Consider the following 66,289-nt stretch of genomic DNA (forward strand, 5'->3'; position numbering starts at 1 on the left):
ATAAACATGAAGCGGTATCCAGGGCATAAGGATGATGGGACCCTTCATTTTTTTTTAAGATTTTATTTATTTATTTATTTTTGGAGAGGGAAAGGAGGGAGGGAGATAGAGAGAGAGAGAAACATCAATGTGCGGTTGCTAGGGGTCATGGCCTGCAACCCAGGCATGTGCCCTGACTGGGAATCGAACCTGCAACACTTTGGTTCGCAGCCCCCACTCAATCCACTGAGCTACGCCAGCCAGGGCTCATTTTTATTTTTCATTTTTTATTTTCGTCCTTGACTAGGCACAGGGAAATGCAACATGCTGAGCTCCGTCTCTGTGCCCTCTCCCTGTCCAGTTTCAGCCCCATCCCCCCGGTGTGGATGGTCTGGCCTCGGCTCCCCGTGGTTCCCCTCTCCCAAGCCCAGTTTCGCATCATCGATGACTAACACCCCTACCCAGACGTCCCATGGGCAGCGTAGACCCAAGGGGCTGTAGCTTCAAATATGACTGCTGCTTCAACATCCCGTGTTTGTGATGAGGCTCAAACCCCGGCATCGCTTTCCTCTCGCCGACACCTACAATTGCTGTCTCCACGTTGTGTCCTGTATCCATCCCTCAAAGCCACATCCTTTCCCCGCCCTCCCCAGCTGGGACCACCCAACCCCCCCCCACCCCCCCCCCCCCCGTCTGTAGCAGGCTCAGCCCAGTCTTCGGTTCCCAGGCCCCTCCCACCCTGCTACCGGAGAGCTCTGATTCACCCCGACCCAGCTCCACACCGGGGTTCCGCATCAGGCCACGCTGACGGCCAGTCCCTCCCTCAAGCCCCGGGTTTGATCAGAGAACCCCCAGTTCCCTCATCGCACCCTGCCTCCCACCCCCAAATAACAGGGCTTCGCCTCCGTCCCTTGTCCCCAAGCTCCTGCTGTGGTCACTGCCCAGCACACCGGGCTCCTCCTGGGCCTGGGACTCTTGCCGGTTTCTCAGCACAGTCCTGAAAAACCCTTCCCCGTCTCCTATCATACCCAGAGGTAACCAGTTGTCCAAGGACCTGGAGATCGCCACCCCTGTCAGTAACTAGTTGTTTAAGGGCCTGGAGATCGCCACCCCTGTTAGTAACTAGTTGTCCAAGGGCCTGGAGATCGCCACCCCCGTCAGACACCAGCTCTCAGAGCTACGTGGACTCCCACGGGGCAAAATCCAGAGCCAGGAACCAGAATTCTGTCTGTGCTCCCTGGGCCCTGACACAGGCTCCAGGCTCCCGGTCCAGCTTCGGACACACTACCGGCTGCGGCCTGCACTGGCTCTGAGTTGACATTTCTGGTTTCACCCCGACTGCGGGCCTGGACATTTGACATTTCTGACCCTCCCTTCTAGCCCCGCCTCCCCCAGTGGCGTGGACTGTCTGCTCCAGCCAGGGCATGGTCTGGGACAAAGCAGGCGGCGGCCACCCTTCCCAGCAGCCACCTCCACCCTTACCTGCCGTCTCTCCTGGCTTCTGCCTACCTAACAGCTGCCCTCCTTCTTCTTCCCTGGCTCACAGAACCCTGACCTTTTGATCGCTTGAAGGACAGGCCCTTTCTCAGCCCAAAGAATCGCAACTTGTCATGGTAGCATCATTTCTTTCGGCCAATGACTGATAATGAGCGGGCAGGTGACCTATGTGTGGCTCATTAAATATTAAGAAGTCCTCTGAGGAGGATTTTCTGTCCCAAGTTAGAAAAACCACCTCCAAAAAAAACCTAGGAAAATACTTGTGACAATGCTCTGCCTTGAATGCACGGGAGACTTCTGGAGCCACAGCAGCCACCGTGAGGTCCAAAGGCAACCGCAGAGGATATGGGGTCGCTGCTCTAACGACAGGGGAAGACAGAGGCAGACAGGGCTTGAGTGTCTGACAGCTTCATCGGGCTACTGCCCTGGCCCCTGCCAGTCCATCCCCCGTTTCCTGTTGAGTCAAATGAAGCCCCATCTGTTGGAGGCAGTGTCAGTCATCTTATGTCACCGGCAACCAAACATGGTCCCCTAATGGAAAAGACACACCATCTCCACAACCTTCTGGGAAGAGTGTACTGTGTTGGATGCCTGAAGTTAAGTGCAATAGACCAATATCCCTCGATTTCCTCCCCCTGTTCCACAACCTCTCCCTTGTCCGATCTGCTTCCTACCAAAGGTAGTAAGGTAGCATTTTGCACATGGCTTACCCATATGTTTTCTTTTACACACACAGTGTTTTTAAGACACACGTGCACAGAGTGTTATCCGTAAAAATAGTGAAGGAGGGAATTCCATGGGCAAGTCCCCCCACGAAACAATGACTAAACTGGCAAAAACTGTCAGAATCCACTTCGTCTGAAACCTGGCAACTTGTTAAATGTTTACATCAACCAACCGAACACATAAGCATGAAAAAGGCCACTAAACAGCAATACGAGGTATTTGTAGCGTTTTTATACTTTTTATACTTCTCCTGGCCCCGGGCCCCTCCCCCAGCCCAGCTCGACAGTGGTCTGGAAGATGGCGACCCAGTTCCTTGGAGCCGGTTCCTGGCACCAGAAGAAACAGAGCACACCTTCTTTTCAGAGAGGTGTGGCTATTCGCTTGGACCCTCCTGGTGCTCCCTGGGGCGCTCCCTGAGGGCCTGGTGCAGAGGGCTTGTATTTATATCACCTATGTCAGAACTCCCCTGGGTGAAGGGGCGAGTACCCAGGAAGCACTTGTTGAAAATGTTTAAAGGCTGATGAATGATTTGCTGCCACTTAGGGCAAGGGACACTGTTTGGGGCAGACAACAGACATATCAAAAGGCCCAGGAGGAAAGGCTGGGAGGGAGACGCTCGGGGAAACAAGGACTTTGAGAAGCTCCCTCCTATTCCTTGGAATCAGAAACATACGCATGCCCGGAGCAGGGTAGATGCAGATGCTCAGAAAACACCCGGGAAGGCCCTGATCTCTCACTGCCACCTGACTCACAGGCTCTGCACAAACAGGAAGTGAAGGCTAAGGCAGAGTTGCAAACTACACGACTAACTGTTGAAGGTATGTTCCAACACACAGCCAACAGGCTCCCTGATTTTGTCCTTTTTTTCCTTCATCCTCCCCATCCCCTCTTCCTTCTCCTCCTTCCTTTTGTTTGAGATACTTAAAGAAATATTTGTCAAATCACTGGCTGATCACTAAGATAACCAAACAAAGACTTCAGTGGCCATACACGACAAGGAATACAGATGTCACAAAATTAGATCAGAAAACTCACTACCAACCCAACGAGGGCAACCACACACAGAAAAAAAGCAGAAACAACAAACCATGGAAGGAGGGAAAATCTGATTTCCAGAGTAGCCACATTACAGTACTCAAAACATCCAGCTTCCAACAGAACATTACAAGACATGCAAAGATACAATAAAATATGGCTCATACACTGGAATAAAAAAGTTAATAGAAACTGTCTCTGAGGAACCCAAAACATTACACTTACTAGGCAAAGACTTTAAACCAACTACTTAAAATACGCTAAAAAAAAAACCTGAAGGAAACCACTTGCAAAGAACTAAAGAAAACCATGCAAATATTATCTCACCAAATAAATAACACCAATAAACAAAAATTGTAGAAAGAAACAAAACAAACTCTGCAGTTGAGCAGTACAGTAACTGAACTGAGGGGTTCAACAGCATTAAGCAGACAGAAGAAAGAATCGGTGAACTTAAAGACAGGTCAACTGAGATGTACCCAATCTTAGTGGAAGAAAGGAAAAAGCATTCAGAAAACTGAGCAGAACCTAGAAGAACCACTGAGCACCCCAACATGCGACAGGTGTCCCAGAAAGAGAAGTGAGAAAGGGGAGAAAGAAGAGTGAACATGTTATGTCTGAAACACGGGTCTACCTTTCTAGGAAGCTCAATGAACTTCAAGTACGAGCAACTCGAAGAGGCCCACATGGGAACGCGTTGCAGTCAAAATACTGAAAGACACAGAGAATCGCAAAAGCGGCAAGAGAGAAGGGACTGGTCATATCTGCTAAGATTAACTATAAGATTACCGGCTGGTTTCTCATCACAAACCAGGGAGGCGGGCAGGCAGCGGATTGCATGCTAAGCGCTAAGAGAAAATAACTCCACTGAGAATTCTCTATGCAGCCAAACTATCTTTCGAAAAATGGAGGAGAAATTCAGACATTTCCAGATAAACAAAAACTGGGAACCGTCTGTCGCTAGGAACCTGCCCTGCCTGAAGTGCCACAGGGCTGCCTTCATGCTGAAATAAGGAGCACTGGCAATAGCTCCATGGCCATGAAGAAGTAAACACGCAAGCAAAGGGAACTGTAGGTAAATATGAAAGTCAGTATTAATGTGTGTGTGTGTATTTCCTTTTTCTATAGGGTCTAACAGACGACCACACAGAACCATCATCGTAACTCTGTGTCGACAGGCACCCGTGCTATAAAGATGTGATCTGTGGCAGGGAAGCACGTGTGTGCGGCAGACACAACCGTAAGTCCGTGGTGGGCGAGCGGCCGCAGGCCTGCAGCGCGGACCGGCAACCGCCCCTAGAGAAGACATCCCCCTCTCCCCTCGCCACGTCCTCCCCATTTCACTTGCTGCCTGCGCGGTCTCCATGGGCGTCCGGGTCCGCAGCTCCTGTGTCTGGAACTGCCGCCCGATGTGTCACTCCTCTGCTTACAAACCTCAACTGGTTCTCGGTTTCCCGGCAAATATCATGCGAACTTCTTGGTCTGGCGCCAAAGACGTGGAACGGGCATTCCCCACCAGCCGGGAGCTTTCCTAAGCCCTTTCCAGGGCGAAATGCATCCAGCTGACTCCAGCAACGTCCTTCACCCATCCCCCCCCAGAGGCCGCCTCTCAGGCTCTGGACCCCTGCACACCTGGAGAGGCACTTCCCTGACTGCACTGCTTCCTATTTGGCGTTTGGCCGTGGTGGGCATTCCTACCTGTGGAGCTTGGGAAGATCCCCTGAGTGGGCACACAAGAAAATGCCTCGGAGACCGCCTTCGGCACACTGGGGTGTTTCCCACCTTCCTCGTCATCTTTCACAGCAAAATGAACCAGTGTCTGCCTCGTGAAATTCTTGTGATGCTTCAACGGTGTTCTTTGTCATCGGTGTAATTCTGTGCGCTGTGAGTTAACAGCAGTCTAGCCTGAGGTGAGAGTCCAACTTTTAGTCACAGCACGTGTCTAACAAACTACGCAGCACACAGTAGGTGGGGGGCTCAACAAATCTTCGTGAAATGAACTAACGTGCTGACTCTGTGGTGAGACAAAGCTGAAGAATGTAAACAATTTACGAGCGTGTTTATGTGTGAACTTAGCATCTTATCCACAATCCCTGCCAGACGTAAGCAATACAAGAGTTTTTTTTTAATGGATGTGATTATGTGACTCATCTTTAGGTGTAACACAAGCAATGGCTTATTTAATTACTAATATGTCTTTTTTTTGGTACCCCTCAATGTAAAAATTCTCTGAACACTGGCTATTTTCCACAATTCAGTAATCAAACTGCCAAACGAAAGTGAGAGAGGGAAAACGGACCACGTTAGGTATAGCAAAATTATACGCAGTGTTTTTTTATTGTAATACAAAAGGATTGTTTGAATAAAACATTTTATAGTAAAATAAAGCCATTGCTCACCTTGGTTTCACTCTCCTATAAATGTTAGACAGCCTAAAGAGAGAAATGAGTTCCCAGATTTGTTCTCCTGGAAATCGACTCTCGCTCCCCAGAAGGCATTGCTCAGCACGAAAACATCCAGCCGAACCTGGGAGCTCGCTCTGTCTGCAGCGCTGAGAGTCCGAGAGAAAAAAGGTGCCGCCGTCCTCACAGCTGCTTGTTAAAGGTAGGTTCACTGGGGCGTGTGTTCCTCTTCCAGAGATCTGTTTTCAGAACAGCACCCGACACATACTCCCCAGACGGAATAACGATTTTGTTTCTATTTTTTTAATGTACTAGACTTTTTAGATTAGAAATTGGTGCTGAGTGTTGATGAGATTAAAGAACTAAACAAGTCCCAAAATGTTATACCTATACTAGGTAAAAATACTATACTAGGTATATAATGTAATGTATACTAGTACAGTATAGTTACATTATAAAGGCATTCACTGAGTAAAAAAAAGTACAGGACTACGAATCAGCTCCAATGGCAATGATTAGAAAACGCATTGGCAGGTGAAGGAAAGAATGTGGAATAAATGGATTATGGAATTATGGATGAGTTCCTTTTTGACATTTTCTCTCAAGTTATTACTATTATGGTACATAAAACTCAAAGGAGACAAGGAAATCTAGGGGGTTTTGTTTTGTTTTTTAAAAACCAGAACGAGAAAACTTTAAGCAGTCAAGTTAGTGTATTCTGTCCTCACTTTTAAATACAAATAGTATGCATATATTTGTAGAAGACCTTTAGGAAAATTATTTTTATTCTGCTAACTAGTAAACGTTGCTTACCTTTTATGTGCACTGTTATTCTGTAAATTGTTTCTAAAACTTACATTGAAGACACGTGAAAGTAACTGACAGACTGTGTTCTGCATATTTAATTTGGAACAGAAAAACTCCTTAGCCCCAAGTTTGAAAATGACCAAGAATTCTTGGGTTTGAAGTAAAGCTCCAAATAAAACATTGGGTAATTAATCTTTTCTTTCTAACACGGGTACTTTTCTTTTTTACGGAAAGGATTTTAAATTTGCTCTTTTTAAATAACTCTCTCTAAGCAGCATTTGCTTTTTACAAATGAGAAACATGTGCACGGATTATTTTAACATGTTTGATTTTTCAGGCTGACAATCCTGACAAGACCCTACACATCTTTCCTCTCATTTTCCACGTGCTCCCTCACTCCCCTCCAGAAATCAGAAGAGTGAGTGTATTCTTGCCTTGGACCACAACGCTCATGCCCTCCAATATTTTGATGTCACTCATGTTTAGTGGTTTCAGATCTATCTTTACTCGCACAGCTAAACATAAAACAGTGCTCAAATACTCGCAGACACACTGTTTAAAATCTGAAAACCACCCAAGACCTCCCTAGACTATGAATTCTACACTTCTCATCGTTGATATGTATATACTTTTTCCATCCTCATATTTGGCTCTGCCTGTTGGCTGTCAAATTCTATTTCTTTTCCACATGAAACGTGATAGTTAAAGAGTCTGTTAATAATTCTGAAAGAATTCTCCTGCAATATTACGACAGAGAGAGGAAGTCCCATAATGCTACTAAAGAGTGCACATCTGTGAATATTAATATGTTGAGTTGGAATTCGCCTTATGTCTACTATATTACATTATATCATATTATATCATATCATATTATATTAGTTCCATGAGGAGCAAGAAGCTTGCAGTTCTGTTCGCAGCCTATCTCTACCTCACAGCATAGTGCGTGGTATACAGTTGACACTTAATACACGCTTGTCACATATTTGTGGAAGGTGCGGGACTGACGCACATGAAGAATCAGTTCGGCAGCCACAGAACGGCACGCAGAAATGTCATCAGCGAAGGGATGCTTTCGCGTGATCCCTTTCGAATGTCGTCTCCCTCAGCGTCCGAGGTCCCTTTCTGGAGCCGAGTGGAGCGTCGTGCATTCGGAGTGGGACGGCTGGCCTCGCTGGCACACAGGGGTCACGGCCAAGTACAACTCCTTCAGGTGCTCGGATCCAGTTACTACCCTGTCGTTGAACTGCATGCAGTGACGACTCCCTCACCTGTGGGAGCAGATGCTGCTCCACGAGCGAACGATAGCTCTGTGCCTCGGCGGAGGCAGGCTCAGTGCACCTCAGCCTGCTAACAGCCTTCCTGCTTGCAATTAAAATTAGGAGTACGCTCAGTTCCCCCACCATCACGACGTGGTCGTTAGAGGCTATAAATATGCATGCGTCTCCTCTGCCGTTCCTCTCCGTCTCTGCGCCCACTCCGGGCGGCTCGCATCTCGAACAGCCCCGTGACACTGTGCCTGCCGAGTCCCACAGGAGCGGTGTCCCCGGGCATCACAGATCCCCGCCTCTGCCCCCAGGGCGCCCCCCACGTTCCTCCCCTTCCCTTTCCTGGAAGTTGTGTTCCAGGGTTGAACATGACCCCGGAACTAGCCAGCCAGCTAACCGGAGAGAGAGAGCTGACGTCTCTTTGTTCGGAGCAAAATAGAAACAAAATGCATGAGGAAGTCTAATGGAATGCTGAGTGAGCCTTCCCTCGTCACACCACCTGTCCCAGGTACGGCTGCTGGGCCCTCTAAGGCCCCCATGACGGAAACAGAACGCAGGCCCCTCCTTTTCCTTGCACTCCTTCTCTGCCGGGCGGGAAGCCCACGCTCCTCCCCTCCGGCTGTCGGCACCTTCCCACCCCCGGGTGGGCACCACTCGGCCCCAGTCTCCCAGCACCAGCGTGCAAAGCAAGGGCTGGGCGGGCCTGTCCAGCGGCTCCAGCACAGCGACCTGCTTTGACGACCACAGCACTTCCCTGGTGGCCGTCCTGACACCCGTCCGGGTGGGGAGGGGTCCCTGGCTCCAGGCAAGTCTTTTCTTTTTTCAGAGAGAGAGAAAGAGAGGCAGAGAAAAACATGGATGTGAGAGAGAAACACTCATCCGTTGCCTCTTGTACGCCCCCGACCATGAACCGAACCTGCAACCCAGGCACGTGCCCTGACCTGGAACCAAACCCACGACCTTTCACTCTGCAGGACGACGTCCAACCACCTGAGCCACGCAGGTCAGGGCCACTCCCGGTCAGTCTTAAGTTGAAGAAAGAATTCTGTCACTAAAAACCTAGGAACCGTCGTCAGTCCACAGTGCTAATGTTGGTAAACCATTGGTTCCTAGATTATTTCATGTTTGGTCCTGTCTTGCAAACCAAATCAGAAGGCTCTTGGAGGGCAGAATCTATTTTTTTATTTTCTGTAGGTATCTATCTCCCTTGGTATGTCACATGATCAGTGTTAGGGAAAATATAGCTGAGTACGTTTTAGTGTTAAAATTAGAATACATAACACAGACACGTCGCCATCTAAAAACAAACCTCACGGGGTGCCAGGCACACCTTTGTCTCGTTTGGTCGGTGGTTACACGGGAATGGACGGACGGATGGATCCACTTCATATCTATATATTTCTTCTATATATCTATACTTTACACACCTATAAAACCACTGAGCTGTACACTTAAGGTCTGTGCACTTATGGGCTTTATTATATTATGTTAGTCCTCAACTTTTAAATAAATAAACACAAATTAAAAAGGAAGAAAAAATGCATTTACTCAACAGGCAGTAATGGAGTCTGTATCACACCCCGGGCCCTGGGCGGGGCACGGTGTTCCGCACCTGTTCACTCACCTGTCAGTTCAGTCATGTTCGTGGTGGAACCCAGGCCACGGAGGGTCCGTCTAAGAGGTGAACGAGGTCCCTAGGCTCACAGAGCTGACAGTCCCATAAACCATTAAACAAGCAACCTTAGTCAGGAATGACAGCCACGTGCTAAACCTATACGGTGACGAGCACCTACCTGTATAACTCACAGATACTTAAATACCGGTTTCCACGGGCTCCTGGAAACGCCCAGACGCAGGGACCGGCAGACCCTGACCTCCGCGGCAGCTGTCCTGCCCGGGGAGACTTCATCTGGGTCCAGCACAGACCCAGCACCTCCTCAGAAGACAGGATAGGCAGGCATGGACTCAGCTGCCCGGGGTGCCCTGACCCACTCTCCCGGCTCACCGGTCAGTTCGGATGCCCTCTGGCCTCCTCAGTCCTCACGGGCCACTGACCCCGGCACCACCTGGGGGGCGACGCTGAGAGGGAAGGAGCGCATGGGCTGCCCGAGCGTAACTGCCCCCGCCCCGTGCCCTCGCTGCACGCAGTGGTGTGTTCGGCGTGTGCAAAAGGCTCCCACTTACCCTCGCGCTGTCGTCAGATTGCGTCCTCCTCGTTCCCTGCGCAAGGGAACGAAGATGACAGAGGACAAATGGCCGCGAGTGCCAGGGCCAAGGCCCAGACCCAGGTCTGGGACCAGGACTGGAGCTGCTGAAGGGTTCCTCCTCCAGGGAGTGAAGGCAGCTCCTGGGGACCCCTGGCGACCCTTTTCCCGGCCCAGAACCCCTAGGAGAGAGGAAGGCCAGGCAGCTTCCAGCTCGTGAAAACCAAGGAGCCCGGCAGCTGCCCCTGCCTTTCCCGCAACAAATGGACGGAGCTGCGGGGCTGGGGGCCGGCCCAGGGTCCGTCCGGCGCCTGCAGCCCCGGCCTCGAGGGGATAAACACACCCGACCGAAGGGACTTGTCCTTCCTGCAGAAGAACTTCCCGCACTCCACACCCTGTGGACGCCACAGCCCCGACGCGGTTCCCTTCCCTAAGCGCAAAGATGCCCTTGAGACTCGAGTCTTGCGAGAGAAGTGGATGCTGATCCTCAATGTTTGCTGTCACTAAAGCATGACTTGTTTGTGTCTTGCTTTTTAAAAAATTGTTTTTCTGCCACCATTTCTGCTTTTTACTGCCACGAGTTCTGTCTCAAGCAGCATTTCGAGAGAGCAAAATGTACATTGCAAAACCCCTTATTTTACACAAGTCTGTCCAGCATACCAAAGAATCGGTTTCAGCTCCCTAACCAATATAAGCTGGTCCCTAGTATCCTAGACAACATATTGTTAAGTGACTGCAAAAGACCGGTGACACTTCCCTAGAAAAAGGAAGAAGGATTTACTCCCCCAAATTCCCCCAACACTTACTGGAGCCCCAAAATAGCAAGAAGATCAAGCATGACAGAGCTGGCGGGACACTCAGAGCTGGAACAGGAAACTGTTATCCGGCCTCAAAGATAAGGTTCAAACAAGTGCTTTCAAGGGCCCAGGAAGTTGTAGGAAGTCCCTGGACGTGACAATGACACAGGACTTGAGTTCCAGGCCTCGGCTCAACCTCAGCTCTGTCACTCACTTGTGAGGTGATCTTGGGCCCGTCTGCCCAACCCCCCACACTTCCGGCCTCGACCTGTGCAGGGGTCACACCGCAGGAACCCTGGCCCCGGGACTTGACAGGGTGGTTGCTGCAAACTGCAATGAACCCAGCAACCACACAGACCCTGTAATGGCTGGGAGTCATTACAGGCTCGCGTTGGGACGGCTGAGCAGGAGGTTGAGTCAGAAGCTGCCAACTCCTGCGCACGTCCAACAGTGGAACTCTTCTCGGGGCTTCTGTGTCTCGCCCTTTTCAACCCTTCTTCCGGCCTTTCCAACCTGCTGCTCAGCTCAGAGAGACAGCGAATCTGGGGCCCAGCTTTGTGGTGGCAGAGGACACGGAACCCTGGCGAGAGCAAATGCGGAAACTCACTGACCCTCCGAGAGGATCCATTGCAATTCTGCTCGTCCTATGGAAAGGGCAGTAAGGGTCACGGACTGAATGCCTGTCCCTGCCCCCCACCCCACCCCCACGTGTACAGGTAGAAGCCCTGTCCCTCCACGTGATGGAGTCTGGAGGTGGGGACTTGGGGAGGTAATTACGTTCAGATGAGGTCGTGAGGGTGGGACCCCCATAATGGCATTAGTGTCCTTATAAGAAGAGGAAGGCCCTGGCTGGCGTAGGTCAGTGGATTGAGCGCAGGCTGCGAACCAAAGCATCACAGGTTCGATTCCCAGTCAGGGCACATGCCTGGGTTGCAGGCCATGACCCCCAGCAACTGCACATTGATGTTTCTCTCTCTCTTTCTCCCTCCCTTCCATGTCTAAAAATAAATGAATAAAATCTTAAAAAAAAAAAAAGGAAGAGGAGGAGAGACCAGAACCCAGTCCCTCCCACCACGGGAGGAGACAGAGAGGCGGTGGTCATCCACAAGCCAGGAAGAGAGCCGTCACCAGCAACCGAATCTGCCGGCACCTTGACCTAGAACTTCCAGCCTCCAGAACCGCGAGAAGGCAACTTCTGTTGCCTAAGTCAACCAGGCTACGGTGCTGTGTGCTCCGGCAGCCCAAGCAGACTAATACGGAGATGACGCAGGGAACAGCGATACGGGTGATCTTTTCCAAGCTTCAGAGTAGCCACCGTTGACAGGCAAGATGCAAAGGGGAGGCGTGTGGCATTTGTCCACAGCCTGCGACATGCCCTGTGCTTGTCTTGCTCTCCAGCCACCAGCCAGTGAGCACTCATCCAGGGCCTCCTGCTCACCGTCCACGAAGCACTCACAGCTCTTCTTCCACAGAGCAGCCTCGCCTTCCCCCCTGGACAGTGGGAGACACTGAGGGGAGCTGGGGCCGGAGGTCGGGGGTGCAGGATCCTGCCGGTGTCGGGGTGCGGAGGTCTGAGCCCACATCTGCCAGGGGCAGGGGGACTGGGTACCTGCCCTGTCACTGCTTTCAAGACAGAGATGGTGAGTGGCAGAGCTGGGGGGGACCTCAGAGCCTCTGGCTTCAAGGACAAGGCTCCCTCCAGACCGCCCAGCCGCCTCCGCCTGCAGAAAAGAAGACAGCAGCGGCCTCCCGACTGGCCCCTCTTCCCCCCCCCGGCACCTTCCGCCTGCCACCCACTCCTCCCATGTCCCTTGAAGTCCTCCCCCTGTCTCCTCCCTCTTCCTACCCACAGCCGTCTTCCCGACGCAGGTCTGTGTTGTGCTGCTGGCACAGCCTCCCGGCCTTCCTGCCTGCTGTTTCTGTGGCCCACCCCCTACGGACAGTCAGAATCCGCCTCCCGAATGGCCCACCGACTCGGGTCACTCCCATGCTCAGGAGCCCGGAGCGGCTCCCCTCTGTCTGCCACGTCCACTTCCAAGTCCAAGGCTGCCAGCTGTCAGCCGCTGCCCTCCCCCCCTGGCCTGACACTGCCCATCTATCCAGGCTCATCCAGGGGCCACCCGGCCTCAGGGTCACTGAGGACACCCCGGGCTACATCCGCATGCTGTCCAGGCTGCCCCTCCCCGAGGAAGCCCCTGAAGGGGGGAGGGGGGAGGAAGCTGGGTGCCCACAGACCATCTTCTCTCAGGCTTTCTCCTCCTCCTCCTCCTCCTCCCCCTCTCCAGCCCTCCAACCAGGCAGGGCTCCAGTGGGGTGGGGGGACGTACAGGGGGAGGGGGGATAGTGGGGGAGCAGGGGAGCTGGGGAGAGGCCGGGCTCAGCTCCTTTGGCTCCTTGGGGGGACGCGGCTGCGAGAGTCAGGGCCGCGTGTGCTCCTCCTGCCCTTCGCTGCTGACTGTGTCTCCTGTCCTGGCACGCCTTCATGTCTCACACACTCTGGGTGTGGCGGGGGGGGGGGGGGGGGGGGACCCAGGACGGAGACCTCGGAGACCAAGGCACACATTTCTCTAGTCTGGGTTTTGACATTTGTTCCCGAGAAAAACATCTGCTAAGAAGGAAATAGGAGACAACTGGGAAGAAATCAAATATGACAGGGAAAATAACTGTTTTTTAAATTTTACACAAGCAGTTTAGCCGCACTGCAGCCTGGGTCTGTCACCCTAGTCTGATTCACTGTCCCTCGGCGCGGCACACTCAAGAGAACATTTATATCGGGAATTAGCAGCCTCCGAGACACGGAGCAGCCACATGCAGGAGTCTGAGAAAAGGAGGGAGAGGTTTCGGAGAAGCTGAAATAAACTACAAACGCCCGACTTCAGCTGAACACATACAATCTCCTTAAAAAAAAAAAAAAAGTAACAGCTATACAATAACGAAAGCAGAAATCAGCCGACTCTGGCCCACGGACCAAGTCCACCTCGCGGCATCCAGCCTGGGCACTCGGAGTTGTTTGTCCATTGTTAAATGGTTGAAACAAAACAAAACAAAACAAAAACATTTCATCCCGTGTGAAAGTGGTAAGCAAGCCAACGCGGTGTTCGTTAATGGCCTTTTGGGAGCCCGGCCACACTCACGCATCTGCACGCGCGGGGTCTGTCTGTGCCACAGCGGCCGGCGGGGCAGCGAGCCGTGACAGGGACCCCGTGACCCCACAGCGAAGATATTTACTAACCCGCCCTGCCCAGAAAACGCCAGCCCGCCCCCGGTCTCGGGTTCGGATCCCAGGGAGCCGCAGCCACGCCCCCGCCCACAAGCGGGGCTGACCGAACACAAAGGGCGGGTGGGACATAGACAGGCGGTTCGCAAGGACAAAACAACTCCATCTCCCGCGTCAGCGTTTTCCCCTCCGCATCCCGACGTCCCCACCGATCGGAGTGACGGCCCTGTGGGAGACATCTGGGCGGGACCCCAATCTCGGGGCCCCTCCTGCCCCAACGAAGTCCTGAGAGACTGGGGTGCCGCGTGCAGTTTTATCTGAAAAAGGGCTTCGTTGCCGAAGAAAGGGAGGAGCCTGAAGCTCCCCGGGACCTCTCCTGTCTGCGCGAGATGACTGCAAGCTCAACCACGCTCCAAAGACCACGAGTGGACAGGACACGCCGTGTGCGTCGGAGACCCACTCAGCCGGGCTGAGAGCCCGCCCGCCCGCCCTGCGTGCGGAGCCGGGTCCGAGCGACAGAACCTCCCAGCCGGCGCGGCCGGCGCAGACGTGGTCTCTGCCGTGAAGGGCTCCGCCTCCTCCCCCGGGCCCCCCGCCCCGCGGCACACGTGATGAAATACATAAAGTCACGGAGCAGTTGGACTCACATGCCCGTGCGACTGCCGCAGGCCCACTTCCCTGGTGTGGCGGCCCCGCCAAAGACCCGGAGGAAGCGACAGGCAGCGCGGCAGAGGGCCTGTAGTTTATCTGTGTACGCGATGCGTCATTAACAGCAGGGGCGTCGGGGGTAATTCAAGGGAGATGGAGAGGCGCCGACTGTGAGGCTCGGGATGCCCTTGTTGGCTGCTTTTAGTCAAGCAATGGTCTTCCCAACTCCGTGCGGAGCCTCTGAAACACTCAGTTTAGTCATGCAGCAAGGAACTAGCACACTGACACAGGGCAGGCGGGTTCCGCCGCAAGGGGCGGCTGTGATGCACTTATGAGAAGGCCAGGGCTTGCAGAGCGCTGGGGCACCCGGGCAAGGCCGGCCTCTCCCGGCCTCGGGCCGGTGAAGGCGGCTAGAACTACTGAGGAAACGGGGGTTGCCTGGGTGCTGTGTTTTAACGAACATGTGCTGTGAGGAGCATGGAAAGATCAAGTGACTTCACTACCCACCTAGGTTTTGTGCGGGGAGTAGGTGAGGCATTTAATGACCGAAGCCACACACGGGGAAGTACCGAGTACGTTGTCAAAGCGATGCCAGCATTCATAATTCCACTGTAAAAAAATTGTTTTCAATAGGAAGGGCAATTTATCTTATTTATTATTATTATTTTATTATTTTGTTCAGAGAGAGAGGAAAGGAGGGAGAAAAAAAGGAAAGAAACATCGAGGTGAGAGAGAAGCAGCGATCGGTTGCCTCTGGTCCCTGCCCTGACCGGGACCAGAACTGCAGTCTGGGCACGCGCCCTGAGCAGGGGTGGGACCGCTGACCTTTGGCCTTGTGGGACGAGGCACCACCAACCGAGCCACACTGGCCAGGGCCACAGTCAACTTTTTCCCATTTGAATGACGTTATGCAATTGTATGACTCCATGAGAAAATGAAGTTCCCAATATAAGTATTTCTCTTTTCCAATATATTTAACACCTTGATGACTGCAAAATCAACACTGTATTTGTTTTCATTCTTTGTCCAATAATAAATTATTAAAGCAGTATAAAGTCTACAGTCATCTGGTATATGTTTTGAAATGACTTAATTAGTTGTTTATTTTTCCCGTTCCCATTGCCCAAACTCCTTAACTGTTCTAAAAAGATGCTCTACATTTTGTGCTATATGTATGTCATTAGGCTGCACACCTTAAACGTGTACAGTGTGGAGTGTCGATTATATCTCCGTAAAACTGAAAAGGAAGGCAGGCAGGAAGGGAGGGGGAAGAGGGGGAGGGAGGAAGGAAGAAAGAAGCTCCAAATGCTCTAAAATAGTAAGCCAACTTCCAAAAGAATCTCGCTTTCACATACAGAGCTGGTTGGCCAGTAAGAGAAGAGGGACCTGCATGCTAGACAGGTTTCTGAATACTGCACAAATATTACGCTGAAAACTCTCTCCACAGATCTACGATGCAATGTGTCTAAGAACACACTGTAATCACACTCCTGTGCATTTTTGTAGCTGGATAAGTAGATTAAGACCAACTCTCAGGGCACGGAAGAGGGCTCTGGCAAGTTTGAAATATGCATGTGAGACAAGTAGTATTAGACTTTCCATCGGAACTCCTATATGTGTTATAATCATTTTTAAAGAATTTCTAAGAGGCTGAGGGTGGAAAACGTGGCAATTTCACGCAATCAAAATGCAGCAAACAGTGCCCCCTGCTGGCTGCTGCCACACACACGCACAGGTGTCAACCTGATGCTGCTTTTCCCCACCCGCCCTCCAGTGGGGGCACTAAACTGAGCCACCCAGCTAAAGGGGGACAGAAACAGCCAATAGAATTCATTCTTCAGATTAACAAGAGTTGGCTGTAAAACACACGCAAAGAAAAGATGTTTGAAAAAATACAGAATTTTCCAGATAGGTTAGGAATAATTTTAAATCACCCATCCATTCTCAAGAAGAAAGAAAGAGAGAAAGAGAGGAAGAAAGCCCTCACAGAGTTCACCAAAACTAGCTACAAACCCAAGACAAACATAACCTGGGCTCCCTGAAAGGTTATCATCTCAGAGTGTGCACTTCAGAGTTATCTGTGCTCTTCACTCACCATCCATGATGTTGAGTGTACATGCCCCTTCGGCGTATGCAACTTATAAGAACCAAAACAACCCATATACATTTTAAATCGTCATTACTATTTAATTTGTATTAATCACTACATAATAACTGTTGTATAAAACCTGAAATAATTATTGCATAATTAATAGAAATTGTTAGAATGCCCCCCGCATGGGAAGAGCATGAAATACGAAGTCAAAGAGCCACAGCCCTCTCTCTGGCTGCCGTCACTACGGTGCCCTGCACCCTTGCAGTGTCGGCCTGCTCCCTCTGGTGAAAGCAGCTTTCCCACCCGCAAACCTAAGGCCCTGGGGGGAGAACCCCCCGGGATCCTTGGAATGCTGATGGTGCTGGTTCTCCTAGAAAACAGCACCTGATGAGCCAGGTCTTCCATTTTCCTTGTTCATAGCGCCCTCTAGTGTCTCCCAGGAAAACCTACCATAACTAACTTGAATTTTATTTTTGCAGGTATGTAGGAGAAAGTTAAACTTAGTGGCACCCAAACTTTTTAGATCCGTGGGGTGGTTTATGTTATGTGTCTGCTCGGCTAAGCCATGATACCCAGATACTTGCTCAAACACCAGTCTAACTGTCACTGCGCCTGATCCAGTCCGTTGAAGGCTTTAAGAGAAAAAGTTCGAGATCCTCCAGAAAGAAGGAATTCTGCCTTCAGACTTCTTTGGACTCGAGACTGCAACACCAGCCCCTCCCTGGGCCTCCAGCCCACTGGCCTTCCCTATAAAACCCCAACGTGCTGGCCCCCACAACAGTGCGAGCCACTTTCTAAAATTAAATATATATCTTTTTTATACAGATATGCATACATGTGTGTATATACATAAAGCTCCACCACCTCCCCCTGCTCCCCTCTGCCTGGATCCCGCAGACCGTAGGAAGCTGCCAACCCCTCACCCCAAAGTTGGCCAGCTGACCCACACGGCTCCTGGCCCAGAGGGAATAAACCACAAGCAAGGCAGCACCGTTGACCAACTTCCCGGCAACTTTCGCTGTATAAAACCTCGGGATCCGAAAGAGCCGGCAAACGATGCTGCTGCAGCCGCTCCACAGGTGGGAAGGCTGAGGCCGGCGTGGATGAAGGGTTCGCCGGGCCGGCCCAGCTGGTGTCGGGGAGGCAGAACATTCACGCCTGGATCGTGTGACAGCCCGTCCTTGTGTTCTCTCTGCCTGCTCCGGTCACACCGCTGCCTGCCTGGAGTGAAGACGAGTCTCGCGGGAGCACCAGGGTCCTCCTCCACCCACAACACTGTCCTTCCCTCTAACTCGACCTCACCTGCTAGCGCTCTGCTGGGACAAGCGAAAACCTCCGCTCTGGCACACCCACCGCTGCGTGTTTTTGCATTTTTTTCAGGCTGCTCCCCACATAACCTGCAGGTTTTAAGGGGCGGGGTATAGAGAAGAGTTTCAGGGACACTTGACAAATGATCTTACTCTGTGGGAAAGATCCCCATGCTGTGATCCAGCTGGGGACACACGGTTTTCAGAGAAATTCAACAACGCACCAGCGTCATCATCATCGCCGAAATGGGCTTGACTCGGTTCGACGACTCTGGACCTCGGTGGTCCGCTAAGAAAGCAGGAAGAGAGCTCTGGCGCGTGGCATCACAAACGTGGACGGGATGGCGAAGCACAAAAGCCCGCAATATCAGAAAGAGATCTCGGTCCTTGAGCCCGGGCCTGACCCTTGGCAGGCAGTTGCCACACGCAGCATAAAGAACTCGAGCTGAACGCAGAAAGAGGATTGAGAACTCGGCTCCTCAGTGCTAGGACTCACTGGACCGCACCCCAGAGGAGGAACGGTAGGTGCACCGTCGTCCCGGATCATCCAGATTCGGTGACACATTAGCCAAACACGCTTAATGATGGACTGAGCTTCCCAAATCACTGAAGACTGAACAAAGGGAGTATGGCGCAGCAGAAAGTATTCAAAGTAACTAAAAAGTATTAAAAAGCTGCAGTGTGTGGTCAACAGGAGTCAAGGCTAAAAGAAGACTTATCGCCGTCCCTTAAATGTGTGGGAGGGTGTTGTGTATGAAGTGTCTCTGCTTCGTGATTGCAGAGGCAGAGAAAAAGCGTTATGACGACGAAGGCAGGAAACTAGAGGGCGCTACAGAAGAGCTGCAGAATCCAGGTTTCTGGAGTCTGGAAAAATTCTTGAGCTCTTTAGATCATTGCAACAGGGTCTTCTCTGGAAGGCGACAGGAGAGGATTCGATGTCAGGAGGGGTGGCGGGGAAATCAGAGCCACTGCGTTCAGACGCAATCAGGAATCACCAGGCCCAGGGTGCCCCGGTCGGCTCAGCGGGGGTGGGGCGGGGGAGAGAGGGGCTGATGGCTGAGGCCTGGAGGCAGAGGAGGATTCTGGGAGAGCCGTGAACACAGAGCAACGACTCAGAGGTCAGGACCGGGTTTGGGGGGCACAGAGAGAGACAGTGCCAAAGAATGGGATTAACCCCATTCATTAAAAGTTTGGGGTTTTTTTTTTTACAATACAGATGAGTTTTTACGTGATGGTGGATTCAATTCTCCATTGTACCACAAAGTTCCAACAGCTAACAAACCATTTCTATCTTTTTGCCCATGGTTTCAATCTGATATTCACAAAACACTACAAGTTTCTAAATGTTCCATCGGGGGCATCAGAAACTAATTTTCATGAGCCACACAGTTCTTCGCGTTTTCAGAAACTATCTAACCACCTGTTTCCTGAGAGGAGTGGCCATTTGGCAAGGACAGAAAGGGAAGATTCCAAGTTCAAGGTAGAACGAGGGGCAAAAATGAATACAGGCAAAAGAGCCAAGCTCCTTTCCTGCCAAACATTTCCCCCTACCTTTGTACAGTTTTCTCTGGGCGTGTTTTTTAGAGGACGACCTTTTTAACCCTCTGCATCCTGCCCCTCACATCCTCCTTTACTGTGGGTCTCCAGCAGCAAACAACCCCCAGGGAGATCCGCCAGGCCTTGGCTGCTCCGCCCACCTCCCCGCCCCCACCCCCGCCCCCTCTCCGCCCGAAACAGGCCGGCAGGCCTCCACCCCGCAGCTCAGGCCTGAACTTCAGCCTGCCTTCCGGCGTCTCCAGGAAGCAGGCCTGACCCAGGCTCCTCCTCGGAGTGATTTAAACCAGAGGGCACAACTTGGGAACTGAAGACAAGCTCATTACATGCAGCTAACAACAATGACAAAAAAAAAAAACATTTTCTAAAAATGCAGGCCCGCCTGTTCCAACAACCTTTTAAAACGCTCTGCAGAGCATTCCTCCTCAACAGCCTCCTCCGGCTGTGACTTCCCCAGATGTGCTGACAGGGGATCAAATGACACCAAAACCGTAACACACCCCCTGTTCTTGGAGGGGGACCCCGAGTGACGGCTTCTCGGTTGTGAGTGAGGTGTACACGGCTCATTTCTTCTCAACGAGCTGCTGGCCTTCGATGAAAGATACGTTCTCCACCCAGCTAGTTCCAGCCAACAGATTAACCCCCTGGCACCCGCGAATCCACTCCCAGAGCCTCCAGGTGGGGAGCGACCGAGGGCCAGGCCAGGCAGCACACGGGGAGGGGAGGGGGCAGGGGTGAAGCCAGTTTCAAGGTCAGAGTGCAAGGGCGGTCATAAGGGTCTCTCCCCTGGACGTCCTCCCCTCTCCCCGAGGAAGGCATGTGCCACTAGAGCTACAGTGCGTGGCCCCACGGCACTTAGTGAACAGTGTCATCGCCCGTGGCAGTGACCTCTCAGTGCATCTAGAACGTCCCTCAGCCAGTTGAGAATTTAGCAAGCCACCTCTGCTTGCATTTGGCCAATGAGAGGAAAACCTTTTCATTTTAGTCTGGACATTAAGTTACATTTGGCCCAACTTCCTCCCATGGGCAAGGAAAATGAGTTACCAGACACGCAAGGAAGACTACGCCAGGTGCCCTTACCTACTTTACTAAGGGCAGGAGTGAGGTTAGTTCTTGTCCCTCAGACGCTGGGAACAGCACTGCGACCCCCACCCCCAGGCCCTGTGCCTCGTAGAACCCACTGAAAACCCACTGGCAGCCCAGAAAGAGTCGCGCTCCACGCAGCTCCAGCAGCAACGGGCAGAGCACTCGCAGGGCTCGCCGGCCCAGCCACAGCACCACGACCGCCCGTGCGAGTGAGCACCGTGCGCCTGGCACACGGCAGGCGCATCATAACTGTGCACTGGCCTTCGTGTCTCTTGGGGAGCATAACTTCACTGGCCCAGGGAGGAAAATTACTCTGTTTCCCTAAGAAACACAAGAAGATGTGTCTCCACAGCTCATCACCATTAGGATTAGTCGGTGCGTTTGATGGCAGGGGCAGAAACCCCACGTGAAGCCGCCTGGAACAGCAAACTCGGAGCAGGGAAGGGACTCACAGCAGGGCAGGGGCTCGGAGCGGTTTCCACGGGAAAGTTCACGTGTGCACGGGTACCCGCCCTACTGACGGACAGCTTCATGCAAACACACCAGAAAATGAGAAACAATCATCTTCTTCCTTATGGAAACATCCAAGTCACATACAATTTTCCAGTGCGTTCTGGGGGTTGGAAAGACCCCGGACAGAGAGAAACACGAGCAGCAAAATGACAACGGATTAGAAGTTTGAACAGAAACATCGTGGAAATAGGCTTTTGCCATGCTTTTCCTTCTTTTTCTGCTGCTACTGTAACTGACAATCCCACAGCAGTCTGTATTAGTTTATTTTTAATTATAGTTGGCACACGATATTATATCAGTTTCAGGTGTACAACATAGCGATTCAACGTTTCCATGGCGATCCCCACAATGAGTCCTGGCCCCATCTGCTGTATGTGAGGCCACCGTGGTCTTAAAGAATATTGAATATAGAGATTAATATTTTTAAGATTGAATATAGAGATTAATATTTTTGAGATTTCAAAGATAAGAGCTTGTATGCTTAAAGTTAAATTCAAAGCAAAGCAGATTAACTAAATATCTCACCAGAAAAGTAAAAAAAAAAAAACTAGTAGTTTCACGATTCAGCATTGAAACTAACTTTGAATGGGTATAAAAAAATGATTCAGACATAAATCAAGGATCCTTCTACAGCCAAAGAAAAAGATGACAGCTTTTAAAAACCTGAAAACTACCACCTTGAACAGGAAAAGAGTAAAAGTTTATTTCTAAAATCGCTTTCTTAACGTTAGCTGGCAAACTGCCTGTGGAAGGACTTAGTCAACTTTATAAATGCTGCTAATAAAACAGCTGAAACAAGCAAATTGCTCTTCTAATCTCCCATTGGCACCAAAGCCGAAGCGCCTGCTTGCTCGTGCCTGCGACGACCTCGGCCTGCGGGGCGGAGCTCGGGCGTCTGCGGCAGCAGGCTGTGGCGGCAAACGTAGGATCATCCGCCTTGTTCAAAAGTGCGATCTTGGTGAAACCCAGAGAAAAAAAGTCCATCAAACACAAGGTAAATCACACCCCTTTACTTTGAAGTTCGAGAGGTTCCCAAATCAAAGGCGTGGATAATTTCAAAGCAAACAGAAGTATTCCACAGAAGTGCATATCTCCAGGTCTCGGAACGCTAGCTCCTTTGACAAGACATTTTTGGAGCCGGACCGGGCAAGAAGAGCACAGTCTTAAAACGTGCATCCGTCACCACGGGGATTAGACCACCGAAACACGCTTGTTTACTCGTCTCAAAACCTCATCACTAGCCCTGGCTGGCATAGCTCAGTGGACTGAGTGCGGGCTGTGAACCAAAGTGTCGCAGGTTCGATTCCCAGTCAGGACACATGCCTGGGTTGCAGGCCACGGCCCCCAGCAACTGCACATTGATGTTTCTCTCTCTTTCTCCATCCCTTCCCTCTCTAAAAATGGATGAATAAAATCTTTTTAAAAATAAAAAAAACCCTCATCACTAAGAATATCCAAATTTCTACCAGGTCTTTTAAAGGAAACAAAGCCAACATAACGACTTGCCCGTCGCCGTTGAAGGAAGAACCAGGTGGCCGGGCAGAGAGAGGAACACATGCGGAAAGTGGACGGGCCGGACAGAGCACGCCTTCAGACTCCAGACACGAACCCGAGCCTCCCCCCGGGGTGTCTTCTAGGGGCCATTGCCCCCTTCCACCGGCCCGAGCTCGGTCAGGAGCTCTGCACCCCTCCACCCCCCCCCCACCCCCGTCTCTCAGCTAAGGGCACAGCCTTGGAGGCAGCATGAGCCAAAACCCTCTGCCATTTTCCAAGCCCATCCGTCCCCACCGCCAGGTGGCAAGTCCTTGGAAATGTCACTCGTCACCCTCACTCTGTGCCTTGCCTAGCACACGATGAGGAGTCCCCCGGTGAAATCCAGGAAGGACGGGATAGGCTCACTTTTGTCTGCCTCCTGATCTGAACACAGGATCAGTAAGAAATGTTCATGCACGCATTGGGGAAAGTAGGCTGTAGGTGAGAAATAATTTATATCAACATATGGGGCGCAATGGAAGGTGGTAAGATTCTTTCATAGTTTCATGACCCAGAAAAAAAGAGGGGGAACGTTTTCTATGAGAGAATCTCTGCTTACATGTTCCTATTCGGGCCCGTCTGAATTTATTATATGATGACTTGAGTCCAAAATAATTTCCAAGCAGGCAACTGTTTATAGGGTGAAACTCAACAGAACCATAACATAAAACTGTCAAATCACTACTCTGATGCGTGATACCTTCTGAAGTGTGCAAGGACGCCCACCGCAAAATGCGTCTTGTTTTCGAACCACTCCTGGAGAGGGGGGCCGCCGGTTTCACAAGGTGCACGGCCGAACACGCGGGTCTGCACCTCGGGGGAAAGGTCGGGACCCGCGGCTGCGTGGAAGGGACGGGGCCGTGCTGCGGGGTTCCCCTCTCACCGCCCGGCATTCGCAACCCCTGGCCACACACAGTTACAACGTGCCGGGAACAAAGCCTGTGCCCGGGAGCACATCCAGTCCAGGGGCACAGCCAGAAAGGCCAAGGCCAAGGCCAGAAACTTCTCGGAAGTCACTGGCATCGAGAGGCCTGTCCACCGGGCGAAGCTGCCCACCCGGAGGACTTGGGGACCTGACGTTCCCGTGGGCCCCGCCGTCCCTTTGCTGTGGTAGCCACGGCTACTCGCTTTGTTGTACCCCCTTGTGGACCAGAGCCTGACGCCGTGACGGGGGGGGGGGGGGGGGCAGGGGCAGCATAATCCCACACCTTCTGGTGCTCCAGGCCCCGAAGCCCCACGAGTATTACAGACTGGGGGCAAGGGACGCCGTCTCGTGCACAGTTGGACTTGGGCAATCCCCTAGACGGGCCTGGCCTCCAGAGAGTGGAGTTTTGCAAAGGACAGAGGGCTTTTATTAGGTGAGTACAATTACATTCATATCGAAGGGGAAAGTTGATGGGCAGACTTCACAGAGCACCCGAAGGTTACAGTAGAGCCGGGGGGGCTGGTCAGAGGTGGGCGGGGGTGGGGGGGGGGAGGAGAGGAGACAGCCCCCAGCGGGAGGGGACGATGGCCGGTCAGGGCTGATGCCTCAGCTCGGCCGCCCCCACCTCCCTGGCATTGGGCAAGACACGTGACGCTCTGGTTGGAAGGTCAGTCAGCCTCTCGTCCCACAGAGGCAAGAGGAAGAACCTCAGTGAGTTCCTATGACAGTTAAATACAACCGTGTATACAAATGGGCTACTTGAGAATCCAACATAGAGCAAGCATTCCACTAACAACAGCTTTTTCCACGCTCTTCTTTTTTTTAAGATTGTATTTATTTATTTTTAGAGAGGGGAGGGAGGGAGAAAGAGAGAGAGAGAGAGAAACATCAATGTGCAGTTGCTGGGGGCCGTGGACTGCAACCCAGGCATGTGCCCTGACTGGGAATCGAACCTGCGATGCTTTGGTTCACAGCCTGCGCTCAATCCACTGAGCTACACCAGCCAGGGCTTTCCACATTCTCTTTCAGGAGCAGTGGGGCCTGCCATCGACAGGTGGGCACAGGGTCCCCTTCAGGACTCACGGTGGATGGGGCTGACCCACCCGAGGCCAGCGCTGGAAAAGCCATTTCACGGCCAGCACAGGGTGACAAAGGCACCCCCCGCCCCAGTCCAGAGCCTGAGGACCCTCCCACCCTGGAGGGCAGGGCCGAGAGTCCTGGGCGGCTCCTGGGCCCCAGCCTGGGATCCAGGTTCCAGGACACTCGGGCTGTGAGACCCGACACAAATCTGCACTCCAGCGTCCTGTTGGTAAAGGGCGGGGCCAGGGAGCGGGTGAGAAGCTGAGCCCTAAGGTCCTGTCCTGGTGGGGAGGGGACAGGACGCCAGGGACCGGCCAACAGGGCCCTGAGACGAGGGCGGAGCCAAGCCTGACAAGGACGGGATGGGTGCTCTGTCCCCCAGGGAAGACCAAGTGTCCGCCTTCCCTCCCGTCAGGGCCTGGACGGGGGCCGGAGCCCTGCCGCTGGGGCAGGCGCTGCCAGACCTCACCTGGACCCCTGCCTGCCTGCCAGCCTCCCTGAGAGGCCCCAGGCCCAACACCTGTGACATCAAAGCAAAAGACTCAGACGCAAGTGAAGCTGTGACCCCTGGCCTTCAGGGCGAGCGTCCAGCACCCTCAGTTCTCTCCAGAGTCGGGGCGGAGATATCCAGGAGGAGGAACAGAATTTCTGAGCAGACACACGGGCGGCCGTGCTCCGGCACGAGTAGTAACGGGTGTAATGCGCCCGGCTGTGCTCTAGCCTACCTGCTAGCACAGGTCCCCCTATTAAAACAGACAGGAGAGGGGAGCCATTACCTGCATTCCGGGGAGCGCAGTGTGGTTACTCGAGGGCACCCGGCCAGGGCAGGGCCCTGACCAAGCCTGGGGGCGCCATTCAGAAGCAACAAAACCAAGTCCTTACACTCTGCCTGCTCGGTTAGCAGCAGGAAAGGGGGGCCAGGGGGCCAGCGGCGCCCTGAGCAGAGAAACTGCTTTAGCTTTATCTCCCAGTGTCAGGGTTTTCTGGGGAATCTCTGGAACCACAGCTGCACTTAGCCAAATCTCACTCTACCAACAACGTGCTCCTCCATCAGCGAACTTCGAAGGCAAGTATGACATATTCCGTCCTTTGCGAGACACATGATAACCAAATAGTATACTGTTATGTATCAGTAGGCAAACCGAATGAGCAGACCCAAAAGGATGAAGAATAAATGGGAACAGGTGCAATTTTTTTTACTTCATGTAATTCCCCAACAGAGCAAGCCGCTTGCCTGAGGCCCCACTGGAGCTGAGCCCCAAACCCACCTGTCGGTCTTGGCAGGGCACCAGGTCTGTCCTCTGACAGCCCAGGGGGACACAGGGGCTGCCCCCCGGGGCTTGAGGCCCTTCTGCAGAGGACAGAGACGGTGCTGAGTGAGCTAAGGGTCAGCAACCCCCCCCCCCCCCACACACACACACACACTAGATAAAACCCTAGCAGCAGCGATGGGCAGTAAAAGCCAACGAGAGAGGCACAGCACAAGCAGGGGACCCGCATCTCGGACAGGGAACATCCTTCTAGCAAGGACACAACCAGGAGCTTCCCCATTTTATTAGCTGTGCGACCAGAACACGCCTCAGCACGGAGTAACGAGGGAACCGGGCAGAACCGACTCTTGACCGCCGATACCGCGTGTGGGTTTACTTCCACTGTGACGCGTGTCGTGCGCTCCCCACGCACTTCGAACCTCAGCCGACTGCACAACTATGTTCTAGAGCACTCGGCGACCCTGCCCCTTCTGCTCCAGGGACGGCTCGAGTGGGAAGAAATGAACCCGCAGCCCTACAGCTGGCACGTTGAGAGAGGGGACTTCAGTGCCTTCCTCGTGGCTGACTCGGGCAGAATTCTTCAAGCTTTCTCAATTCACGCCTCCTTTCGGTAAACGTAGAGGTCGCAGGCTCTGCATTAATGTTACCGGAAGTTTCTAAATTATATCGATGAAAAATATCCACACAATGGTGTTTTCAAGAAATATTTATGTTACCCTTGAAATAGACACGTCTTTTCTTCACACATTTTTAAAGGCACTGGGGAGCTTGCTCACCACAGGCTCAGTGAGTGTGAATGTCGTGCCCAAATCGAGGGCTCCGCTGCTGATTTTCGTGGTTGGAAGGGAAGTGAAAAGGCAGGCCAGCCAACGCATGTCGGTGAGAGCAGCAAGATAGTATCTGGGGAGGCATGTCTGCGCGCCTCAGCACAAACAAGGAGATTGCGCAGCGAGCTGGGATGTGTGTCTGACGCCCGAGTCAAAGCCCTTCCCAAGCTCCTCCTGGCTGGCGTCCTCTTCCCACGCACGTCGGTGAGCAAGGCCTCCTCCCCAAAGCTCACGGACTCGGCCTTGCTCCACGCCAGTGTCAAGAGCAGATGGTAGATCGCTTGGATCCGCCCCACAGGCCAGGTGTGCTGCAGCTCCCTCAACAGCACTTACAGGAAGCCCCGAGAGTGTCGTCAAGTCAAAATAATGAAGGGCTGGCTTTACTTTTTTAATGGACTATAAACATGTGGACTATAATGTATGTTTTTGTCAATGGAAGTATCGATTTCAGTGCAGTCACAGTTTCAAGTTTCTCTACCAAATATGCAATGCTCCACTAAAAACTGTTCATAAGCGCAAGGAACTTGGTCTATCTCCGGTGCTCCCAAACAGGGCTGCTGCATCTTTTTCCCCTCGGATCTGGTGAGCCTGTTTACCTCCGATGACCCATCAAAGGACGGACCCTGGGATCAGCACAAAGCTAGGAGCCTCCCCGGGGGGGTTGAGCATACCCTCTGGAATGCAGCGGACCACCTCATTAGTGAGGACTGGGGTCTCCTAGGTCACTGAGCAGATTAGGAAAGCAATGTTTTCTAATTCAGCCCCTGTTGAATGTTAGAGGGATTTTTTTTTTCTTTTGATTCAGTTCACCAGCTTCTAAGAATGCTGTGGCCTCCTCCCCCGCTCCGTTTTCCTTCTCCCGTGACGCCAGGTGCAGACTGCACCCACACCGGGCGAGCCCGACTCCGTGATCACAGCCGACGCCCGCGGTGAGGTCTGATCCGTGGCTGCACCAGAAGTCCAGTGGCTTTACCTGCGTCATCACTTCAGCCAGTTCAACCCTTGGCCTTTGCGTGGGACAGAGACATCGGCTGGAATTCCTTCTCTACTTTTTCTCCAGAGAAGCTTTGGCACATGCAAAACTGCTGGCTTTCGTGATGACATCTTTAATAAGGACTTTTTTTCTTCTCAAGTAAGAGATTACTATAAAACTTTCACAGCGTTGGTGGATTTCTAGTAATGTGTTCCAGTTGCTCCCAATCTCGTGTGTAGAAGACAAGTAAATTTTTCAGAGGAAAATAAAAAAAAGAGAAACATCACCATTTTTAAAATAAGGTTGTCAGGAGTTCTTGATGAAGGACATCATTACTCAGCCTTTAAAAACATACACAATATGCATGCTACTCTTCACAAAACACATCCATGAATCCACACGTGACTCGCGCCTCATAAAATTACGTATCTTCTGCACTGAGGCGGGGATCCGGAGACGGCTGTCCAGGCCTGGGAAGTGACGGGCAGGCTGGAGCTGGCCTTGGAGGCCCAGGCTGCTCCGGGCATTAACCACGGAAGCCGGCGTTGCATCATGTCACGTATCCTAATTTATACGAAAACAGCAGCATTCGTTGCTGAACATTTTCTTTGTAGGGCATGCACCTGTAACTTGTCTGATGGCGGCGTCTCCCTCTGTGCTCCTAAAACAACGGAAACACTGTGGCATCGCCTTGACTTTGTAAAGGTCCCACGTTGTTGTTCCAGCCTCGGGGGACCCACCGCGGCCACCTGCCCTGTCACAGAGACCCGACTAAAAGGTCCTGCGTCTCCCCTCCACCGCTGGGGTCACGTGGGGCAGCACTAACAGTAAAGTCCACTACTTCCTGTAATTATGGTCTCATTTCACGCCCTTTCCTCTCGAGTATAGAAACAAGAACCCTTTTCCTCTTCGCTGACCCCGAAAATATTCCTCGGTCATAGTTTCCTCTCGTGCTCGTCAAAAAGCTTAACAGGCTTAGTTTCTCTCACGGCCTTTCTTAATCATCCGATTTATCTTATTTTCCATTGAAATGTAATTAACGACCATGTCTTATGTAGCTCAAGTCCTGTTTTCTAAGGCGGTGTGGTAACTCAAATAAATGTAATATGTGCTATTAACCATAATCATCATTAGGCTAATTTATTTTGTAGCATTGTGCCGGGCTGTGCCTCTTTTGGACATAATTCCATCTCCCCCCTTAGCACCCTCAGGGTGGTGACCGGTGTTCGACGTCTGTGCCTTGAGAAGGCAGGACCTTCACAGAAATGCCCATGAGAACAAAGAACATGCCCCAAACCACACAGCTACCTTCTTCTGTAAGCAAACGGACAGACACACGAAAGCAAATATACCTGAGTCAGTCGGGATACAGTTAAATGATCTGCTTTACTATGAGGTGTGAAAGGCAGATGCAGGCCATTTACATGGAAGCCAATAGCCTCCCGGATGAGCTCGGGGAATCAGCCCACTGTCTGGACATACAGGGGCTCCCCCTTCTGCAGGTCCCCGAGAATATGGGGTGCAGGCCGGTGCAAACAGGGGAGCCCTCAGTGGATCGACAGCCAAAGGCAGCAGTCTCCACTGCAGCAGACCGGCTTTCCAGGGGCCTTCCAGTGACAGGGCAGCCAGAGGACCCCAGGCTAAGGGTGCCCACTCACCACAGGACACGGGGATGGCAGTTACCCGTGCCTCCATCCTGGCACCTGCCTTTGCTCCCCCCGGAGCACTCACAGCTCCCTCCTCTTCTGTCCCTCATGCATGCTCCTTGCTCCCAGGCTCAATGGCAGGTCCGTCAGGGTCCAGCTGCCCCAGTTTCTCAGGCCATGCCCGCTGGCTGTGCAGCACGCACTTGGGGGCTTCTGAAACATCAGGGTCAGGGTTCACCACAGTGGACCGCCGACGCTGTGAGTGAGCGATGCTCTCAAAAGCTTCTGTGCTCACTACGCTGAACTCTAGACACACATCCTTATGATATGAAGAAAAAATCATTGCAGTGCCCCTTCTGACTGATGCGCTCGGGGAGAACTCTCTGGCTGGAGTTACTCACACGAGGAGCCCCAGCACCCCACTGGGAGGAGGCACCGCTACGCGAGGCCACCGGTGCCTGGGGAAGGTCCTCCTCTCTGCCGCATGGGAAGCACCAGGCTTGGTTGGTAAGATACCCAGATACCTGAATTAAAATCTCCAGGACTGGTGGTGGGGTATCTGTGTTTTTTAATAAGCCCCCGAACTGATCTGTGGGCCCACCGACATCTGAGACCCTCTAAGAGGTAGGGAGGGAGGGTGAAAGGAAGGTGATTCTTAAGTCCATGGCAAGACGCACCACAACCACATGCATGAGTCTCTCGGGCTGGAAAGATGGGGCTGGAGAAGGTGTGTGCTGAGCAGGGGACTACGGACTTCTGTGTCTGTACGCCCTGAGGTCACCTGCTGTGAGCATGAGTGACGTCCCCGCTAGTAGGTCAGTCTCTCGTTCTTGTGCAGGCGAGGCTCGACGGCAGCCCAACTCCAGCTCTAACGCCTCCTCATGAACAGTCATACACGTGCCATATAACTCACACTACCCAGTGTGCCCACTCTCAGCCCCCGCATCCATGTTGTTCGCTTTTAAGCTGGTAAGAACAGATGCTACACTGGATAGTATAGCCAAAGGGCCGAGAAGCAACCCTTTGTGTCGCTTCTAAAAATGTGTTAATTTTTAAAAGAAGACAAGCATCTCTAGCACTATGACCAAAGTAGTTAAGATACACTGTATCCTGCCAAACTAAATGTTAAGTTAGGAAAATTCAAGAGGAATTATACACGGCAGAATACAGCAGCTGTGGAGTTGTGACACTGAGACCAAGGCATCGGTGTGACTACGGGCAATGACAGAAAGAGCTGGAACGCCTTCCCAGAAGGATGGCCGTGTTCGAGGAGGAGCTGGATCATCCTTTCACTTCCTCAGTCGGAGTCTGGAAGTGTCCGGTTCCTTGGCCAGAAGCAGAGATTTAAAAAGAAAAGACAAGGTGGACTGTCCAGCTGGACAACACCCGTAGCAGGGAAACACTCCACTGCGGGACCACGCGGTACAGCCCCGGCCGCCCTCCCAGCCTTGGCGAGCCTGGCAGAGACTGACGTCTTAGGGGTCAGCCCCACAGCAGGGAGACATGTCGCTAGCATCCCAGGGACATCTTAAGACCCGGCATCTGCTCCTTATGGTGTCCACACTGTCCTGTGGACTTTCTCCTTTGCTGGGACTGCCCTCCCGGGAGGGCGACCCTCATCTTCACACCCAAAACTCCGATGAACCCCTTCACCTCTTATCTCAGGCATTTATCAAATTCTGCAAAGAGACACCTCTGGTTCTAGCCCTTGACAGCGGTCAAATTTACTGTTCTCTATAGGAGAGAGATTGACTGACGTCAAAACATCAAGAATTTGTTTTAAATGTCTTCTGATGTTAGCGTGACTTAAGTTTGATTTTTTTAAGTTTTGTTATTGCTGTTCAATTACAGTTGTCCCCGTTTTCCCCCATTACTCTCTCCTGCCCTACCTACCCCCCACCTTCCACTTTCAATCACCCCCCACCCTGTTGTCTTTGTCCACGGGTCCTTTATACGTGTTCCTGGACTACACCCTCCCGTCCCCTTCTCCCATTATCCCCCTCCCCCTCCCCTCTGGTCACTGTCAGTTTGTCCTTTATTTCCATGTTTCTGGTTCTATTTTTCTTGCTTGTTTGTTTTGTTCATTAGGTTCCACTTATAGGTGAGATCACATGGTATTTGTCCCTCACCACCTGGCTTGTTTCACTCAGCATAATGCTCTCCAGCTCCATCCATGCTGTCACAAAGGGTAGGAGCTCCTTCTTTCTTTCTGCTGCACAGAATTCCATTGTGTGAATGTACCACAGTTTTTTGATCCACTCATTCATTGATGAGCACTTAGGTTGCTTCCAGCACTTGGCTGTTGTAAGTTGTGCTGCCATGAACATTGGGATGCATAGGTTCTTTTGAATTGGTGTTTCAGGGCTCTTAATGTATAACCCCAGCAGTGATTTAAGTTTGTTAAAAAGCTCTTGGCATACCACCTTCTCAGAGATAAATTTATATTCTACGTACATATGAAATGCATTCATTATACACATATTATATATTAAGAGACTATACACACAGCTTGTACTCAATTCATACATCTATTCAACCTCCTCACTGAGATAAAATGGAAACCAGATCATCCGGGACCCCAAATTAAGAAGTGTCTACGGTCACATTATGTCCTCAGCTATTGACAGCATGGAAGGGTTCGCAACTTGTCTTACTAACGAATAAAGGAGTAGAACAACGACATAAAGTTCCGTCCCCAAACTTCCGGCGACTGCGGCAAAGACCACCCATCCACTGAAAATCCTGTTTTAAAGGATGCTCACACGTCCCTGTGTGAGATGTTTTACACAGAATGAAATGTTTAAAATAATTTGTACCAAGTAGTCTGTACAGAACAAACCTCTCTAACTTTTCACCCCAAACAGGTGGCCCACCTCAGGACAAAAAGCACCTGATGTTCCACTCCAGCACAAGACGCGCAGACAGACACTGTCCTTTTGGTTCGATGCCCCTTCAGAAAGGACCTGGTGAGAAGCGGCAAGTTTCCCTCCCAAGCCAGAGGGAAACAAGCATGTGCCCGAGGTCAGGATGGAGCCAGAGGAGGTGAAATTTCAAGTCTTTGCAAAGCCCGTCAGTGGTCACAGCAAGGCCTGGGTCCCAGAAGTTCATCCTGGATGCTTTACTACAATGAAACTGACACACCTTCACCGGAAATCTCTTTGAGCCAGAGTGAGGTAATTCATAAAAACGGTTTTATGGCTGGCTGGAAATTAATAAAACTTGAAATGCATCGTCATTGTTCACTGTTGAGACTTAACCCTGAGATGTTCTCGGGAGAGGTAAGCGTCTGTAAAAAGGAGGCTGGTGTCTGAAACGTTTCTGGACATTCCACAGACTCCAGCCCAATGCCCTATCCTCACTGGGTGCTCAGTGCCTTGTCACCGCAGAAGAAAATCCCACGAGGCCCCACCTGACCCGGAGCTGGCCAGCGCCTCCGACCTCAGCTCCTGGCACACCTACCTTCCTTTCTGTGGCTCTTCAAGCCCCAGGCCCCCGGCTTTCTTTTCTGTCCCTCCAAGGAGTCAAGGCGCTCTCCATCTGCTCCTCCTTCATTCGTGGTGGCCAGCTGTGCGTCATCAGTCAGGGACCACGTGACACGAGGCATTCTGGGGCAGTCACTCAAAGCCCTGGGTCTCCCGGCTCCCTGCCTGGGTCCAAATCTTAGCTCTATCGCTTCCTAACTATGTGTCCTTGGAGAAATGCGTGTCTTTCTGTTCCTCAACTGTCTCATTTGGGAAAATAATGATACCAACAGAGTATAGATGTCTTAATGATGAATTAATAAAAATAAGGTCCTTAGAAAATAGTAAATGATCAGTAAATCATAGCTATGATCTCATCCTCCCCGCCACTCTGTTCCGTCATCTGCTTAAATTTTACAGCACTTGCAACCACCCGAAATTCTTATTTCTTTGTTTAGTTTTTGAAATGTCTCTTGTCCCACTAGGATGAACCTCCGAAAAAACAAGGACTTGCTCTCCATGTCAGTTTCCAGAACAAATCCCCCAGAAAATGGCAGGTGCTCTGGTTGTTGAATCAATCAATATCTCTAATTCAGAAAGCTCTGTAACACTCGTTAAGCAATGTCAGCCATCGGTCTAGAAATAGCACGCAATTTTAATAGCTCTGTAACACTCGTTAAGCAATGTCAGCCATCGGTCTAGAAATAGCACGCAATTTTAAGTTGACCTCACTCAATCAACTTTTGGGGGAGTGCATATAACATATTTTGGAGTACACATTTTTTAAAAAAAAAATTCTGTCTTAAAATTTACTATTTGGAGAAACCACTCTAAGAGAGCAACTCCTTTTGAGAAAACCAATAAAGATATTGGAATAGGATATTGGAATAAACTCTCCATGCTCACGTGTTCTAAGCCATTTTATCATGCACAATGTAAGATTTGACTTATAGTCTAAGAAGCCTATTTGGTCCTGACTATTTAAATACCACAGGATAAGCTAGGAAAGTGTAAAGAGCCACTGGAGGGGTCAAAGACACTGACCCCTATTCCCTGAGATCCGAAGTGGGGGGACCTATGGGGGCCAGCTGCAGATCTGACCAAGGCTGATGGGCTCTAAAGCCCGGGAGCCCCAGGAGGGAGCGGCACTGGGGCTCCCACAGAGGCCTGTGGGATGAGCCGGGCTCCAGCACTCTCTCCCTGGCGATGGGAATGCGCCCGTACACCCCTGGTCATAGAGAGCACACGCTCCAATAGGGCACTCACCGTCTCTCCCCACTGCTGTGTCTACACCTCCCCAGGCCCCATCCATCACCCTCACTGGCCCCAGATTCTCTTTGTACAAAAGATCAAATCGAGTCACCCCTCTCCCTGATTAAAAGCGCCAGTGGCACTCTGACCAGTGCTGCTCAGTTGGTTGGGCATTGTCCCACAAAACAAAAGGTCATCAGTTGGATTCCAGGCCAGGGTCCACGCCTGGGTTGTGGGTTTGGACCCCATTCATGGTGTGTTCTAGAGGCCCCCAATCACATTGATGTCTCTCTCCCTCTCTTTCTCCCCCCTGTCATCTCTGTCTCTACAAATACATACATAAATAAAATCTTTAAAAGTCCCCAATGGCTTCCTAACTCTTCACACCAGCCCTAGCCTCCCTTCCCATTGCCATATCACACGCAGCTCTCCCCCACACCCAAACCAGCCACCTCCCAAACATGTCACGACTCCCCAGCCCCATGACTTGGCTCATGCTCTTGCCTGGCAGGAAAGCTCTCTTGCTCTGGATGAACCCCTCACACCCCACACCCCACACCTGCACAAGGCCAAGCTCAAGGCCTCATTTCTGGGGAAGCTCTCCACCAGCTCACAGGGCAGAAGTAAGTCTTTCTTGCCCACTGTCCTCAACGCACTTCCCACAGTCTTAGTTCTTATCGGTATCCCCAAAAAAGACTGCGTGCCTCATCATCTCCAGAACCCCAGGGGTGACTCACGGAGACTGGCACTAACGAGTCGGCCCTGGATAAACACGTGTGAGGTTTAATGTAATGTGATTTACTCAAAACATGCAGCACAACTTTAGAACGTTAGGAGTTTCCTGGGCATACATATCCCCTTTGTTGGTCCTGGAAATCAAAAGTCTGAGCTTTTTTTCTACATGCCTAGGGCAGGTTATTGCCGAGTAGAGGATTTGTGTATTCCAAATGAAAACGACATCCAGTAATCGCCGCCTCCTGTCCAAACCCCCACCTGAAATTTTACAGTGGGTTAGAACCGCCTACTTTTGGAATTCCAGGCACAGAAATGCTTGCCACTTCAACACAAATATTTGCAGTCACAAAACAAACTACCAGCTCGTTGTAGGTCCTGTGGTGAGCGGTGGGCTTGCCGCCGCTGTACCGCAGCTCAGCCAGCGAAGGGCGCCAGCGCAAACCGCTCTCCGGTTCTCGCTCCGCTCCGAGGTGGTGCCGGCGCGCACCTCTCGGGGAACAGAACTCAGAGAGTGGAGAGACCCTCTCCTTCCCTCCTGCAAGGATCTGACGGGGTGATTTCATGCCCACTCTCTGACAGACCGACTGGAAAACAATCAGATTTTGTAAATAATACTTTAACAATAATCTGCCTTAATAATACCATGATGACTGGAGACTGATGATTTCAGTTCAAGCTCAACAAGTAGGAATATATCGGCTTCAGTAAAGCTCATCGGTGTGTCTGGCTCGCTGGCTGCTCCACACTCGGGAAACAATTAGCCAAAATCACTAAATAACATCAAAGTCCTTGATTGTAATGTAGGTGGTACAGTCTGGGGGATCAGTTGAAAGACATGCTGCAAGAAACGTATTACAAATAATAAAGTATCAAAGACAGTGACTCCTGCTTGTGAAAATAAACTGGTCAGATTCGAGGGTCTTCCTATAGAATGTCAATCCTTCTTTTCAGAGAAGAGTTACAGCCAGGCTCCCTCTGTGTGTCCCCTTGGGTTTTGTTGTGGGGTTTTTGGTTTTTTCTTTTTGCTTTTTGTTTTTTTTCCCTATGAACTTGTCAACACCTGCACTGTGGCTCAAAAGAAAAGGCTGTGAGCCAGTCATCAGTGACTCCGAGACTTTGGAATGTCAAAGCGGGGTGAAAAACCTTGCAACAAAAAAAAAGTTAGGAAACCTTTGCAGCACACACTGTGGATTTCCTTAGAGAATTTTCAGAGCAGATAAACTCTCTCAAACAATTCAGCCTTACCAACATTACTGAAGCTAAACTCTAGTAGGACTCCTGCACCCTCGAGACAGCTCAAAAGGAAGTCACCACTGGGACCCCAGCAGGCAGGGTTCTGGGGGTTACCTAGTGCCTCCCTTTTAGGAGGCAGCCCTTGGCTTCCGGTACCGGTAGGAGTGAAGGGCTGGGCTGGGGGACGCAGCAGCCACGCCCACAAGCTGCTGGTCTCCTTGACACGCGTAGGCTCTCCGCCCAGATCTGGGCAGCAGTCAGTCAACTACAGCATCTTGGAAACTTGACAGCCGAACTATTTTTCTTTGGTTCACATGCAGATCACCGACGCCTATGAGCTTACCAATTCTGCTACAGGGAAAGGGAATATGAGCAACTGAAGTATTTACAAATCAAATATTGCTATGATGCCTGGGACTTCAAAATGGTGGAAGGGATGCCCTGGTCCATTCAGATGGAGAAGGACCGGCCACGTGCTGATAAACTTTGCAATTGGAGTAAGGGTACAGGGGATTTCGATATATTGTTGGATTATAGTGTTTTTGTATGTGTTTGAAATGTGCCAAAGCAGAACATGAGAAATAAACGTGACATCAGGTTTAAAAGAAAACTATTACAATGCAATTTGTAGCACGCACCCCAAGGACTACCGGTAGGCTCACTTCCTCATGAGTGGGGGTCTTTCTCAGAGACGCCAACCTTGGCCCCTTGACCAAGGTGGCTCAATTACAGGGGCACCCTTGAGGTTTTGCTAAAGTCAAGAAAGGAGAAACTTAAGGCACCTTTTGAGATTCAGCACAGGTTATAAAATACACAAGATGCAAGCCTCCCCAGTTTTGTTCTGTTTTGTTTTTTGTCTGTTCAATTCACGGGAAGCTTTGTAAAGGTTTCCACTAGGCAGAAACAGACAAAACACAAGGAAATGTGTAAAACGCTATAAATTTGCCCTCTGCATACGGGAAGACACACAAGCCAGTGAAACCCAGTCCTTCCGAGGAAGGCCACAGAGCAGCGGCGACGGAAAAGGCGGCCTCACAGTCTCTTAGCTTTTGAACTTTTGACCTCCTCCCAAAATGTCATGAAAGCATTTCTAAACCTTGGGACTAAAAAGAATGCTTTCTTTCTTGAAATCGTTTCACAAAGCGCTCTTTCTGTATATGGGTTTAGCCACCGTGCCCAAAGTACGAAACTAAGAAGTGTGTTGTAAAAGAGATGCACGCGGGATCAAGGAAAACATGTAAAGCAGTAACGCACAGCTAGCTAGTCAAGCACCAGGTGCGCAGCGGACCAGCCCCTGTCGGGCCGTCTTCCCAGGTGCCCTGTTTACACTTCCGTTGAGAATCGGACTTTCCTGTCCTCCTCGTGTCCCCTCCTTCCTTCAACACACAAATGACCTGCAGAAAGGTGTCCTGGAGGCAGGATACTGCGAACGAAATCGACAGCTCCACCTCGCCCAGAAACGCCGGCGCTTAAAAGGCAACCTGCCCGGGTGCAGCCAGACGCATCCCTGGAAGGGACGTCCCCGCGCCCGCAGCGCACCCGAGCTGCCCGCCGTCGCCTCCCGCGGTAGAACCCGCAGCCACCTGATGCTACCTGAATCCTTTCTCTCTCTCTCGGCATCTCTCCGGCTCGCACACACTCCCCCGGCCCGATCTCTGCGGAAAAGGTGCCACTCACCAACCCCGGAGCGGCCGCACACTCGCCGCGCCTCGCGCGCCACCGCCGCCGCCTACCTGGCCAGCCCCCGGCACCGCCCCGCCGCCTGGGAGGCTCCGCGGGCCGCCCGGAGGCGTGTGGGGAAAGGTACCGTCCCCGGTTACAGCCGCCGGGCTGTCCCCCAATCCCGCGCTCGCAGAGGGCCGCCGGCCCCTCCCCCGGCCGGGAGCGAAGCGGGAGGGAGGCGCGCGGCGCCCAGGGGAGCGGCCGGGGCTTCCCGTGGCCCCGGGCCCGCGGCGCGCTCGGGGCGGGGTGGGGCGGGTCGCCGCGGCCGCCGGACTCACCGAGGCAGCGGATGTGGAAGCCCGAGGGCGGCCGCAGCGCCCGGCGCGTCCAGCCCTCGCGCAGCACCTCCAGATGCTCCTCTTTGCCCTGGATCAGCAGGACCTGCTCGTCGATCCAGCCCAGGAAGAAGGTCTCGGCCACCGCAGCCGTGACCTTCTTGTTCCAGAAGTGCTGCATGTTCTCGGCTTTGAAGTCGGCGAAGATCTCGTAGCCGATGTGGTGCCGGGAGAGCTGCCGGGGCTGCGCCGGAGGCGCGAGCGGGGCGGGCCCGGATCTCTCCCCCGCGGGACCCTCGGCCGGGCCCAGGACGATGGCCAGAGAGTGGGGCGCGATTTGCAGAAACTTCTCCATCTTCGGAGGCATCGGCGCCCGCCGCGGGACCCCGCTCACCGCAGCCGCCGCCACCCGCCGCTCCTGGGGGCAGCCGTGGGCACGTCCCTGCGCGACAAGCCACGAGCGTTAGTGCCCCCCGTTCGGGACGGACCGCGCCCCCCACCCTGCGCCCCGGCCGCCCGGGATGCCCCGCGCAGCCCCTGGGCGCAGCCCGCTCCGCCCGAGGGAGGGCCGGCGCGCTTACCTGCAGCTCCCGGCCACCCTCCGGGCACCGCTCATTTTCCTGCAGCGGCACCCTCGCCTCCCCCGGCGCCCAGCGGCCCTGGCAGGGGGCGGAGACGCGGGAGGAGGCGGGCAGTTCGCGCCGAGTCCCGGGAACCCTCTTAGCTGGACTCGCCCGAGAAAGCCCCACAGTCCAAAGTGGGAGGTGGTTGAGGTGGCACGTCTGTCTGGCCGGCTCGGGAAGAGGGGTGCGTTTAGGCGGTGGGGCTCCAGGGAGACCGAGAGGCCCCAGGGGACGCGCGGCGACACTTGGAAGACCAGGATTCCGGAGCTGTGCGTGTCGCTCCTCCCCACGCTCCACCCCCGCTGGAACAAGTGGATTCGCTGACTGGTTGATGTGCTCTTGGAAGTGGCTTTTTAAAAAACTTAGGCAGGAAAAATGGTCATCGGTTCCTAATCCTAAACGTCATGGTCCCCTCCTCTCGCGTCTCCATCAGGTGCTGCGGGCCAGCGGCAGAAGAAACCCAATAATCCCCAGTGTTATCTACACAACGCCCAGCTGGCAAGGGGATGCGGCAATTTGCCAGGAAAGGTACGATTGTGCTTTAAAAAAGAAAACTTTATTAAGCTTGTTTCTGTACAGACGGTCTGTGTTGCGCATTTCTCATCGAGAAGGGCTCTGTAGGCAAGCCTGGGAGAGATTGTGGGGTGCAGCACCTGAGCACCTCAGTAAAGACAGCATCGCAGTGGAACAGGTCACAAAACCTGTGTGGTTTCCCAGAGGCTATAAAAGTGATCTGTACCGTATGCTGCAGTCTATTAAGTGTGCAGCATCATGTCCAAAAACAAAACTAAACAATGTACATACCTTACTTTAAAAATACTTTCTCCTTGCTAAAAAACGCTGACCACCATCGAGCCTCAGTGAGCCGGCTAACCGCGGTGCTGGTGGAGGCCCCTCTGCCTCAGCGCTGCTGGCTGCTGGCTGCTGGCTGATCCGGGCTGCAGTCACCCAAGGCTGGGGTGGCGACTTCTCAAAGTAAGGCAACAGTGAAGTTTGCCACCTCCGCTGATTGTCCCCTTCCCCAGCGATTTCTCTGCGGCATGCCATGCTATGGGACAGTGTTTCACTCAGTAGAACTGCTTTCAGAACGGAAGTCAGGCCTCTTAGACCCTGCTGCTGCTTTATCCACTGAGTTCACGTCATATTCTAAATCCTTCTCGCTCCTCTCAGCCGTCTTCACGGCGCCTGCAGCAGGAGCAGATTCCGTCTCAGGACACCACTTTCTTTGTGTGTCCACCAGATGTGACTCTTCCAGCTGCAGTGTGAGCTTGAGGCGGCTGCAATTCAGTCACATCTGGGGGCTGCAGTTCCCGTTCCGGTCCCCTTGCTGTGTCCACACCTGTGGCTGCTTCCTCCACGGAAGGCCAGAACCCCTCCCCCCACATCACCCACGAGGCTGCAGTCCACTTCTTCCAGAGTCCTGTTAATGTAGATATTTTGAGCTCTGCTCATGAATCACCAGTGTTCTTCATGGCATCTGGAGGGGTGAATCCTTCCCAGAAGGTTTTTTTATGTCCTTTGCCTACTAGATCCATCAGAGCAATCACTATCTGTGGCAGCGATAGCCCTGCAAAATGGATTTCTTCAATAATGAAACTTGGAAATCAAGATTGCTCCTTGATCCGTGGGCTGAGGAGTGGATGTGGTGTTAGCAGTAATTGTTATGGTGTTAACGAGCAGTAATGTTTTGAAAGGAGTAGGTCTCAACAGTGGGTTTAAAATATTCAGTAAGCCACATTATATTTGTTTTTCCCTCACACAGCACAGGCCGAGATTTCACACAGTTCCTAAGGGCCCTGGGATGTTCAGAATGCCGCGCAAGCACTGGCTTCAGCCAACAGTCAGTCCCCAGGCGCCTCGGCCCCTACCAGGAGTCAGCCTGTCCTTGGAAGGCCGAGGCTGGGCACTGGCTCCTCCTCTCTGGCTATGAGAGTCCCCAGTGACATCCTCTTCCCGTGTAAGTCTGCCCCGTCTACACTGAAAATCCACTGTTCACGGCAACCACCTTCAGGGATTATCTCAGCCAGACCTTCTGGGTAACTCCCTGCGGCGTCTCCCCCAGCACTTGCTGCTCCACCCGGCATGGTGATGTTACGGAGACGACTTCTGTCCTTACACCTCATGAACCAGCCTCCGCCGCCAGCTTCAGACTTGCCTTCCGCAGCTTCCTCGCCTCTCTCTGTCTTCACAGAGTCGCAGAGAGTTAGGGCCTGACTCTGGACTAGACTTTGGCTTCAGGGAATGCTGTGTGGCTGGTTGGACCTCCATCCAAACCACTATAACGCTCTCCGTGTCAGCAACAAGGCTGTTTTGCTTTCTCATCACTCCTGTGTTCGCTGGAGTAGCACTTTCAATTTCAAAGTCACTTCCTTTGTATTCACAACTTGGCCCACTGTGTGGCTCATTCTGGGGGCGCAGGAGGCCTGGCTTTTGGCCTGGGTCGGCCTTGGACACGCCTTCCTCACTGAGCTCAAAGTGAGAGCCACCCAACTCTTCACTTGAACATCTGGAGGCTACGGCAGGGTTACCAACCGGCCTGATTTCAATGCGATGCCGCAGGGAACAGGCAGAGGAACGGGCAGAGATGGGGGAATGGCCTGTTGATGGAGCAGTGAGAAAACACACAGTGAAGTTCACTGTCTTATACGGGGCGGGATCCAGGCACAGCCCAACGGGGTGCTTCTGGCTCACGGGCTCTCGTGAAGTTGCGGTCTCACCAGGGCTGGGGTCTCATCTGAAGGCTCAACTGCACTCGGATCCACTGCCAAACTCACAGGCGTGGCTGCTGGCAGGACTCAGTTCCTCGAGGGCTGATGGACTGAGAGTCCTCTTTCCTCACTCTCCGGAGGCCCGCACTGTTCCTAGCAACTCGAACCTCTGTACAGGGTGGTTCTCGGCGTGCCGGCTGGCTTCCCTTAGACCACCCAAGTCAGGAAGCACGGCCTAAGCCTGGAAGTGGTGTCCCAGCACCTCTGCTGCATTCTGGTTGCTAGGAGTGAGTCACGAGAGTCAAACCCCACGCAAAGGGAGAGGAGTACACAAAGGTAGGAAGACAAGGGCGTTGGGGTCATTTGAGGTCATCTGAGAGGCAATCTGCAACACGTATAATGAGTCATGGAAATGCTCTACTGTCAAGACATGTGCAATAAAGCATAAAATTAAAAGAGCACCTTTTAAATGAATGCACTCACGTACAGATAGCACGTTCTTCACACGTGCACACAAATATAAGGAAAAGTATGGAGCTGATGAGCGGGAAAATCCAACTTAGAATCTGTACAATGAGAACTCAATGGACTTAAGATGAGGAGCTACTTTATTGAGTCTCTTTATTTAAGATTTTATTTATTTTTGACAGAGAGGAGAAAGGATGGAGAAGGAGACGGAGAGAAATATCGCTGTGTGGTTGCCTCTCACACCCACTATGGGGACCTGGCCTGGCAACCTAAGCATGTGCCCTGACTGGGAATCGAACTGGCGACCCTTTGGCTCGAAGGCCGGCACTGAATCCACTGAGGCACACTAGCCAGGGCTACTTTATGAGTCTTACCCCTGTCATCGGCTGCATTATCAACCTCATTAACATCATCATTTCCATTTCATGACCATTCACTAAATGCCAGGCAGTGTGCTAAGAACTTTTCGTACGAAGTGCTATTTCTGTCATTTTTTTCAGAAGGTAAATATAACGGCAGTAATATTTTTGAGATAGGTAAGCCAACATATTTTCATTGTCCATAACCCTCAGTCCCCAGCTGCCCCACAGCACCCTCCATCCACAGGCTCAATTGTTCCCACTCCACGTCAGTTCACCAAAATTTGCCCGTGAACATGGCTTTCTCTTCTTCCACAATTTCTACCTCTCCCCCTCCCCCATGCCCAGTCTGTCCCCTTGTCACCCACCTGCTGCAGCTGCGGGGAGCTAGCACAGAAATGGACTTCTTCCAACGCTGTTGTGAAGACCAGATGAAAACCAGCCAGGGAATAATAAATAGAGAAAGGGGAAGCAATAGCCAAGCAAACAATCATAGCTTAACTGTGGCACGAGACGAATGCTTTGGAAGTGTCAACAGGCACAGAGACTGAAAGAAGCAGGGAGGACCTCAGGGGACCGGGTACTAGGGGTGTCCCCTCGCAGGAGACAGGCATTCACCCCAGCCCAGAGAAGGAGAAGGAGCCCAGCTAGCCAAGACTGCCGCGACCACACTGTCGGTGTCACTAGAAATACTGTGCTGTGTGTCCTGTCCCCTTCGGAAAGGAGCTCGTGTGTGTCACCACAAAGGAAGGGGCGCACGGCGCTGGGCAAGGAACTGGTGTTTCCTTCCCTAGGTTCAGCGTCCAGGGCCTTTAGACTGACCCAAGGAGTGGAAAGATTTCCTGGTCATTTTCCAAGGAAAGGTACACAACAGTTATCCAATGCCTCCTTCTTGCAAAACTCAATACGGAGGGACAATTATTCTTCTGATTGCCCCAGTGAGAAAACTGACTGATGGTAAGTGACTTTCCCAAAGGCTAAACGAATGGCTGATAAACCTAAGACTTGAACCTAAGGCCTGGGCCGCCAGACCCCGCGCTTCCTCTGCACACCCTGCAGCCCCGCTGGGAGCAGGGAGCCTGCCAGCGGAGCAGGTGCGGCTCGGTTCAGAAGAAGCGCTCGCACCAACCGACGGGCACATTCAGGAAAACCCACGAAGAACTGCCTGACTACCTCATCCTGTAAGAAACCCTCCGCCCAACTCAGACACCCCGGGGAGCACACTTGCCTCAGCTGCCTCCGTGCCAAGGTTCAAGGTCGGGGGGGCGGGGGGGGGGGGGGTTGTGCGGAACAGCAGAGCACTGGGAGCGCAATTCTTTGTCCGCGTCTCTCCCCGCTGCCTGCAGCCGGCGGCCTGCCCTTCTTGGGGGGAGGGAGGTTTGCCAGACCTGCTCTTGTCCAAGTGTGTCGTTTGCAGGCGGTCCTCGGGGACAGAACAGAAGCTCAGACCATCGTCCGTCATGGGGGTGGGGGGGCTCCGTTCCAGCCTCAGGGCCTTCGGCCTGGAATCCCTGTTTGTGGCACACAGCGCTGTCTAAAGATGGCTGCCGCCGCAATGTCCCACGTGCGCGTGCTTCTGTCATATGACCTTGCCACTCCCTCGAGTGGTCGAGTCTCTCTCCGCCCCCTGGACTCGGGCCCTGGAATTGCTTTGACCAATAGGACAGAGCTGAAGTGACGTCGGGCTGTTCTGGGCATGCGCCGGGCTATTCTGGGCATGCGCCGTACTGGCCTCGTGGTTCTCGCTCCTGCTGCTCCCCAGCCAGCCCCCAGGGGACCAGTCCAATGAGCCTGAGATTGTCACGTTGGGAGGAAGCTCAAGCCAGCCATAGGGGAGGACGTGGAGACAGAGAGAGCAGGGCTGGGCGACTCCCAGCGTCCTCGCCATCCCAGCCCGGGCACCACACATGGGACTGAAGGAAACTCCCTAGCCCCCGCAGACGCCGCGTACAGAAGAACCGAGGGCTGCGGCTGATAGCTCCGGTCAGTCTGTCCCAGACACCTCTGGGCACTCGTGTCACCCCAGCCGAAGCTCCCCACTTCATGTAGCAGAGGTGAGCCATTCCTGCTGTGCCCTGCCTGAATCCCTGACCCACAGAACTGTGACCACAGTCCATGGAAGCCACTTCTCGTCACCAAGCTTTGAGGTCAGTGGTTTCAAAGCAACAGATGATGGGACCACTGTTGCTCTTGCAATACGTGCGTGCTTCCTGTGAAAGTCTAATGCATAAGATTCCAGGCAGAAAGCAATATTCCAATGACACCCTGATTGTGGATCTATAGAAAGTCAACTTTTATAAAGAAAAGAGGAGGTTCTGCTGCCATTTTTGTATCACGAGCCTCGTAGGTGGATTTGGACCCGTAAGTCCGTAATGCAAGGTCCCCATCCACTCACGCGTCAGAAACAACAGTGCTCACGGTAAAACCTTACTGCTTCCTGCAGCAGGAGACCAGGATTTCCTCGGCACATCTATAACCCTGGGGTCACCTCTGGCTCTAACTTAGGGCCTCGTGAAGGATTCTTTCAGGGTGACCCCCCTGCACCCTTCATTGTGTCCCACACATGAGCAGAAGCCGTGATTTTGTCTGATGCTGTGACTGCGGGCTCACCTGCCAGCTGGAAGGAAGAGCATGATGTCGGCACCCTGAACTGCACATCTGTCATTGCTCGTCCCAGATGAATAATAAAAGTACACCGCCAGGCCCCTCCACTCCTCTTCAACAGCCGGTGACCCCCAGGTCATCGTAGCCACACACGTGTGAACCCCTTACTTGAGACCGTGGGCCACCTCCTGTGACTGAGAACTGACTTCACGTTGGAAAGGCTGGAAAAGTACGTCACACGTGGGGGGAGGTGCTTCGCTTCTCCCCACGTCCTCCTGCCAAGACGCGTAGCTGGGTCCAGGCCCACCCTGGTCTTGCTTCCAGGGAGCACGTGTTGACAGTCAGTGCTCCGAGACCCTACACTCGGTTCTCCCCAAAGAATCCATCTTTCTAGGACAGAGTTGAATATCGCCACCATAATTAAGGCCTTCCGTGTGGCCTAACCATGAACTCTGACTGGTTCTGGAGATGCTTCTGGATAGCGCCTCTGCTGAGAGTCACCCCGCCGTGCCGCCACCCCGACCCCGGACTCTGGCCTTCCCGGGGTGAAGGCCACAGCCGCTCAGTTACGATGGCAGAAGCCCATCCCGGTCCAAACCCAATTCCCAAAGAACAGTGTGCAAGACGTCTGCATTTTTTGGTCTTACGTTTCTGTCAGTGGCTCGTCCATTTTCAATCCCCGGAGCTGTGCGTGGAAGCAATGGAGAAATGAAACCCATCTAAAGCAACAGTTTTTCCCATTGAAACATTTCACTCTTTTCCTGCCCGTTATTGTAAACCCAACTCCACACACCCCAGATTTCTTGCTAAAGCTCATTTTTATTTGAACAAAAATCCCACCAGCTCCACCAAACCCTTGCCTTTTTTCATGAAACGCTTTATGATACTGGATGCCCACGTCATCAGGCTTTAACTGAATGACTGGAAGTCAACACATCTTGTTCCCCGTTCCTTAGCCATCATTTATCAGACGACTATTGCACACTAGGCAGTGGCTGAGAACTGGACGTAGAGAAATAAGTACAACATAGTCCTCACTTGGGGGAAGCTTACGGTTTGTAAGAGGAGACAGACCCCTCATGCCCCCAAACAAGATCATGCCGTGATGGAAGCAGGCAGTCCCCTCACCGGAGGTCGGAATGGGCAGGGGGATAAAAAGAAGGAGGGTCTCAGTGCGGGGGACATCAGGATGGGGTGAGACCTCATACGGTGGGCAACGTGGAGCTAACAACAGAAAGATAGTTACTTACGGTGCGAAGTCAATGTAGTGAATACAGCACTTCCTAACCTAAGGGATGCGGCCCACCGGTGAGTATCTATCCCCAGGAAGTATGTCAAAGAAAATGCTTATTAACAATAGAGTATCAGCTAGGGATTGATTCCTTTTATTTATTTTCAATTAGGGGAGATTCATCATTCCTCCAATAAGTGTGCTGTCATTCCTTTGCCTGCCAGGCTTTCTTAGACGAAAGAACAGGGGCAGAGTCACAACTACCCAGCCAGGATCTGTGCGTTTCACGGACACTCCCCCGGGGCTGGTGTCCCGTAGGTCAATGGCATCCCCCCACGCAGGCTGTGGTGAGGGGAAAAGCACAGGAACTCCTGCTCTGACACGTCCCGTGCTGTCCTGGGTTTCACACATACACAGACGAACACACATAACATCTTGCTGCTCTCTCGAGTGAAATAATAATAGCTGCTATTAATAACAAAGCAACATGACAAAACAAACTCTATTTATATCTGTCTTCTCCCACTCACTGGCATGGAATCAGTTCATTATCTATTGATTTTTTTTTAAACCGCATTGCCAAGTTCTACCCTGGATTGTGCCTCCTCCACATGAGGAAGCGGCTGCTCAGTGTCTGAGACCCCCAGCGGTGGAAATTACAACCTGCTAGGACCCTGCCGTCTCGCCCGAAGCGAGGATTCTCCAGGGCACAGGCCTCCCGCCACGAGGTCCCTGCGGGCGGCAGGCCTCTGAGGGAAGGGGGAGGCCAGCTAAAAATAGACAGTTTTAGGAAAACGCTCTGGTTGATCAGATAACTGCTGTGGGAAACGTGCAGACTTTGAAAGGTGGAAACACGGTCATTCACAAGAGAAAGCTTCGTGATCTGTTTCATGTCGTAGTTGTGAAAAGCACAACTTCGAAACATCTATATCGGGCAATTATAAATAACATTAGATTCTTGGGCTGTTTTCCACTGAATTACTTTAGAAATGTGTCTAGCCAAAGAGTGTAGAAGAATGTTGTGTGTATAGTTAGTTACACTTGATGATTTAAGATGGAGTAATTAACTTCTAAATTTTATTTGTTTCCGATGAAAAACATAGATGTCCTCTTTTTTAAAAAAAAAAAATGAGGTAGCTGAATGCTTTCTATGAAAATGTGATTTCTCTGTTGGCACACTGCCATCTCCCTAAACCCTTGAACTCCACCCTAGGGTTGTGTGGTCCATTTTGTAAATCACTAACCCGTCTAAGTCTCTCCTGGTCAATTCCATGGGCAAACTTAAAAACAACACATCGAAAACAAGATAAGCTTCCTCGACCATAACTGGGGCATGGTCCAGCATCTGCACCATCATCACAGCGTGGTGGCGCTGGGGAAGGGGTCACAGCAGGTCAAAAGCCATGCCGTGGTTCTGAGGACAGTCAGACGGGCACCAGCGCTGTATCCCCCCCACCAAAGGAAACACCCCCCTGTTTTATCCTGTATCCCTTAAGAGGTAAGTGCTCTTTCATAAATCCTTGCTCGGTGGCCCCAGGATCTAAGTGATTACCACCTGGATTGGATGAGTCAGACTCTGTGCATTAAAACACGGCCGCAGGCAGCATCTGTCGCTGGGATCTGCCCTCTTGTGGCTAGAGACTCCCTTCAGGAGGCTCAGATCCCCAGGCGCTGACCCGCCCTGCCAGCCCTCTGCTCTCAGGGATCCTCCTCCCCAGAGGCGGCCGCTGCACCGAGAGGAAACCCAGGGAATCTGCAAATGCTCGGGCTGTCCTGAGCCTCCGAGTAAACTCCCTGTGCTACCTGATGGACTTCCTTCACTTCTGCTCCATCCTTCCCCTCCCACTGTCCACCTGAGAGCCCAGCTGGCAGCAGGCCCTCTTGCTCCCAGCGAGAGCTGGCCAAAGGCATAAGTTGGCAAGACATAGAGGCCAAGAGGAGAGAGAGAGAGCGGGGTACTCATAACCTCAGCTCTCCCTGGAGGTCAGGTCCTGGGATGGGCAGTAGTGTGTGTTCCTCTGCTCAAGGCCGCGGTTCCTCGGCAGGCCCTTCTCTACGACGGCCGGTCTTGCTGCGTGGGCACTTTGCTCCTGGAGGTCCAGGACTGTTGTAACGGAGCCCCTGCCACGGCCAGCCCGGGGATGCTCCGCTGCCCCTGGGTGAGCCTCTGAACTCAGCCCACTCCTGTGCAAATAGCGCCTTCCTAAAACCGTCTTCAATTGCCACCTGCTTTCTGCCAAGATCCAAGCAATTAGTAGGCGTTACCATTGGTGAGTGGACATGAGAAGAACCGATAAAGAGTTTGACATTTTGTTTTACCCTGCTCTTTGTTTTTATATTTTAAAATGAGTAGGTGTTACTCTGGTATTTAAATACGCACACACTCCCCCGCCCAAAAAAGGAAAACTAAGCTAAAAGTAGATACATGATATTATTCATGACACAACACATGATGAAGCGGGAACGTGTCTGTAGGAGGACCAGTGAGGATCCGAGCTGGCTCCCGCATTGTCGGAGAACGGAGCACCCGCCCTACACCTGTACGATCTACGCATCCACCGGCCCGCCCACCAGCACCCGGCAGTTCACAGCCCTTAATGTTTTCTGAACCGTAGCTCAAGGCCAGGAACCCAGGAGCCAGGCAGAGGAATTTGGACATGGTTCTGGAGGAAATTAATAAGTAAATGTCTTGTCAACCGGGGACAGATGTTCTGTGACCACAAATGCTCTTCGGGGAAAGTCCGTACACAACGTAAGTCACAAGGCAGACAATTGCAGACACGCATCCTTAGAAAAAGGACTGGTTCTGGGAAGACCTCCTCTAAACCCAGCACAAATGGGAAAGGGCGGGAAGGCCACTCTGGGCGGTGACCACCACACCAAACAGAGCGGTCAGGCAGTTCCACGTCCATGTCGTAAAACCCCTAGGCCAGCATTTCTCCATCTGGAAAGAGCAACGACGAGTTGCTGCCCGTGTTCAGAGAGTTCGCAGAACCTTCGCCTGCCGTGTCTCCTCCCTTAGAGGAGAGAACGGATTCCTTTGACTTCACCAACTCCTCGTTCATGGCAGACGTACTCCACATTTTCATGGTCCTGTTGGTGCTGACGTTGGTGACCATGACATAGGTGTACACCAATTCTCCTCCCCTTCACATGATCATTATAATAATGGCCAATGATGTAGAACTTACAGCGATCCATTTATTTTCCACCGTACCGTCCAATCTCTATATCATTTAGGATACGGAGAAGATGGGTCCCTGAAACGGCTCTTCGTAACGTGCTTCCCATCCGATACACGTGCAGAACCACGCGCACCCGTGAGTCAGTCTGAGGAAGCACAGATCTCTATGACCAGGGTCCTTGGTGGTCCCTCACCTCTCCTGGGGTAGGAAACTCTTACCAGCCTCTCTCCCCGAGTGAGATTTTTCACTTGGAGCCTATGAGCGTGTGTTCTCCTTATGTTCACATCACCCGGGCACCTCTCCAACACAAGGCAGCTGATCAGCCCGAGACCTTATTTGAAGTCCATGAGACGGCGGTTTTGCATAATGCTCTTTCAAAACTCGAAACTCCAGAGAACAAATGGTGGTGGACTGTCAATAGTCTCACCTTGGGCAGACCAAGCTCGGGGGCTCAAGAATTCTAAAGACATCAAATTGCCTTATTGTTGCTTTTGCTTTGTCTAATGCTTTAAACAAAGGCGTGGGAATAAGTCAACTTTCAGGCCTCAGGTTTCAACTGAAAGCTTAACTTGAAGCCATTATAATTCTGGCCCCACTTAATGGGATTTGAAAATCCACTTAGCAGATGCCTGTAAGTCTCAGCGCCCTGCTCGCCTGTGCTGGGCTGGGCTGGGGCCTGGCTGGCTGCGCCCGGGCAGCACTCTGCGGGTGCAATGACCTTGACTTGACCTGGTACTGCCTTCTGGTTCCCCAAACCCTAGAAACTCTTCTCAGGAATTCCTTCATTCTCACTAGCACTTCTGTATTTTCTCCAATTTCCATTTTTTCCTCTCGTTTTGCTTACTAAGTTCATTTTTTCCTCAGCGAAAGTACCTTCTTCCCAACTTTCATGAGGGTATTTTAAGTGTGACTCAAAAAGTCTAAAAAAAGCATAAACTGATCAGATCACAGAGTAGAAATACTGGGTGAGTCGTCCAGAATCAAGATGGTTCTTTTGCACATATCCCAGCCATAGTAACCACACACACACACACACACACACACTCCACAAACGCTAATGTGCAAAGCACTTCATTTTACATTTAATGCAGGTGCGATCCCTACTCCAGGAACAAGAATCAGGTCTAATCAGAGGAGCAAGAATGAAATGTTCTAGGCCTTTGTAGTTGTAACTTTTTTTTCTGGAAACCTCTTTCTTTAGAGACTGGAAAAGACCTGGCCGGGCTACACGGGGAGTTTCAGCTTATTTTGAACTAATCACTTACTTCCTTGCTGTTGGTTAAAGCCCAGCGCTGTGGTGCGGCCCACTCTGCCCTCCCCCATGGCCATGCCCCGGGGCTCCCTCCCTCTGTACCAGCTTGTACCCTCCTTCCCCGCCGCTGCTGCAGCACAGAGCTCAATCAAGTCTTTGTCTGGAAAAAAAAAAAAAAATCCATCATTAGCTGCGCAAATACTCCCCTGGGCTACCTTCCAACACGGTTAAGCCTCTGTCAGCGGCATGGAAGTCCGCCTCCACCCACCCCCCCACCCCCGGTGCTCAGATATTTGCCAAACCCTCCCACCGGCCTCTCCCTCCCGGAAAACAAACCGCAAGAGAAAACAACAACAAACCCTGCCGCACTTCAGCCCACGTGCGTGGAAACCGGACGACACCAAATCTTTGCACGCTTGTGGTTTCCGGTGCGTCATTCCTCAACTACTACTGCGTGTCCGCGAGCGGGCGGCAGGGACTGAGCTTGGTCCCGAGACTCGAACGGCGTTTCAGACACAACTTCGATCACTGTGAAGGCAGTGAGTGGTTCGGTGGGAGAGACAAATGCACGGGGAATTACAGCCCCGAGTGAACGTGGAACCCTAGGAGTAAGCCCTGGGTGGGGTGGGGCGGGGTGGGGGCGGGGCGTAGAGGCTGGGGGTGGGGCTGAGGGGCACCCACCCCGTGGGAAAGGTGGGAGGAAGGGCCCTACAGAAAGGGGGAACAACCAGGTGGCTGGAGCAGCCGCAGCAGGTCAGCGTTCCTTGAGGTCCCAGCGCGCCCAAGGGGGAGGGCAGAAACACGGGCACCCCCTCGCACCGCCTTGTTTCTCCCTGCGGAGTGCTGTGGCCCTTCCTGCGAGCTGACAGCCAAAGCAATGTTCCAGCTTTTCCTGCTCAAAGCTTCAAAAGAAGCCCGAAGTCAGCAGGAGAAGAGCAGCTCCTCCTCTTCTTCTGAGCTTGAACTCCCTGGAAACACTCTTCCTTCGGGTCGGGCCTGCCCCTTGTGGTCTCCCTGCCCTGTTATTTCCCCATTTCTCTGACCCCAGGGTGGACGACACTGGAAATAATAGGCGTTAGGTGAGACGCGCCGGAGCGCTCAGAAGTGCGATCAAAGTGTCAGGTGTGAGTCATCGCCGTTAATAACAGGGTACGTTGTCAGTGGGAAGAACGGAGCCTGAGATCCCAGGAATCTTGGGTCCGGTCCCCCTTCTCTGCCTCTGTGAGCTGCAGTCCCTTCTGACCGCTCTGCACTGCGCCTGGTCATTCCCCCCCCCCCACCCCCGCCAACCCCTTGCAGTCTGCATTCTTAGAGGAACCTTCGGCCCTGACTACACACACACACACACACACACACACACACTCATGCACACACACACTCAGATTAGATGATGCAGATGTGGGGATATGTTTTTAAAAGTTATTTTGAAATATTTTATTTATTTTTAAAGAGTGGGGAAGGGAGGGAGAAAGAGAGGGAGAGACACATCAATGTGTGGTTGCCTCTCACACAACCCCTACTGGGAACCTGGCCCACAACCCAGGCATGTGCCCTGACTGGGAATCCAACCAGCGACCCTTTGGTCTGCAGGCCAGTGCTCAATCCACTGAGCCTCACCAGCCAGGGCTGTTTTTAAAACTTTAAGATAAATGATATCTGGGCGAGAAGTATACTATTATTTTAATTTTTCTGAGTATTTGAAACTTTCACGATAAAAAACTAGAAAACAAAATTCCCGTCCTCCAGCCAGTCTTCGGTGTGTGGTCCGTGACTTCCCCTCTATCCGGGCTCCTGGCCGCGGCCTGTGCAATTCCATGCCACCTCTTCCCCCAACATCAACATTTGCTCCAAAAAGGACAGTTACCCATTATCACATCCCTGTTAGCTTTTGGTATCTTTATGCTAACTTCTTATCTACAACTGCGACATAAAGGTTGTATGTCTTCTTTAATGGGGTTCAGAATGAAATCCTGAAGGAAGACGGGTGGAGACATTAGGGGGACGTCTTCCCAGAGCCCCCCTAAGCACGTCCTGGAGGCCACGTCTGCCTGTCCACACCCACGGTTGCCCAGCGCAGCCCCACTCTCAGGCACACGCCTCAGGCAGGCTCCACTCACAATTGGCTGCTGGTCTGGGGCCCATGACCTCTTAGGTCACCGACTGCTCATTCGTGAAACAGGCCACTGTACCCTCTGGGCATTGGCCAACCTCAGCCGAGCTGCAGGTCAGGCACGTGGACTCCGAGCCCCGCCCCCTGGGGCACCTGGTAGGCAGTACGAGGAACACTGGACAGGCGGACCTCGAGAACCCCCGGACTGAAATATGTCCTAAGTGCCTGACAAACAGCGTGGGCTGCGTCAGCTTGGGAGGCGGCTCTGCCACGCCCCTCTGCCTCCGTCCCCGCCCACACGGCCTCCGCCCCCGCACGTCACTCACAGCCTGAACGGGCCCCACTGCTGGACTCGAACGCCAGAGAGTTCAGAAGGTAGTGAATGAGGTGGCAGATATTCTAAAATACAGAAAAAAAAATTTTTGGTCATCTTTTAAAACAAAATCGATCCTATCTTTCTCATAACGTTACATTTAAATAAGCTAAACTGACTTAACTACAGTTTAAGATGTATTTTCTGTGGTTCAGAACTCTCTTTCTATGCATTCTTTTAGAAAAGCTTCGTAAAAGCAGATTTGGGTCTAAAAATATAAATACTTTCCTTTAGGAAGTCACCGCACCCTTCCCCTCACTCATTTGAGGAAATACTGATCTAACAGTAATGATGTTAAAAAAAAAAAAAAAAAAAAACCAAAAAGGAAACCCAACCACAAAACAAATTCCCTTCCGATGTTTTCGTGGGACCCAGTCACAGCTAATGCCAAATGATGGCGGGCGGGCAGGGGCGGGCAGGGGCCGCCTTCCCCTCAAGGTCAAAGACCACCTTCCATCTTCTGCAGGCTGCATATTAAATGCACCCGCAGGAAAGCCACAAAGGTCCTTTTCATTGTGGGGCATGCGAAAACACAGAGTCTAGGCCTGACGTTTCAAGTCTCTGAGTCCTTCCCGCAGCTGAATGAACTACAGAAACCCCTGTCAGAACCCTCTGGAATGACCCTTCTTTGTAGCAGATCTGAACGCCAAGCGCCCTCCGGGCACGCAACCCCCCTCCCCCCGCCCCAGCACTGACGCACTCTTTTCCCCGAAATTCAGCCCTGACTGGTCTGGACGGGGTGGACAGGGTGGACAGGGTGGATCCCCAGACCAGCACACGGCGGGGCACCCCCCCGCCCCGGCTCCTCCTGGCTGCTCTCTCTTTTCTTCAGCGCGTTTCAAAGAATTGACAAAAGCAATTCGGGGGAGATAGCTTTCAGCTCTGGTGCTGCTCCGGCCACACTTGTTCAGAGGGTGCAAGGCGTTCGGTCCACAGAACAGGAAGTCCCACGCCGCCGGCCGAGGGTGCACCATCAGCAGCTGGGGTGAGCGTGCAAGGAAGGTCTGCGTTCGCTGTCAGAGTTTTCCGTGCATTCAGGGGGGGATAACGGTCAGTGAAGACGACACAGTGAAAGGTGGGGTTTGGGTGCCACTGACTGCCAAAGCCTGAGGCAGCCCCTGGAGGGGGTGCTCAGATGGGAGTCCAGTGGGGGAGGCTTTCTGCAGAAGAAACGAGAGGGAAGCAGTCAACGTCAAGGGCTTTCACGGCCCATGGTGAGCTGGGGTCTGGTTCTCATCAGCTGTGGGACCCAGGGCCAAAGGCTTACCCTGCTTCTGCCTCAGCTGCCCCACCTGTAAAACGGAGAGAATAGAAGTGCTTATCTCAGAAGGTGGCGATCATGCACACCTACGTCATCATCTTTATGCCTGAAGGTCCTGTAACGGTCTCTTCTATGACCTCATAATCCTGTACTGACATACGCTACTATAGCAATTTTATGCTGGATTTTCCAGTATCAAAGCTGGGGTGTCACCATCCTGTACAGATAGCAAATACGCAAGTGCAAACTTAAACAATTCTGCTTACCAGAATTTGCAAACTTAGACATCCCTTCAAAACAAATACAGAACATCCACAGAAATATATATAAATATATATATAGTCTGTCCAACCATTATTAATATAATGAGAACAGTTTAAGTGACATCCATGTCACCTGGCAGCCAAGGAGAGTGGGCTGCAATGCGCATGTGTGAACAATGACGACTTCACTGCACTAGTCAGTGGGGGTGGTAGACACTGTTGAGTGAGCATGTGTACTGTGTGGCCGTCACATTCAAAATGACTGAGCCAGCAGAGCAATGAATGAATCTGCATCCAATTTTGTGTTAAGCTTGAACATTCCTCCACAGAAACTATTTGGATGATTCAGGAGGCCGCAGCTATGGGCAACTGGTGATGGGTGGCTTCATCACAACAATGTGCCCGCTCATGCATCACATCTCGTGCAGAGTTTGTTGGTGAAACAGCAAATCACCCAGGTGACTCAGCCCCCCTACAGCCCAGATTTGGCACCCTGAGACTTTTTGCAAAACTAAAATCACCTTTGAAAGGGAAGAGATTTCAAACTGTCAATGAGATTCAGGAAAATATAACAGGGCAGCTGATGGTGACTGGGAGAACTGTGTGAGGTCCCAAGGTGCCTACCTTGAAGGGGACTGAGGTGTCATTGTCCTGTGGACAATGTTCCTTGTATCTTCTTCAATAAGTGTCTCTGTTATTCATATACATGGCTGGATACTTTCTGAACAGAAGCAGTGCAGTGTTTATAATGTAAACGCTTTACTCGAAGGTTTATAAACCTTCTGTTATAAAACACAACAATCTTTTATAGTAAATGTCATTGTGTAACAATCATTGTGCAATAAATATTTTATAATCATTTCTTTTATACTTGAACAAGTCAAAAACATTTAAGACTCATACTTGTGAAATTCCCTCAAAGTGTCTCAAACCCAATGGCAAGATTCATAAAGTGTAAAGATTAGAACGTGCTTATAAAATATCCAGTTCTAGCCCTGGCTGGCGTAGCTCAGTGGATTGAGCGCGGGCTGCAAACCAAAGTGTCACAGGTTCAATTCCCAGTCAGGGTACAGGCCTGGGTTGCAGGCCATGACCCCCAGCAACCGCACATTGATGTTTCTCTCTCTCTATCTCTATCTCCCTCCCTTCCCTGTCTAAAAATAAATAAATAAAATCTTTAAAAAAATTTTTTTTAAATATCCAGTTCCTTTCACTTCTAAATGTTTTCTGTCATTTCTGTACATTTTTAGTAATACAATTGAAACACTATTTCTTCCTTTCCTGAACCTCTCTGCCTTGGCAGCCACAATCAGATTTTTAGAAAATAACTGTGGTCAAATGAGTGCTTGGTCTTGGTTAATTGTTAAGCATTTTGATCCAAAGTAGGTAAGGGTCCCCTTAAATCTCATTTAAATGACATCTCATGAACCATTTCTTTGCATTTTTGACCACGGATTAGTGCTTTCTGAGACATGAACTTGAGTCATAAGTAGGGCTGCCCCCTAAAATACAGGACATCCCATTAAATCTGAATTTTACATAAACCATGAAAATATTTTTAGTGTACGTATGTCCCAACTATTGTGTAGGATATAGTTGCACTAAGTTTCATGGTTTATGGAAAATTCAAATTTCACTTGGTAATATGCACTTTTAAAACAGCGTTACTAAGATGTTCGTGTATAGTAAAATTCCGCCACTTTAATTGTACAATTCAGTGGTTTTCGGTACATTCACGGAGTTTCACCACCGTCACCACAATCTCATTTGAGGACAGTTTGATCGCCCGAAGAAGCAGCCCTGTCACCACGGCAGTCTCACACACACACACACACACACACACGCACGCACACACACCCGTCTCCCGGTTCCACGGCCCCAGCAGCCGCTAATTCACGTTCTGTCTTTCTGCCTTTGCCACTCCGGACCTTCCACATCCGTGGACTCCTTCGACACGTGGGCTTTTGAGACTGGCTTCTTCCATTCAACACGTTTTCAAGGATCTGCCGAGTTGTCGCCTGTATCGGTGCCTCCTGTGCTTTTGTTTGCTGAACCTGGCGACCTTGACCATGAGGCCACGTGGGGGAGAAACCCGTTGTCCAGCCTGAGGCCAGGAACTGGTCTCTCCTCCCAGACTCAGGCCCGAACCCACCCCTGGGGCCGTTCTGTCAAACTCCCAGCCCTCCCACGTGCTCTGGGCATTCGCCACAGGGCTGACCCTGTCCTCAAGGTCACGGGACGGGGCCAGTGGGAGGAGAAGCTGAGGAAAACCAGCGGTGAAGGCTGGAGAAAGAGTGGGCGGTACAAGGACCCCAGTAGCCTGCAGCAGCCAAACACACACACACGAACCCCAGGGGAGTCGGGGCTGCATGCCTGCTTCCACACCTCAGGGCCTCCTAGGAGGCCTCAGCCCTTCTGTTTCCTGTACATCTGCCCTTGACATTCCACGTCACTGGCTTTTCCCCTACGAGCTGTGAGGAAGGGAAGATACACAATAACACGGTGGGATGAACCCACACCCGCAAGTTGGGGTGGGCCGGCCTTGGCGGGGAGAGTGGTCCTGGGGCAGGAGGGTGGGGTGTGCAGAAACTGCGTGGATTCGCTGTCCGCGACCAGAGAACTTGACTTCGCATCCGCCAACATTGCTCTTCCCCGCCCCTGGGCCCTGCCCCAACCTTCCGCACACCTGGCCTGGACTCCCCTGGTTCGCTCCTTCCCTCCTCGTGTTAGCCACCCTCAGGGACACAGTCATTGAAGACCCAAGGCCCCGCCGTGGCCCGGAGAGTCCGTTCTGCTCATGGCCTCAAAGCACGCGAGTCTGTGGGAGGCAGACCACCCCAAGACTGCCCTCAGCTTTTCCTACGGGACCACAGAGAAGTGACTCTTTCAAACCTCCAAGAACAGCTTCACCAAGTGAATTCTTTCTCTTGCTCTTTGTCTTTGTGCAACTTACTCTTTGCCTTCCTCGGAATTAGAGGACTTTATTTTCTTAGTATGAACACGTCTTAGGAGAAGTTATGTGACTTTTCACTCCTGAGGATGAGTGAGGGGATCTTGCCTGTCAAGAGATTTAAGCAGAGAGTTCAAGACCCCTCTCTGCCTTGCGGGCCAGGGTGCTGTGTGCGTGCCTGAGGGAAGCGAGGGCAGCAGCCCACACCCTCCTCTTGTGAAATATGCATTTCAAACTCGAAGAATCTTTCGGCTGAAGGCTTTGTCAAGGCTGTAGCCGGCACCAAGAGCTCCCCGGGGGGCCCCCACTCTAACAGGTCCCCCACCCCCAGAGAAAGTAACCCGCCCTCACCCCCCAGTACATGCTCCACCAGCCGAGTGAATTTTTATCACATTAAAAGGAAAAAAAAGAAAACACCACCCTTCTCCCGAAACTTCTGCAAAGAGGCCAGCTTTAATGCGATGCCCATCAATGCATTTCAAGGGACCCAGGACCTGGCTAACTGGTTCCCAAACGTTAGTTTCTTAAGGTTTTTTTTGTTTTGTTTTGCTTCGCTTTAATTCTCAATCCACTTCAAATGCCCGATGTTTGTGGTTCCCTGAGAGTGGGCTGTCACCCTCTGCCACAGGGCAGTCCTGAGGCAGCCTGCTTGCCTGTCAGGGGTCGAGGAGATGAAAGGGTGATAAACAGAATTCACCGGGGAGGTCTGGTCCACAGGAAGTGCCGTTCCGTGCGCGCTGGGGGAGCGAATCCCTTGCCCTGCCCCTCCGAGGGCACGCAGGAGCAGAGCGGCCGGCGGCCTTCCGGAAGGTGCTGCTGCCCAGCTCTCCCGCTCCCCAGCCGGGAGCCCTGCCCACTCCTCACTCCTGACCCCGCACCGCGGAGAAAATACTAGCGTTCCATTCGCTCTTCCCACGCACGAGTTCACAACAGCAAAATCATAACAGACTAGGTGTCCACCGTATGTGCGAAAACTACCTGGAAGATAACCCGAGAAGGAGAGACACGTAAGAAACAAAATACCAAGTCACCGCCGGATCCAGGAGATTGCCTTTCTGGCATCGGGCCCAGTGACTTCCAAACATATTTCCCTCGAGAGACCTCTCGTATTTCCCACGAGAGCGTGAGGCACAAATCACAGTGGTTTGATCAATTACTCCTCAATCAGTGCATGTCGGACGTCTCTGTGGCACACAATGTGGGGGGGGGGGGGCCAAACGGGTGCCGGGGGTCAAAAAGCGCAAACTGCAGTTAACAACACTGTATCGCAGGCCTGGGAACCCCCGCGAGAGTAGGGCTTAAAGGTCCTCATCACAAGAAAATACATTGTAACCGTGTGTGGTGACACACGCTACCTTCCTCGGCCATGGTAAGCATGTCACAACATGAACATGATGTCATACGGCCATTGTCCCCTAATTAAAGAAAAAAAAAGTACTGAATGCATTTCTTGCATCCGCATGTGACTGTCCCCTTGAGCTCAAAACAAAAATTCTCTCTTAAAAAAATTACTGACTTCCAAGATTTTACAGAGACTTGGGGCCTCGAATTAAGTGTAAACTCTCAGCAAAACTTCCTGAGGAGGATAACGGCTCACCCATCCCTCTTATTTGGTACGAGGCTCCGCCTTAGGTCTGGCTCAGACAATTTCAGGCAGTAAGCCTTTTTCTACTGCCTTTCCGGAGTAAACCTTCGATGTGGAGTGACGGGGAGGGCTCCCACAAAAGCGACCCAGTAATTATATCCACGTTGTTTCAGGGTGGGGGGAGGGGAGCATGCACACACATTTATGTTTGTGTACACATACGTGTGCGTGTGCACACACACACCCCTCAGCCGGCTCTTCATTAAAGCCCACCCATCTAACTCACCCCTGGCGTCTTCCCGCGCGACAGCCCCAGGATTCTGTGTCGGGCTCGTCAGCATGAGGCTCAGCCCTGAGGACCCAGACCATGGGACAGGCTGTGCTTTTAGAGATGGAATGTTCTGGAGTGCGAGGTGCTGCCTCGGGGACCGAGCTGCAGGGGCAGAGAGGGTCTTGTCCAAACCCAGGAGGAATCAAACGGCAGCTGTGGCGGCAGCCAAGCTGAACTTGGCCATGACCACAGGCAGACTCACCAGGCGGGGGCCAGGCCTCTCCCTGCACGACTGGACCTAAGGGCCGAGCGTCTGAAGATCCGCTCGGGGCAGAGACGACCGCGGGACCCGGCGGGGTCAGCAGGGGGCCTCCACGGCGATGCGCGGCCGGGTCTCGGTTACACAGTGATCCAGATAATCCACTTAGCTGCACTGTGGATGGTTCAGGTCAAAAGTTGGCAGAGCAAAATGTAGTGAATTCTATGGTTCATCGGTGATTCTCTGCCGCGTGCCTCCTACTCCAGCCGTACAGGGTGCTTGTCGCTCACTCGCTGACCGTTCAGGCCCCTCGTGGGTGCCTTCGCAATAGTTATTGCTGTTTCCCGGGACGTTCTTCCTGCCTTCAGCATATTTTAAAGTGCATCTGACCTTTCAAGTGACAGCTCACATGCAGCCGTGAGGTTAGAGGGATGCGCACCCAGCAGCAGAGCTTCGGAATGCACGAAGCAAAAACTGATAGAACTTAAACGAGACTTGAACTGATGCCCACTTTCGTCGGGAGACTTTAACACTCCTCTCTCAGTAGCAGACATAACCAGGAGTCAATCAGCAAGGACTCAGAAGAACTGATGGTGTTGTTACACCATCAACCAGCTGGACTCAGTTTGACACCTTCTGGGACCCTCCACCCATCGGCAAGAAAATGCACCCTCTTCTCCACTGCGCACAGAACAACACTCCCCAAGACAGACGAGACCCCGGGCTGCTGAACAACCTTTATAATTAAAAAGAACTGAAGTCATGCACCATACGCTCTTGGACCACAGTGGAACTAAACTAACGACAATAACGGAAAGACAGCTATCTGGGAAAGCCCCAAGTAGCTGGAAATGAAACAATCCACCTAATCCTTACAACAACCATGCAGGGGTGGGTATTATTATTCTCAGTTACAAATCGTAAAACATATATTAATCACACCTTTTTATTCGATATTTTATAATGCCGTATTTTATGTATTTTATTGTGTACCTTTCCTTCATTATAGGGTTATTATACACGAGGGGAAGGAAGGCCCTGGCCCAAGTCCACTCAGCTGGTGAGTCCCACGGGGGTCGGGGCCAGGCTGGGCGGGCGGGCCCAGACTCGCCGGGTGGATGCCATGCTTGGGAGCAGCCTGGACCCTCCGACCAGCATTCCCACGCGTCGGATGATGTCGGTAGTTCACCGAGCCTCATTTAAAGTGACTCCGGATGCTTTTACTGGACACAAAATACTAAAGTAACGGGGTTTGCCCCTGTGCAGGCACTTTTGAAGATGTGTTTCCACTGCCTCCTGCCTCCACTGTTTCGGGTCCTTGTTCTTCTGCAAGTCACGTGCCTTTCTTCTCCGGCCGCTCGATTCTGGGTTTCAGCGGTTCGCCGATGGTTTGCCCGATGGTATTTTTCTTTGACTTTATCCTGCTTGGGATTTGTTGAGCTTCTTGAGTCTACAGGTTGAAATACTGTTTATCACACCTGGAAATTTTGGGGGTCATGATGTTCTTCAAATAACGATTGGGCCGCTTCTCCGGCCCTCCTCTTTTCCTCCGGGGCTCCGTGCTCAATGTTGTCCCGCAGGCACGGAGGCTCTGCCCATCCTTTGAAAAGTCTTCTTATTCCATTGGCTTCAGCTTGAATGATGTCTATCTATCCATCTTCAGATTCACTGATCCTTTCTTCTGCAGTTGAGTGCATCCAATAAATGTTTTATTTCAGATATGTATTATTTAATGCAAGGAGATCTATTTGGCTCTTTTTAAAAATCTCCTGGCAGCCCCCAGACTATGACCTCTGCCTGGTTATAAGGGCAGGGCATTTTTCTCCATTTTATTCGCCGCTCTGTCCCTGTTGCCTCACCTCGGCATGAGGATTGCTCACGGGCAGATGCAGGACTCCCTGGCCCCGGCTGCAGCTAATGAGATCGGGAATAAGCAGCTGACCTAGTAAAGAACATTTGGAAACAGCGAGGGCTGGAAAGGTCCTTCCGCTATTCCTTCTGGTGTCTGATGATCTCAAGCTCTGCTGGGTCTTCTCCTTACCTAAACAGTCTTGGCTTTAAGTAAAAAAAAAAATCACTTCCTCAGAGGGTTTGTCTTTCCCTTTCGTGGCAGTTGGGTAGCAGTACACTTTCCTGTCCATGTGGTCTGTTTGTCTGATATCTGGTCCCCGCACTAGAGGGTAGGTAAGCTCTAAGGGGACCGTTGTATCATTATCTGCCTGTTTTATAATTTTCATTGTGTCCCAGTGCCCAGCAGAGTGATGGCCGATGACAGGCGCTGAATCAATATTTGTTTCTCCTACTTTCTTTTTTTTAATCTATATTCAGGACAGTTGCTGATTGTATTCGTTTGTTTTCCAAAGAAGCAGACCCTGGAAATCCTAAGATAAGGATTCCAGTGCAAGCAGTTGATACTGGAAAGGGGCCCAGGAAACACTGCAGTGAAGTTTGGCGCTAAGACAGGGAAAGGCGTGTTAACAAGCACTTCGCTGTGTGGCCAAGGGGACCTTAAAGCCAGTGGAGGATTCTGGGAGTCACTGTGGGGCTGTCCCACCCGAAGGGTAAAGGCACTTTGGCTTCCGCACACCATTCCTATCCGTCCGTGGGTGCGGGTTGCTGGGACGGGGGTGAGGAAGTTGATTCCCACGTGCATTTAGTCTGCCGAAGGAACATTCTCAGGGAGACAGACTCTAGGGCCAAAGAAAGACTTCAGCATCAGAAGTCCTGCAGAGGGTTGCCATGGGAAGGTGTAGGGAGACACGCGTGGGTCCTGCGGCAGGTGCGACAGGTAAACTCCCTTCCTCTGTGAACATCTCTCTAGTAAGACAAGCCTTGACTTCAACGCTAGACCCACATACACATGAGTCTGGGGCGGAAGATAAATCGCAGGTTTTGGCGTCAACCCAACTTGGGTTTTGTTAGAAACTCTTCTAGTTACCTGCTTTGTGGCCCTGAAGAAAATTGCTCAAGTCCTCTGATTGTCAGTTCCGGCATTTATGAAAGAGGAGGATGGGGCCCGGGGCTGACGGGAGAGGCCATCAGACAGTGCCTGGCACGGAGCCGGCGCCAGAAAGAGATGTGCGTTCTCCTCCTTCCCCTGGCGGCACGCCAAAGCAATAAAGTGGGGAATCTCAGGTATCTGGACCAGAAGGAATTTGTGTTGAGGGCATGAGGCAGAGGGAAGGGAATGTTCCGGCACTCTTAAATTCCACGCGGAGGGAACACCTCTTTGCCCTGCTCTCTTAAGGTTTTAAGTCAGAGGGCTCCGGGGAGTGTAGTTCACAGAAACGCAGCAACCGGAGAGGTTGTTTCCATGCGAGGATGACTCAGGAAGCCATTCAGTCCAATATTTGGATATTTAGTCCATGAGAGGTCTGCAATTTTTAACAACGTCTTAGCTCACCTTAAGCATTTTAGGGAAATGTACTTACTTTAACATAGGTCCCCAGATTTGAGTTAGAAAACCCAAGTTCAAACTCTAGCTCTACCAATTTTTCGCTGTAACTGAACAAGTCATTTGACTTGATAAGCCTCCGTTTCCTCACCCACAGACGAGAGTTATACATGCTAACTCAAGAAATCTTTCGCTAAATGGAAGACATGTGAGCCTCTCTACTGGAAGGTCGGACTGTGGTCCTGGGAGACTCGGCCAGATGGCCCACACTCTAACTGAACATGTGGACAATATATAGAAAAGAGGGGTCTAAAGGAGTTATACAAAGTTAACAATTGGGAAAAATCACAGACCTTCCTAAATATTCAGATCTACAGGTAGACCAAAAGCAAAGCAAAGAAAAAAAAAATCCACATTATGGAAGCACATAAGTATATCCATACATATAAAATTTTTATTACATTATTATATTATGTCCTAAAAAGCAATAGGATACACTGTGTAAGAAAGGGAGAGTAAATGTAATTAGACCCTTAGAAAAAACAAAAATCATGGGAGAAAGAACCCAAAATTTATAAAAATGATTACCTATCGGGGCGGAGGTTGGAGCCCTGGGGCCAACCAGAATGGGAGCAAGACGAGTGAAATTTACTACATCATATCGTTTACAAACAGCTAACCACTTACATAATTGAAAAATAAATTAAAATTAAATAAAAAATAAAGTATAAAGCAAAACCAAACCATGGAAAGAACACTTGAAGAAATAAGCTTGTATGTATTATATATGTGTCATTAAGCTGTGGCATAACAATATAAAGCAAGTATTTAAGTGAAAGTTTACAACAGCATTTTTTACTATATATTGTTAGAATCATACAATCTAAGGGCACAAAGAAATTTGTAAAATACATTTAGCAGTGTTTTGGTAATGTTGGTGTTCTTATTTTTAGACTGCTATAGGTATTGTAGGATAAAGCAAATAAGTCATTGTTTCAATGTTGTTAGGAACTTAAATTTTCAGTATAAAAGAAAAGAGAAGCTAAAAAATTTAAGGCTATCGTCTTACATCTGAATTGGAAATGTCAGTATGAACTCATGATTTTTTAAAATTTTTTTAAAATTTTTTTAAATTTATTTTTAGAGAGGGAAGGGAGGGAGAAAGAGAGAAAGAGAGACATCAACGTGCGGTTGCTGGGGGCCATGGCCTGCAACCCAGGCATGTACCCTGACTGGGAATCGAACCTGCGATGCTTTGGTTCACAGACTGCGCTCAGTCCACTGAGCTATGCCAGCCAGGGCTGAACTCATAATTTAAAACAAATGTCAAAAGTATGCAAAATTTTTTGTGATTCCATGTCAAAATGGATCACAAGTAAAAAAAAAAAAACCTACGGTTTTTATAGTCTTCCCAAGATACGTTCCATCCTTGGGAAGTATCTTTCCCAAGATACGCCCCTTGGTGGGTCCCCCAAACCATGGGTAGCACCAAATTCAATATACACTGTTTTTTCCTACACATCCATCCCTATGATGAAGTTTAAATTATAAATTAGACCCAGTCAGAGATGAAGGATTACTTATAAAGCAGAACAATTACAACAATATGCCTTAATAAAGTTATGCGACTGTGGTTTTTCTCTCTTTCTGTCAAAATATCTGACTTCTCCAAGCACCCAACGGTCCGTGCTCAGCCTGCCGGTGCAGATGGGAGATGACACCAGGCCTAGGTGAGGAGAGGGAGAGAGGGGCGGTGCAGCTGGTGACGCAGTGTCAGGCGATACTGACCTCCTGAGGACGCCTGAGGAGGAGAATCAGGGGGCTGTGATGATGTCACATCTCCCACCCACACATTTAACAAACGCCCTGTCCGTGGTGACTGAACACTCCTCCCACACTGTGGCCGTGACGTTGGCAGTTTGCGACAGCAAAACTAGCGGGAATTTCTTTTTCCTTCTTTGAGATTTCAAGGATGGAAGATTATTTCTCACTCTAGATCTGAGCAACCTCAGCCGGCGCTTCTTTTCTCTCCTTAGTAGGTCAGGAGCTCTCACCCCTTCGCTTCGAGGGAGCGCTGTACTTCTCTCTGACCCTCCCGAGGCCCGGCGGCACTCCTCTTGCACTCTGGGCCGTTACCAAGTGAAATGGGGGTGGGGGGGGGCTTGAGCACAAGCTCTGAGATACCCATCTGATCACAGAGACGGCTGCTGAGTGGCTACCAGCTGGGGAGCATCGCCAGGGGTGTCCGACCTGCGACCCACCCACGGGCTGCATGCAGCCCAGCATGGCTGTGAACGCGCCCCAACACAAAATAGTAAACCTACTTAAAACATGATGAGATTTTTTGTGATTACGTGTCACACTGTATGTAATGTGTGGCCCGAGACAACTCTTCTTCTTCTAGTGTGGCCCAGGGACGCCAACAGGAAGGACACCGCTAGCACAGCCTGGAGACGGGTGCAGGGAAGGGCCGCATTCTGGGTGGGACCCAATGGCACTCACGAGACTTCATCACGTGACTCAGAACGGTGAGCAATTTGAAACTTGTGAACTGTTTATTTCTAGAATTGTCCATGTAGTATGTTCAGACCGGAGTTGAACATTTGTCCCCTGCAGCTATCGACAGCTCAGATTTTGCTGATGGCATCCTTATATAACTGCCTCTGAGTACTCCCCTGCATGTCCTGTGGACGGGTCGTCAGACCGAGCAGCACGGCCACAATGATGTTCGGCCTTCGGCAAGGTGACGTCACAGGGTGGCGTGTTCCCATTTGGGGGCATCAGTGTCAGGTGGTCTCTGTTCTCGTGATGCTGCGGCTGTCCGTGGTCACCGACTGCCAAGGCTCATGATTCGCTGAAACGCTCCTATGAAGATAGGTTACCCTATCGCCCACTTAGCTGCCTCGAAGTACAGTTCATTCGGGAATGGCAGGGGGAAAATGCTTGATTTTTCCATTTATCAGTTTTCAGTATCATCAGATGGTCCTTTAAAAACCTTTCAGCGTGGCCAATGAATTTTGTGTGTCCTTTTTAAAAAAATAGATTTTATTTATTTTTAGAGAGAGGGGAAGGAAAGGAGAAAGAGAGGGAGAGAAACATCAATGTGTGGTTGCCTCTGGAATGTCCCCTACTGGGGACCTGGCCCGCAACCCAGGCATGTGCCCTGAATGGGGATTGAACCAGAGACCTTTTGGGTTGCAGCCCGTGTTCAATCCCCTGAGCTGCACCAGCCAGGGCTTGTGTGTGTCCTTTTTCCTGAGTGCCGTGTGAACTCACTGCTCCGCTGGGGTGCACCCCAGGCTGGCTCGAGGCCACTTCAGCATGACTGC

At 51.6% G+C, this 66,289-nt stretch overlaps 1 protein-coding gene across 1 annotated transcript; it reads right to left on the reverse strand.

Moving 5' to 3' along the window:
- Positions 1-29,493: 29,493 nt before the first annotated feature.
- LOC118497254 (translation initiation factor IF-2-like) lies at positions 29,494-38,554 on the reverse strand. Its single transcript, XM_036011113.1, has 3 exons — positions 37,549-38,554; positions 35,194-35,321; positions 29,494-29,643 (listed from the first exon to the last, which is right to left on the reverse strand). The coding sequence occupies exons 1-3, from the start codon at positions 38,429-38,431 to the stop codon at positions 29,494-29,496; spliced, it is 1,161 nt and encodes a 386-aa protein (XP_035867006.1). The 5' UTR covers positions 38,432-38,554.
- Between the last annotated feature and the right edge of the window lie 27,735 nt (positions 38,555-66,289).

Source organism: Phyllostomus discolor, chromosome 11, assembly GCF_004126475.2.
Source record: "Phyllostomus discolor isolate MPI-MPIP mPhyDis1 chromosome 11, mPhyDis1.pri.v3, whole genome shotgun sequence".
Classification (NCBI taxonomy): Eukaryota; Metazoa; Chordata; class Mammalia; order Chiroptera; family Phyllostomidae; genus Phyllostomus; species Phyllostomus discolor.

Coding starts and splice junctions, on each gene's coding strand:
- LOC118497254 (XM_036011113.1), bottom strand. CDS start 38,431: ATGCCTCCGAAGATGGAGAAGTTTCTGCAAATCGCGCCCCACTCTCTG. Junction 35,322..37,548: donor GTCTGGCTGCACCCGGGCAG/GTTGCCTTTTAA, acceptor GTTCCCCGAGAG/GTGCGCGCCGGCACCACCTC. Junction 29,644..35,193: donor ACAGGACCTACAACGAGCTG/GTAGTTTGTTTT, acceptor GCTCACTCACAG/CGTCGGCGGTCCACTGTGGT.